The following is a 72,089-nucleotide window of genomic DNA, read 5'->3' as shown; positions in this document are numbered from 1 at the left end:
TCCTTTCCTCAGCCAGGGCATTGAAAATGGGTCGTGGATGGGTATTCCAGCATGACAATGACCCAAAACACACGGCCAAGGCAACTAAGGAGTGGCTCAAGAAGAAGCACATTAAGGTCATGGAGTGGCCTAGCCAGTCTCCAGACCTTAATCCCATAGAAAATCTGTGGAGGGAGCTGAAGGTTTGAGTTGCCAAACGTCAGCCTCGAAACCTTAATGACTTGGAGAAGATCTGCAAAGAGGTGTGGGACAAAATCCCTCCTGAGATGTGTGCAAACCTGGTGGCCAACTACAAGAAACGTCTGACCTCTGTGATTGCCAACAAGGGTTTTTCCACCAAGTACTAAGTCATGTTTTGCAGAGGGGTCAAATACCTTTTGTTGTTATTCTGTCTCTCACTGTTCAAATAAACCTACCATTAAAATTATAGACTGATCATGTCTTTGTCAGTGGGCAAACGTACAAAATCAGCAGGGGATCAAATACTTTTTCCCTCACTGTATGTGCAATATTCTGTACAATCTTCCTTCTTTTCACTCTGTCATTTAGGTTAGTATTGTGGAGTAACTACAGTGTTTTGATCCATCCTCAGTTTTCTCCTATCACAGCAATTAAACTCTGTAACGTCACCATTGGCCTCATGGTGAAATCCCTGAGTAGTTTTCTTCAAGGGTTGAATGGCGGAACCCGGTTACTGAGATTTACCTTACCACCCAAAACCACTCAATCTTCCCTGGATAAATAACTGCGAGAAACAGGTACATTATAATAAATTATTTATATGAACAGCATGGCGTGAAATGGAACTGTTAAATTATATGCAAAGTCTAAATTTGGCTTCTCTACGGCCTCTGCATGATGAATCAACGCTCAGGGTGGGGACAGACAGCCCATCTCAGTATGGAGCACAGTTCACAATGCATGTAGAACTATCATCTCATCATGGTAACTTTATTTTCTTGTGACAGGTAGGCCTACTGTGATGAGGTGATTTTGAAGGAGACAGGCGCAGGAGGGTAAATCACAGAATAACAGGATTTATTCTGAACCACAGAGTTACGCAGTAATGCGTAAAAACACTCCAGTGCGCAAAACAGGCGCACTTGAAAATACAAGGCACACAGGGAATATTCCCGGCAATACAAAATACACGGAGCTCCACCGAGCTTCTCTCTCATCCACAATAAACAATCACACACAAAGACAACGGGGCAGAGGGAACAATTATACAGGTACTGATGAGGGGATATGAACCAGGTGTGTGTAATAAACAAGACAAAACAAATGGAATGATGAGATGAGGAGTGGCAGTGGCTAGAAGGCCGGTGACGACGAACGCCGAAGCCTGCCCGAACAAGGAGAGGAGGCAGCCCCGGAGGAAGTCGTGACAGTACCCCCTCCTTGACGCGCAGCTCCAGCAGCGCGCCGACACAGGCCTCTGGGACGACTAGGAGGACGCAGAGCAGGGCGAGCTGGATGGTGATGGTGGAAATCCTGCAACAGGGAGGGATCGAGGTTATCCCTCACCTGGACCCAGCACCGTTCCTCCGGACCGTACCCCTCCCACTCCACAAGGTACTGAAGGCCCCCCACCCGACGCCTCGAATCCAGGATGGAACGGACAGAGTACGCCGGGGCCCCCTCGATGTCCAGAGGGGGCGGAGGGACCTCCCGCACCTCAGACTCCTGGAGCAGACCAACCACCACCGGCCTGAGGAAAGACACATGGAGCGAGGGGTTAATGCGGTAATCTGGAGGGAGTAGTAACCTATAAGTAACCTTGTTTATTCTCCTCAGGACTTTGAATGGCCCCACAAACCGCGGGCTCAGCTTCCGGCAGAGCAGGCGGAGGGGCAGAGCCAGACCCGATCACCCGGTACAAAGACCGGGGCCTCACTACGGTGGCGGTCAGCTTTGGCCTTCTGGCAACGCACAGCATATTGGAGGTGGACGTGAGCAGCGTTCCACGTCTCCTCCATGTGCCGAAACCAGTCATCCACCGCAGGAGCCTCGGTCTGGCTCTGATGCCACGGTGCCAGAACCGGCTGATAACCTAAAACACATTGAAATGGCGTTAGGTTAGTGGAGGAGTGGCGGAGAGAGTTCTGGGCATATTTGGCCCATGGCAAGAACACCGACCACTCCCCCGGCCGGTCCTGGCAGTAGGAATGCAGGAACCTACCCACATCCTGATTAACCCGTTCCACCTGCCCATTAGACTTGGGGTGAAAACCAGAGGTCAGGCTGACCGAGACCCCCAGACATTCCATGAACGCCTTCCAGACCCTGGATGTGAACTGGGGACCCTGGTCAGACACTATGTCCTCTGGCACCCCGTAGTGCTGGAAGACATGTGTAAACAGGGCCTCTGCAGTCTGTAGGGCTGTGGGGAGACCGGGCAGAGGAAAGAGGCGGCAGGCTTTGGAAAAGCGGTCCACAATGACCAGGATGGTGGTGTTACCTTGAGAGAGGGGAAGATCAGTAAGGAAGTCAATACACAAGTGGGACCATGGCCATTGTGGAACTGGTGAGGGCTGTAACTTACCCGCTGGGAGGTGCCTAGGTGCCTTACTCTGGGCGCACACCGTGCAGGAGGAGACATACACCCTCACGTCCTTAGCCAAGGTAGGCCACCAGTACTTTCCACTCTGGCAGCGCACTGTACGACCGATACCTGGGTGACCAGAGGAGGGGGACGTGTGTGCCCAACAGATCTGAAGGTCACGGACAAGAGAAGGCACGTACCCGGGATGTAAGATAGTGTAAAATCAAACCGGGTGAAGAATAGGGCCCACCTGGCCTGGCGAGGGTTCAGCCTCCTCACTGCCCGGATGTACTCCAGGTTACGGTGGTCTGTCCAGACGAGGAATGGGTGTTTCGCCCCCTCGAGCCAGTGCCTCCACACGGTCAGGGCTCGGACAACAACCAACAGCTCCCGCTCACCAATGTCGTAGTTGGAGAAGAAGGCACAGGGGGCGGAGCTTGGGTGGCGTGCCCGAGCGTTGAGATAGGACAGCGCCTATCCCTACCTCGGACGCATCCACCTCCACTACGAACGGTAGTGATGGATCGGGATGGGCCAGTACTGGGGCTGAGGTGAACAGAACCCTCAGGTTACTTAAGGCCCTGTCAGCCTCAGCAGACCAGCGGAGCCGGGACGGCCCACCCTTCAAAAGAGATGTGATGGGAGCTGCGACCTTGTCAATGCCCCGGATAAACCTCTGATAGTAGTTGGCAAAGCCAATAAAGCGCTGCACCTCCTTTACCGTGGTTGGAGTCGGCCAATTACGCACGGCTGAAACGCGATCTCCCTCCATCTCCACACCTGAGGTGGTAATGCGGTATCCGAGGAAGGAGACTGACTGTTGGAAAAAAAATTCTGCCATGGCACAAAGGTCATGTTCCAACAGTCTAGCCAGAACTTTGCAAACCAGGGACACATGCTTGGCGCGCGTAGCGGAATACACCAGAATGGCATTGATGTAGACCACTGCACCGCGACCAAGCATGTCCCAAAACACCTCGTTCACAAAGGACTTTAAGACGGTTGGAGCATTCATCAAACCGTAAGGCATCACCAGGTATTCGTAATGCCCCATGGTTGTGCTGAATACTGTCTTCCACTCGTCCCCCTCTTGGACACGTACCAGGTTGTACGTACTCCGGAGATCTAATTTTGTGAAGAAGTGGACCCCATGCATTGACTCGATCACAGATGGAATGAGGGGTATCGGATAACTATAACGTATTGTCCCCTTGTTCAGGCGCAGGAGGGTAAATCACAGAATAACAGGATTTATTCTGAACCACAGAGTTACGCAGTAATGCGTAAAAACACTCCAGTGCGCAAAACAGGCGCACTGGAAAATACAAGGCACACAGGGAATATTCCCGGCGATACAAAATACACGGAGCTTCACAGAGCTTCTCTCTCCTCCACAATAAACAATCACACACAAAGACAATGGGGCAGAGGGAACACTTATACAGGTGCTGATGAGGAGATATGAACCAGGTGTGTGTAATAAACAAGACAAAACAAATGGAATGAGGAGCTGAGGAGCGGCAGTGGCTAGAAGGCCGGTGATGACAAACGCCGAAGACTGCCCGAACAAGGAGAGGAGGCAGCCTTGGAGGAAGTCGTGACACCAACATATGCTGCAGCATAGACCATGCTACAGTAATATAAAGACTGAATGCGCATCTAATTTACACATCTCCATCTGGCTTTCAGGGGTAACTTTATTTTTTTATTGTAAAGATAAATATTTTTAATTGCAGCTGCAGAGTTTTAAAACAGCCTATCAGTCGAAAATCGTTGCTTTAAATCAGTGCACGCGTGAGTACTCTCTTGCAGTATTTGTCTCTCTCCATCAACTCCATTCAAATTGCATCCAAAATAGATAATCCTGTTCTAGATTGATATATAGCCCTATGTATACACATTTCCTAGCCTACCTCTTTCAGGTAATACAGCGCCTTCGGAAAGTATTCAGACCCCTTGACTTTTTCCACATTTTCTTAGGTTACAGCCTTATTCAAACATTTATTAAATTGTTTATTTTCCTCATCAATCTACACAAAATACCTCATAATGACAAACCAAAAACAGGTTTTTAGAATATTTTGCTAATTTATAAAAAATAAAAAATAAAAAACCCACTGTTACAGAGGTATTCAGACCTTTTACTCAGTACGTTGTTAAAGCACCTTTGGCAGCGATTACAGCATCGAGTCTTCTTGGGTATGACGCTACAAGCTAGGCACACCTGTATTTGGGGAGTTTCTCCCATTCTTCTCTGCAGATCCTCTCAAACTCTGTTAGGTTGGATGGGGAGCGTCGCTGCACAGCTATTTTCATTGTCCGGGCTCTGGCTGGGCCACTCAAGGACATTCAGACTTGACCCAAAGCCACTCCTGCATTGTCTTGGCTGTGTGCTTAGGGTCGTTGTCCTGTTGGAAGGTGGAAGGTGAACCCCCAGTCTGAGGTCCTGAGTGCTCTGGAGCAGGTTTTCATCAATGATCTCTCTGTACTTTGCTCCGTTCATCTTTCCCTCGATCCTGACTAGTCTCCCAGTCCCAGCCGCTGAAAAACATCCCCACAGCATGATGCTGCCACCATCATGCTTCATCGTAGGGATGGTGCCAGGTTTCCTCCAGACGTGATACTTGGTATTCAGGCCAAAGAGTTCAATCTTGCTTCCATCAGACCAGAGAATCTTGTACTTTTGGCAAACTCCAAGCTGGCTGTCATGTGCCTTTTACTGAAGAGTGGCTTCTGTCTGGCCATTCTACCATAAAGGCCTGATTGGTGGAGTGCTGCAGAGATGGTTGTCATTCTAGAAGGTTCTCCCATTCCTCAGAGGAACTCTAGAGCTCTGTCAGAGTGACCATCGGTTTCTTGGTCACCTCCCTGACCAAGGCCCTTCTCCTCCGATTGCTCAGTTTGGCCGGGCGGCCAGCTCTAGGAAGAGTCTTCGTGGTTCCAAACTTCTTCCATTTATGAATGATGGAGGCCACTGTGTTCTTGGGGACCTTCAATGCTGCAGATATTTTTTGGTACCCTTCCCCAGATCTGTGCCTCGACACAATCCTGTATTGGAGCGCTACGGACAATTCCTTCTACCTCATGGCTTGGTTTTTGCTCTGACATTTCTTTTACATTTCAGTCATTTAGCAGACGCTCTTATCCAGAGCGACTTACAGTTAGTGAGTGCATACATTTTCATACTTGCACTGTCAACTGTGGGACCTTATATCGACAGGTGTGTGCCTTTTCAAATCATGTCTAATCAATTGAATTTTACCACAGGTGGACTCCAATCAAGTTGTAGAAACATCTCAAGGATGATCAATGGAAACAGGATGCACCTGAGCTTAATTTCGCATCTCATAGCAAAGGGTCTGAATACTTATGGAATTAAGGTATTTCTGTTTTTTATTTTTCATACATTTGCAAACATTTCAAAAAAAATGTTTTTGCTTTGTCAATATGGGGTATTGTCTTTAGGTTGCTGAGTTTTTTATTATTTTTATCCATTTTAGCGTAAGGCTGTAACGTAACAAAATGTGGAAAAAGTCAAGGGGTCTGAATACTTTCCAAAGGCACTGTAAATTCAATGCAGTATTGGCCTTATATTTAGCTAATGAATGATGGGTAATGCATAATAAGCTTCTAACTTATAGCCTCTGTCTCTTGCGCAATACGCAGGCACCTGTGCCTCGCTGGCTTCTTGTTAAAAAACGTTCCTTAGCTCTGAACGTATTTCATTTAACTGTTGAAAGCGAGGAAGGAATGAAGCAACAATAGTGAGAAAGAGGAGGTAGGCCAATAACATTAGGGGAAATATTATGAAAGATTTATATGCATCAGCCTACTCATTATAGAAATAGGCCCTATTATATTTCAAAATTAAAATCAAATTCACTAGCCTATACTTGTACCTTTGTAGGCCGCATGTGCTGCACCAGAATCGCATGTTCTATTCTGGTTTATCATGGTTTGAACGATGTAGGCCTACATAATTCCAGTCTATATAATACAGTACAATACAGTACAGTAATACACTTCACACATTCAATCCTAGTAAAAATTCCCTGTCTTAGGTCAGTTAGGATCACCACTTTATTTGAAGAATGTGAAATGTCAGAATAATAGTAGAGAGAATGATTTATTTCAGCTTTAATTTCTTTCATCACATTCCCAGTGGGTCAGAAGTATACATACACTCAATTAGTATTTTGTAGAATTGCCTTTAAATTGTTTAACTTGAGTCAAACATTTCGGGTAGCCTTCCACAAGCTTCCCACAATAAGTTGGGTGAATTTTGGCCCAATCCTCCTGGCAGAGCTGGTGTAACTGAGTCAGGTTTGTAGGCCTCCTTGCTCACACACGCTTTTTCAGTTCTGCCCACAAACTGTCTATAGGATTGAGGTCAGGGCTTTGTGATGGCCACTCCAATAACTTGACTTTGTTGTCCTTAAGCCATTTTGCCACAACTTTGGAAGTATGCTTGGGGTCATTGTCCATTTAGAAGACCCATTTGCAACCAAGCTTTAACTTCCTGACTGATGTCTTGAGATGTTGCTTCAATATTTCCACATCATTTTCCTTCCTCATGATGCCATCTATTTTGTGAAGTGCACCAGTCTCTCCTGCAGCAAAGCACCACCACAGCATGATGCTGCCACCCCTGTGCTTTACGGTTGGGATGGTGTTCTTCGGCTTGCAAACAACCCCCTTTTTCCTCCAAACATAACGATGGTCATTATGGCCAAACAGTTTTGTTTCATCAGACCAGAGGACATTTCTCCAAAAAGTACGATCTTTGTCCCGATGTGCAGTTGCAAACCGTAGTCTGGCTTTTTTATGGCGGTTTTGGAGCACTGGCTTCTTCCTTGCTGAGTGGCCTTTCAGGTTATGTCAATACAGGACTTGTTTTACTGTGGATATAGATACTTTTGTACCTGTTTCCTCCAGCATCTTCACAAGGTTATTTGCTGTTGTTCTGGGATTGATTTGCACTTTTCGCACCAAAGTACGTTTATCTCTAGGAGACAGAACGCGTCTCCTTCCTGAGCCGTATGACGGCTGCGTGGTCCCATGGTGTTTATACTTGCGTACTATTGTTTGTACAGATGAACGTGGTACCTTCAGGCATTTGGAAATTGCTCCCAAGGATGAACCAGACTTGTGGAGGTCTACAATTTATTTTCTGAGGTCTTGGCTGATTTATTTTGATTTTCCCATGATGTCAAGCAAAGAGGCACTGAGTTTGAAGGTAGGCCTTGAAATACATCCACAGGTACACCTCCAATTGACTCAAATTATGTCAATTAGCCTATCAGAACACTCTAAAGCCATTACATCATTTTCTGGAATTTTCCAAGCTGTTTAAAGGCACAGTCAACTTAGTGTATGTAAACTTCTGACCCACTGGAATTGTGATACAGTGAATTTTAAGTGAAATAATCTGTCTGTAAACAATTGTTACTTGTGTCATGCACAAAGTAGATGTCCTAACCGACTTGCCAAAACGATAGTTTGTTAACAAGACATTTGTGGAGTTGATGAATAACAAGTTTTAATGACTCCAACCTAAGTGTATGTAAACTTCTGACTTCAACTGTAGCTAGCTACATCTATGGGCTTTTACAGTGGCTTGCGAAAGTATTCATCCCCCTTGGCATTTTTCCTATTTTGTTGCCTTACAACCTGGAATTAAAATTGATTTTTTTGGGGTTTGTATAATTTGATTTACATAACATGCCTATCACTTTGAAGATGCAAAATATATTTTTTTGTAAAACAAAGAAGAAATAAGACAAAAAAACTGAAAACTTGAGCGTGCATAACTATTCACCCCCCCCAAAGTCAATACTTTGTAGAGCCACCTTTTGCAGCAATTACAGCTGCAAGTCTCTTGGGGTATGTCTCTATAACCTTGGCACATCTAGCCACTGGGATTTTTGCCCATTCTTCAAGGCAAAACTGCTCCAGCTCCTTCAAGTTGGATGGGTTCCGCTGGTGTACAACAATCTTTAAGTCATACCACAGATTCTCAATTGGATTGAGGTCTGGGCTTTGACTAGACCATTCCAAGACATTTAAATGTTTCCCTTTAAACCATTCAAGTGTTACTTTAGCAGTATGCTTAGGGTCATTGTCCTGCTGGAAGGTGAACCTCCGTCCAAGTCTCAAATCTCTGGAAGACTGAAACATGTTTCCCTCAAGAATTTCCCTGTATTTAGCTCCATCCATCATTCCTTCAATTCTGACCAGTTTCCCAGTCCCTGCCGTTGAAAAACATCCCCACAGCATGATGCTGCCACTACCATGCTTCACTGTGGGGATGGTGTTCTCGGGGTGATGAGAGGTGTTGGGTTTGCGCCAGACATAGTGTTTTCCTTGATGGCCAAAAAGCTCAATTGTAGTCTCATCTGACCAGAGTACCTTCATCCATATGTTTGGGGAGTCTCCCACATGCCTTTTGGCAAACACCAAACGTGTTTGCTTATTTTTTTCTTTAAGCAATGGCTTTTTTTTGGCCACTCTTCCGTAAGCCCAGCTCTGTGGAGTGTACGGCTTAAAGTGGTCCTATGGACAGATACTCCAATCTCCGCTGTGGAGCTTTGCAGCTCCTTCTGGGTTATCTTTGGTCTCTTTGTTGCCTCTCTGATTAATGCCCTCCTTGCCTGGTCCGTGAGTTTTGGTGGGCGGCCCTCTCTTGGCAGGTTTGTTGTGGTGCCATATTCTTTCAATTTTTTTATAATGGATTTAATGGTGCTCCGTGGGATGTTCAAAGTTTCTGATATTTTTTATAACCCAACCCTTATCTGTACTTCTCCACAACTTTGTCCCTGACCTGTTTGGAGAGCTCCTTGGTCTTCATGGTGCCGCTTGCTTGGTGGTGCCCCTTGCTTAGTGGTGTTGCAGACTCTGGGGCCTTTCAGAACAGGTGTATATACACTGAGATCATGTGACACTTAGATTGCACACAGGTGGACTTTATTTAACTAATTATGTGTCTTCTGAAGGTAATTGGTTGCACCAGATCTTATTTAGGGGATTCATAGCAAAGGGGGTGAATACGTATGCATGCACCACTTTTCCGTTATTTATTTTTTGAAACAAGTTATTTCTTTCATTTCACTTCACCAATTTTGACTATTTTGTGTATGTCCATTACATGAAATCCAAATAAAAATCCATTTAAATTACAGGTTGTAATGCAACAAAATAGTAAAAACGCCAAGGGGGATGAATGCTTTTGCAAGGCACTGTGTGTTTTCCTGTCTTGTGTAATGTGCAGTAGCCTATATCATATATCTATTGGATAACGGGACAATAATTTGGGCTTTTTTGGGCTTGAGCTCTTTAAATGTCATTAATGTAGGGCTCACAAAATGTATTTAATATATGGTTCATCAGGATCAAGTATCATCAGGTTTGAATTTTCATGCTGATCAAAGCGCTAATCAAATCCAGACGTATTTATATGCTTTATAATGATTTTGAAAGACACTTCCGTTTTTTGGGGTAAATACCGGGTTACCCGGGAGAAAAGTGATTTATTCTCGGGATGGAACATCGTCAATCCTATTTCCTTCCTCTCTGGCAACTAAGTTAGGAAGGACGCCTGTATCTTTGTAGTGACTGGGTATATTGATAGACGATCCAAAGTGTAATTAATAACTTAATTAAAGGGTTATTCAATGTCTGCTTTTTTTTTACCCATCCACCAATAGGTGCCCTTCTTTGTGAGTTATTAGAAAACCACCCTGGTCTTTGTTGTTGAATCTGTGTTTGAAATTCATTGCTCGACTGAGGGACCGTACAGATAACTGTATGAGTGGGGTACAGAGATGAGGTAGTAATTCAAAAATCATGTTAAACACTACAGTGGGGAAAAAAAGTATTTAGTCAGCCACCAATTGTGCAAGTTCTCCCACTTAAAAAGATGAGAGAGGCCTGTAATTTTCATCATAGGTACACGTCAACTATGACAGACAAATTGAGAAAAGAAAATCCAGAAAATCACATTGTAGGATTTTTAATGAATTTATTTGCAAATTATGGTGGAAAATAAGTATTTGGTCACCTACAAACAAGCAAGATTTCTGGCTCTCACAGACCTGTAACTTCTTCTTTAAGAGGCTCCTCTGTCCTCCACTCGTTACCTGTATTAATGGCACTTGTTTGAACTTGTTATCAGTATAAAAGACACCTGTCCACAACCTCAAACAGTCACACTCCAAACTCCACTATGGCCAAGACCAAAGAGCTGTCAAAGGACACCAGAAACAAAATTGTAGACCTGCACCAGGCTGGGAAGACTGAATCTGCAATAGGTAAGCAGCTTGGTTTGAAGAAATCAACTGTGGGAGCAATTATTAGGAAATGGAAGACATACAAGACCACTGATAATCTCCCTCGATCTGGGGCTCCACGCAAGATCTCACCCCGTGGGGTCAAAATGATCACAAGAACGGTGAGCAAAAATCCCAGAACCACACGGGGGGACCTAGTGAATGACCTGCAGAGAGCTGGGACCAAAGTAACAAAGCCTACCATCAGTAACACACTTCGCCGCCAGGGACTCAAATCCTGCAGTGCCAGACGTGTCCCCCTGCTTAAGCCAGTACATGTCCAGGCCCGTCTGAAGTTTGCTAGAGTGCATTTGGATGATCCAGAAGAGGATTGGGAGAATGTCATATGGTCAGATGAAACCAAAATAGAACTTTTTGGTAAAAACTCAACTCGTCGTGTTTGGAGGACAAAGAATGCTTAGTTGCATCCAAAGAACACCATACCTACTGTGAAGAATGGGGGTGGAAACATCATGCTTTGGGGCTGTTTTTCTGCAAAGGGACCAGGACGACTGATCCGTGTAAAGGAAAGAATGAATGGGGCCATGTATCGTGAGATTTTGAGTGAAAAACTCCTTCCATCAGCAAGGGCATTGAAGATGAAATGTGGCTGGGTCTTTCAGCATGACAATGATCCCAAACACTGGCCTAGCCAGTCTCCAGATCTCAACCCCATAGAAAATATTTGGAGGGAGTTGAAAGTCTGTGTTGCCCAGCGACAGCCCCAAAACATCACTGCTCTAGAGGAGATCTGCATGGAGGAATGGGCCAAAATACCAGCAACAGTGTGTGAAAACCTTGTGAAGACTTACAGAAAACGTTTGACCTGTGTCATTGCCAACAAAGGGTATATAACAAAGTATTGAGAATCTTTTGTTATTGACCAAATACTTATTTTCCACCATAATTTGTAAATAAATTCATTAAAAATCCTACAAATGTGATTTTCTGGATTTTTCTTTCTCATTTTGTCTGTCATAGTTGACGTTTACCTATGATGAAAATTACAGGCCTCTCTCATCTTTTTAAGTGGGAGAACTGCACAATTGGTGGCTGACTAAATACTTTTTTCCCCCACTGTATATACAGTCCATGCAACTTATTATTTGACTTGTTAAGCACATTTTTACTCCTGCACTTATTTAGGCTTGCTATAACAAAGGAGTTGAATACTTATTGACTCAAGACATTTCAGCTTTTAATTAATTTGTAAAAATTTCTAAAAACATAATTCCACTTTGCCATTATGGGGTATTGTGTGTAGGCCAGTGACACAAAATCTCAATTTAATCCAGGCTGTAACACAACAAAATGTGGAAAAAGTCAAGGGGTGTTAATATTTTTTGAAGGCGCTGTACATGCAGGGTGAGCATATTTTTCAATGGCATATAGTAGCCTTTAATTATTCAATATTAACACACTATGCTCTAATGGAAAACTATGTGTGTTTAATGGACATGGCTTCTTTGTTATTTACATTAACTGTGATTTCAAGTATTTTTTTCTCCTCTGCAGTGTAAAACACACACACAATAAAGCAGACACACACACACACACACACGCACACGCACACACACACACACACAGTGGCAGTTGCTTGTTGGAATGGTGCCTTGCTCCACCTCTCCCTACAGCTTTCACGCTAGCTCCTGGTTGCCTTGGCAACTGGCTCTGTGCATGTGATGGCACTGAGTCAGGCAGGACATGGAAAGAGGTTGCAACCCTTTAAAATGCAGATACACACAAAAACATGTGTCCACATACAGTGGGGAGAACAAGTATTTGATACACTGCCGACTTTGCAGGTTTTCCTACTTACAAAGCATGTAGAGGTCTGTAATTTTTATCATAGGTACACTTCAACTGTGAGAGACAGAATCTAAAACAAAAATCCAGAAAATCACATTGTATGATTTTTAAGTAATTCATTTGCATTTTATTGCACGACATAAGTATTTGATACATCAAAAAAGCAGAACTTAATATTTGGTACAGAAACCTTTGTTTGCAATTACAGAGATCATACGTTTCCTGTAGGTCTTGACCAGGTTTGCACACACTGCAGCAGGGATTTTGGCCCACTCCTCCATACAGACCTTCTCCAGATCCTTCAGGTTTTGGGGCTGTCGCTGGGCATTACGGACTTTCAGCTCCCTCCAAAGATTTTCTATTGGGTTCAGGTCTGGAGACTGGCTAGGCCACTCCAGGACCTTGAGATGCTTCTTACGGAGCCACTCCTTAGTTGCCCTGGCTGTGTGTTTCGGGTCGTTGTCATGCTGGAAGACCCAGCCACAACCCATCTTCAATGCTCTTACTGAGGGAAGGAGGTTGTTGGCCAAGATCTCGCGATACATGGCCCCATCCATCCTCCCCTCAATACGGTGCAGTCGTCCTGTCCCCTTTGCAGAAAAGCATCCCCAAAGAATGATGTTTCCACCTCCATGCTTCACGTTTGGGATGGTGTTCTTGGGGTTGTACTCATCCTTCTTCTTCCTCCAAACACGGCGAATGGAGTTTAGTCCAAAAAGCTCTATTTTTGTCTCATCAGACCACATGACCTTCTCCCATTCCTCTTCTGGATCATCCAGATGGTCATTGGCAAACTTCAGACGGGCCTGGACATGCGCTGGCTTGAGCAGGGGGACCTTGCGTGCGCTGCAGGATTTTAATCCATGACGGCGTAGTGTGTTACTAATGGTTTTCTTTGAGACTGTGGTCCCAGCTCTCTTCAGGTCATTGACCAGGTCCTGCCGTGTAGTTCTGGGCTGATCCCTCACCTTCCTCATGATCATTGATGCCCCACGAAGTGAGATCTTGCATGGAGCCCCAGACCGAGGGTGATTGACCGTCATCTTGAACTTCTTCCATTTTCTAATAATTGCGCCAACAGTTGTTCCCTTCTCACCAAGCTGCTTGCCTATTGTCCTGTAGCCCATCCCAGCCTTGTGCAGGTCTACAATTTTATCCCTGATGTCCTTACACAGCTCTCTGGTCTTGGCCATTGTGGAGAGGTTGGAGTCTGTTTGATTGAGTGTGTGGACAGGTGTCTTTTATACAGGTAACGAGTTCAAACAGGTGCAGTTAATACAGGTAATGAGTGGAGAACAGGAGGGCTTCTTAAAGAAAAACGTACAGGTCTGTGAGAGCCGGAATTCTTACTGGTTGGTAGGTGATCAAATACTTATGTCATGCAATTAAATGCAAATTAATTACTTAAAAATCATACAATGTGATTTTCTGGATTTTGGTTTTAGATTCCGTCTCTCACAGTTGAAGTGTGCTTTGTAAGTAGGAAAACCTGCAAAATCGGCAGAGTATCAAATACTTGTTCTCCCCACTGTACATAGCCAAGGGAAGTAGGCGTGCTACATAGGGAAGTAGGCGTGCTGAGGGTGCTGCAGCACCCCCTGAATAATAAAATAAAATAAATACAATTCTAGAATAACAAAAATAACTATATAGCCGTTTGTGGAACGGGCAAATGTAGCGCAGCGGAAATATCGCAGCACCCCCACCCCCAAACATCTTCCCGCGGCTATGTGCACATGCATAAATATTATGAACTGTATTGATTTGTAGAGATGCAATACAATTAGAAGCATTAGTGTTACAAACACTGCTGGTGTGTTTGCTACAATTCACGGAGGCACTTTGGTTATTCTTTGGCCTTGTGTCTCTAGTAGGAGTATGCATTTGATCCCCCTCAGGTAACTTGTCATCCCCCTTTAATCCACACACACATACATACCCCCGCTCCCTCCCTCATTCAGGTCCCGGCCAGGCCTCCTGTTCCTGTTGCAGGATTACATCCCAGCACAGCCTAGACCCAACCACTGCAGAGAGACAGAAAGAGACAGACATAGAGAGAGAGAGAGAGAGAGAGAGAGAGAGAGAGAGAGAGAGAGAGAGAGAGAGAGAGAGAGAGAGAGAGAGAGAGAGAGAGAGAGAGAGAGAGAGATACAGACATTGACAAAGACAAAGTTGGGGAGAAGGCGATGAATAGCAAGAGGTAGGGTATGTGTTTGTAAAAAAGAGAGAGACAAAAAGAGAGACAGAAAGAGAAAAAAATAGAGAGAAAGTGTGGGAGAATTTGGCTATATGGCAGACGTTTGCCACTTCAGGTCTTGAATTGACAGCCCCAATGTGACACTCTTAAGGCATTTACATCACCTCTAGTGTGAATATTCACAGTCCAATTAACCAAAAGTGGTAGCCTGTCTATTTCCTCACTAGCTACTGTTTAAAAACAACATGAAGGTATTTAAAATAAGTACTCGGAAAATGGATAACTGTGGTAACACACTATAAAACGAAATCACTTCTGCACCATGGTTACAATGAGAGACCAGAACTATTTAGAAAAAATAGGATGGAATTTATTTCAAGACCTTCAGACACCTGAAATGTGTCTGTCTCTTAATAGAGTCATGGGAACTGTTCTGCTAAAAAAAAAAAAGAAACCAGTCCACCTGAGTTACGAGCAAAGACACAACTAGGAGAGGAACCAACCATTGCTTAAACACACCAAACTTTGCTGAAGTGACACGAGGTCAAGGCTAAAACAAGCACCACATGGCCACTCAGTCTGAGATAGGGTGGCTAATGGGGAGGGGGGGTTTCACCCTTCTGATAGACAGGGGGTGGAGGCTAGAGGTAACTTGACCTCTACGTGTGTGAGTGTTGGTCCCCTGGGAAGCTGAGGAAAGACCAGCAGCTCCTCTAACCTCAGTTTCAATGACCCCTCCATCAAGCTCTAGTCTTGCTAGGGCCAATGGGTAATCAGAGGAAATGTTGGTCATTAACAGGACACTCACGGCATCTCTGGGACACTCACAGCATCTCTGGGACTCAACTGAACATCCTCAAACACTTGTGCATGAAGGGAGGCAAATAGGCCTTTCAGGGAAGTCGAAGTACCATCGGCTAGTGTCTCTGTTTCATGTTAACGATAACATTTTCACAATAAAATACTTTGTAAACCAAATGTATTGAAACGGTTAAACCTCGTTTAATGTGTCATAAGTGGCACCAAGCGTCTTCAACACATTTACATTTTACATTTTAGTAATTTAGCAGATGCTCTTATCCAGAGCAACTTACTGTAGTGAGTGCATACATTGAGTGCATACATTTTTCACATGTCATGGTGTAAAGTAATTTTTTTGTAGGTCAAATGCATGTATTAATTAAAATGAAAGACCTGTTTGTTTGTTAATGGGAAGAGCTCAACAGCAGTCAAGGCTTAGGCAGAGAGGTAGATTTGTAAATGCGGGACAATTTAATATGCTATGACATGGGTAGACATGGGTATATTATTTTCCAAAAACTGAAATAAATAATATGTATTGTAAATGGGATTAAATTATTTAAGTATGACACTCAGTGTACTAAGCTGTGAACTCAAAGCCTCAACATCAACAAAGGTTTGAACCAGAGTCATCTCTGGTTTAAACCTGAAAAGCCACAGAAATCAACACTACTTTAGCTGGTAAAACAGCCTAACCTCAGTGCATGGTAATTAGGGTCTTGCATTAAAACGAGTCATTGAGAGGCCGTATCTATAGCATTACAAATCTGAAAACAGTATTGTTGGAATCAATAATGTCTTTAGGGCGTTAGTCTTGGGAACAGACACATTCATTAACATATGGCAACAACAGCCAACACAGTCATGTCCAGACTTTGATGGTAAAACACAGATGCCATTGATGCTGGGTGAATAAGATGCACACTAGCAACTGATAATATGATGCATATGTTTCCCGACCCATGGCAATTCCACAGGATTAACCCTAGAAACCCAGACATGGACACACAAACACACACATCAAGTCTGAGGTCCCCCACCCACAGTACTTTTAGGGGGTCCCCGACTCCACTAGATTAAAACACAGACAAGAAAAGGGGGTGTAGACAGAGGGAACAGGGAAAGAAAAGCTGATGAGCGAGTCCTCCAGCATGTCTGGTTAGGAGTGTGGGAGCATGTGTGTTAGAGTGTGTATGTGGACGTCTGTGTGTACAAGAGGGGTGAATTGGAGTTGACTTTGGTATTAAACGACCTGATTGAGAGTCCCTCCGTCCCAAGGCGAGAGGAGGGTGGGAGAGTCATGACAGGATGGAGAGGTAGTGGTAGGGGGAGCCTGTATGGGACCGGCAGCCATTACCACTGCAGCAATTTGCCGTCTGGGACGCACAAAGGGGAGGTCAGAGGTCAAATAACTGCACTAAAATGGGGCTGCTTTCTCATGCTAATGCTATCGCCAACAACTCCCTTCGGCCCTGGTGTGTTAGGACTCCATCAGGGACCTCATGCTAAAAGTAGCGGGTGCAGAGGGTGGACACACTGCCAGTTTCAATGCCAACACCTTTGGCAATGAGAAATAAGTCACTGATTTCATTTAAATGCAACCTCAAATAACAAAAGACACTCACTAGGTCTGTATTTAGTCTAAAGCTGGAAGTTGCTAAAAACTCACATATATAAATTGATCCATGACAAGCCCATATTTCGGTCTACCTTTAAACAGTCTTTCTATCCTTTGCATACACTCAGCTTCATGCAAACCTCAGTCTATGTTGAATGGAGCCACACTCTCTACGAATGGTCCTACTGACCCAGGCCTGGCTAGCTGCTGTAGATTATAGTCAGACCAAACAAGTAGCAGACACATGCAAATCTCTACTAGTCTAGTCAGCTGCTTTTGTGACTGTGTGTGTGAGATGCCTACCAAAACCAACCTGCCTTATCCTCAACCTAGACTGGATCTCAAAGAGACATCACTCAACCCCAGCCACCCCCCTTTTCACCCACTCACTCACACATGCCCCCCCCCCCCCCCCCCCCAACATACCACCCTCCTGTGTGCAGTGTGTGAGTGTGTCTGCCTCATCCCAGGAGGGGAGTGTGGGAGCAGGCCATGGGGCCCGTCTGGGAGTTAGCCTCCAGGACCTCCACATTCTCCCTCTCAATAAGGGGCCCATGTGAGAGGCCCTTTCCACACACAGACATGAGGAGCTGGGTGATGTGCATTAAGTCTAGCCAGGCTGAGGCCTGACTGAGGCCTTACTGAGGCCTGCATGTGTTCTGTGGGCCTGTGACAGCTAATGCCTCACCACTGGAATGCCCATTAAGGGAGGTCTGAGGTCTGAGGGTGTATGTTAAGAGTGTGTGTGTGTGTGTGTGTGTGTGTGTGTGTGTGTGTGTGTGTGTGTGTGTGTGTGTGTGTGTGTGTGTGTGTGTGTGTGTGTGTGTGTGTGTGTGTGTGTGTAGGTCACAATTCATGGCACCATGGTTGTTCTTTGAAGTGATTACCAATTTCCATTTCATTTCCTAAACGATTTCTTGGTAATTTCTCTACTTTAAAAATTGTGCAACTAAACTGCATTGGAGACTGAATTTGAATTTAAATGTATGCATTGAAAACTAAGACCATATACCATCCAAGAGTAGGCCACCAGCAAAAGGTAAACAATGGAGCAATTCTAATTATATTTTCACAAAAGCACTTGATTTAAATGATACTGTCAACTAGTACTCAATGAATGACATCCCATGAGAACAATCATTACAACAATTGATCACAAATCAGGCTTACTAATATTTTGCATGACCATTTAAAGCATTCGTTTTTTTCTGTATAGGATTTTGTTTGCGGGTGCATTATGTTGCTAGCACGTGTCAAAAGTAGCCACACCGAAAATAACTTACCTTCTCTACAGGTGTGTGATTATGACATATTTTTTGTTCAAGACAACTCGGAACTCGGACACTCAGAAATGTAGGACTTGGAAACTCCTTGTAGAAAGATAAACTCTGAGTTTCCCGCTGGGAAAGTATCAAAATCAACCAACGTACATTTTAATTCAGAGGTTCCACATTTCTGAGTTGTCTTGAAAGCACCAATAGGCCTTTCTCAGTCATCAGCCAGGCAGCTTTGTTCATCATGTGTTGCTTTCTGCAATGCTGTTTTTCGGGGGGAGGGGGACTCGTGTATCTCTAATTTCTAGTTATCCCTAATCCCTCATTTTGAATCTATCAATTTCTCTGACGGGCCTGGGTTTGATGATAAAGAGTCAGTTCCTTTCTATAGTTGAATCCTAATCGAAGTAGCAGCAGCACAACATTTAGTAGCACAACAGGTTACATCGCCATCACTCTCTTTCTCTGTCACTCACTCATCTATCACGTGAATCCCACCTCACCCAAAGCATGTGAATAAAAGTCTCTAACATAAAATCTCAATGGCGACGCCATAATACAAGTCTCAGATAGGCCTATACTGTACATTACATACATACATTTATGTTATAAATCTCATAAATGTCATAAATGTGTTATTACAAAACCATTGCTACAATCACATTAAGGTGCGTACATATTTGCTTCTTTCAGCCCCCATTATAAATTCACCCAAAACTCAAATGACAGTCATGCCTTAGGGATCATGCATTGCGAATTATTGGCACAGGCATTATATCAATTGGAACTGGACTGGAGAACTCTTGCAGAATAGGTTTTCGGTGTTCCCTTCAAGGAAAGGTCTGTTTAAATGTGTTTCCCTCTTAAAACACATTACATATAAATACTTAGATAAATATCTGTAACAAATCACTGTAACAATGAATAGATAGAATAGATAGGTTTGCAATAATATCCCAGATTCGCACACTTTATTATCTGACACTTGACTATGGTCCCATTATCAGCAGTCTTCTGATTCACAATCTTTCTTGCGCATTTACTGCACACTGAAATATACATGACGTCACCCCTCCTTCGAGCAATACGCAAGGTCCTGAGCTGATTGATGTAATTCAGCCACACATATTTCTGCTCAACAAAGTGAAGTGTCTCTTTATGCCTGAGCATTCTGGGTCCCCACCGGTCAATTCTTCTCATTTGGACTCAATTAAAAATTTGAAACGTAAAAGAACACTGTGTCATGTGCCGCCCGCCCGCTAATTCATGGTCATGCCAACCTATCACAGCCCTAGACTGGCATCCTTATTATAGTGGAATCAATTAATCTGCACCGATGCGTGTAAAAGAGAAAAATTCCATTCAGCAACGAACAAACCCAACCGCAGAAGCTATGACCACAGTCCCCACATAATCTTCTAAACCAAACCAAACACATTTCCAAACACAAGTTTCATATTTTGAATCCCAACTCCATGCAGATGAATTATTAATTTTTGATCTGGAATTGCTGTTACAATATTTTATTGTATTAGGCTACTCTTTGTCACTGAGATGTATACTTCCAATGCAATTGATGGCTACTCACTCTCAACAGCAACACTAACGCAGAATAGTAGTAGTAGTAGTAGTAGTAGTAGTAATAGTAGTAGTAGTAGTAGTAGTAGTAGTAATAATAATAACAAAATAATAATAATAATAATAATAACAATAATAACAATAATAATAACAATAACAATAATAACAATAATAATAATAATAATAATAATAATAATAATAGCATTTATATGCATTTGAATAATGTATTTATTTCAGGGAGTTCATAGGCCTAAAGTTAATTGGGCACAAAACGTATCATAATCATAATCACACTTTTTGAACTTTCCTTTTTCAACACGCCAATGAACAGTGTTGTGAATGCATGCTAGTGCTGCAGACAAACACCAATCAGTAGTACTCATTAATCTTGTGAATTTAACTACTCGGCCTAGAGGTGCTCTGCAGTTATTTATGAAACCTGTAATCCAACACCTTGGGTGACAAAAGGAGAAAATGTTTCAAACCCTATTTATCTCAAGATCTTTATAAGATAGGCCTACACCTGATATAGGCTAAGTGCTTCACCATGAAAGGGATCCAGAAATAGCGAGCATGCGTCATTACGCATGCACATTTGGATTTATCGGCGATGCAGTCTGGCCTTTTGTACAAAGTGCACCTAGAAATCGAGGCTGTGGATTCAGGAGAGTTAAACGGACGAGTAAAGGCGTCCGCATGCTTCCCATCTCTGCGTGGGCCCGCCTTTCCAGGGCCTCACTTGTCTGTTGAGGGGTGTCTAATGAGGGAAGACAAGCGGCTGACGGAATGACGATGGCTAATTGGCATGGAGTCGTGGGAAAGCGTAAACAAACAGCTGCCATTGGCATTTTGTTGTTTCACATCCCTTTCTCATGAATAGCTGCTTAAGTGGAAAAGCAAACTGGCAGGTGGGAGCGGGGAAGTGGATTGGAGGCCTGAATTGCAACACGCCGAAAGATTAGCCTATTTTATGCCTCCTACATTCCCGCAAATGACGAAAAACCATACATCTCTTTTCTCCTTAGCAAGTAGGCTTTACCGTCAAATTTCCAAGATGGTCTCTAATCTTTTCACTTAACGTGTAGGCTGCGTTATCTTATTCCTCGGTTAACTCAAAACCCCTATCAGTGTTTTCTTTCTGGTATCGGTAGGGTGATTGACTTTGTCAAAACTATTTTCGATTTTATTCGTTATTTTAAGAATGCTGAGAAATGTTTCTGTCTCAAATAAGAGAGAAATGTGCTTAGAAATGTTTATTTCTCAAATTGGAGACATCACCTTGGGGTTTTAAATCAATGTAATCAGGTTGAAGCACCCAAGAGATGTTGTGTATGAATAAGTAAGTGAAAGAATAAGTGAAGGAATGACTGAACGAATTAATGAGTGTTAGTCAATCACAACGTATTAGCAGTGTTGGCTTAGTCATTATTGGGGTCAAGGTGCATGTTAATGCTTAGGCTATTGTTCATCATCTAAAGATATTAGGGTTCTTTATCTATGCTTATAGGATCTGTGTGTACTTTTTAGGATTGGATATTTTGGGGACATTTTTTGGGGCATTTTGGTAAATTAATCTATATAATTAATACTTCAGTGATCATTTTATACACTGCAACATATTCTGAGGTTTTCAGAAAACCACAACCTGTCTAAAATATGAATACACATTTTTACTGACACATTGACTATTGTTTCAAGAAGGATTTGTGTCTGGTAGGTTTCTGATGTTTATTATTGGGAGTATCTCACTGAATTTAATGGTTTAAATATAATACCATAATAATTCAGCAGGATATTTGGTTCCTGATGGCATTTACTAACCTACATTTGATGTAAAACATTTTAATCATTGCATCCACTGTGCTGACATTAAGATTAAGTTGCGATTAAAAAGAGAGAATTAATTGATTATTTAGAAGTTGCTGATCCATTTATTGGTGAATATGAATACAACATAAAGTTAGATTCCAGAATTGCATAATCTGATATAGACTTGGATGTTAAGACCATTGTTCATGTAAGATTTATTCTGTCACTGCATAATCCACTATGTCTTGATAGTTTTGTGTTAGTGTTTGATAATTTTTGAAATATTGCATTATGTTTGTCTGTATAGTATACCTGTTAAAATGTATTCTTTCTCTTTAGCTTCTCAAATGCTTGATGTTATTTTAACTCAGTTTTCGTTTACATACATAAACCAATTTGAGATTTTCCTGAAACATGCACAACTGTCTTAAAAAGAAAATTATAATTAATTGTTGCATTCAGGAACATCACAACTGGATAGCATATGCCTGGTTTCCATAATGATGTGCTTTAGATTCTTTTAAATATGCAAATATGTTTGAAATAGAGTGTAAGCAAGCTGGCCTTGAAGACAAAGATAGGTAGGACTAACAGTTAGGGGGGGAGGGCGTCTAAGAACTATTATGCTCACTGGAACTATTTGAGGTAATTTCTGAAAAATGCTTTGATTTATTTATTTGAATGAAGACATTTTTTTTTACACAGAGACATAATTCAATATGCCGCGAGGACCCCCACTGCTCCACATAGGCACAAATTACATAATTTGCAGAGTTGTGGTGTAGGGGGACAGGAGAAGAAAGCGACGTGAGCACAATTGAGCCAATGAACCATATCACGCTCATTCACTTTGCATTTGCCATTTCCTTCAGGACTTTTCTTCTTTGATTTCTTTGAGTCATGGCAGTGCTCCTTGGGTGCTAATAATAGACTTGTCCATCAACTGTCCCCACCCTGGGAGTTAATTGGCCCTGTGCAAAGGGAGCCGCTCTGTTCGACACCGCTCAGAAGTTGGGCCATCATTAGATCACTGAATGTTGACCGTCCCCACGAACCCCCTCCACACACTCCCTTACATACACATACGCACACATACACTCTCACAAACTACCACCCCACCTGCTCTCACAACGCACCCCTGTGATGTAGACCCTCCCCTTTCTGTCCTGTGGAGCCTTCTCAGAAGGTCTTGAGAAGCCGACCTGACTCCTTTCACACCCAGGCAGGCCTCACCACCATACCAGTGTCAGTTGTAATCTGCCTCAGTGTAGTTTACCACTGCTACCCTATATCCAAGTCTTGGCCTCTGATGTTCATTCTACAATATCTTTGTTAAATAACATATACAGTGAGGGAAAAAAGTATTTGATCCCCTGCTGATTTTGTACGTTTGCCCACTGACAAAGACATGATCAGTCTATAATTTTAATGGTAGGGTTATTTGAACAGTGAGAGACAGAATAACAATAAAAAAATCAAGAAAAACGCATGTCAAAAATGTTATCAATTGATTTGCATTTTATTGAGGGAAACAAGTATTTGACCCCTCTGCAAAACATGACTTAGTACTTGGTGGCAAAACCCTTGTTGGCAATCACAGAGGTCAGACGTTTCTTGTAGTTGGCCACCAGGTTTGCACACATCTCAGGAGGGTTTTGTCCCACTCCTCTTTGCAGATCTTCTCCAAGTCATTAAGGTTTCGAGGCTGACGTTTGGCAACTCGAACCTTCAGCTCCCTCCACAGATTTTCTATGGGATTAAGGTCTGGAGACTGGCTAGGCCACTCCAGGACCTTAATGTGCTTCTTCTTGAGCCACTCCTTTGTTGCCTTGGCCGTGTGTTTTGGGTCATTGTCATGCTGGAATACCCATCACGACCCGTTTTCAATGCCCTGGCTGAGGGAAGGAGGTTCTCACCCAAGATTTGACGGTACATGGCCCCGTCCATCGTCCCTTTAATGCGGTGAAGTTGTCCTGTCCCCTTAGCAGAAAAACACCCCCAAAGCATAATGTTTCCAACTCCATGTTTGACGGTGGGGATGGTGTTCTTGGGGTCATAGGCAGCATTCCTCCTCCTCCAAACACAGCGAGTTGAATTGATGCCAAAGAGCTCGATTTTGGTCTCATCTGACCACAACACTTTCACCCAGTTCTCCTCTGAATCATTCAGATGTTCATTGGCAAACTTCAGACGGCCCTGTATATGTGCTTTTTTGAGCAGGGGGACCTTGCGGGCGCTGCGAAGTGAGATCTTGCATGGAGCCCCAGGCCGAGGGAGATTGACAGTTATTTTGTGTTTTTTCCATTTGCGAATAATCGCACCAACTGTTGTCACCTTCTCACCAAGCTGCTTGGCGATGGTCTTGTAGCCCATTCCAGCCTTGTGTAGGTCTACAATCTTGTCCCTGACATCCTTGGAGAGCTCTTTGGTCTTGGCCATGGTGGAGAGTTTGGGATCTGATTGATCTGAGATTAGGAGCACTCCCTTTAAGAGTGTGCTCCTATTCTCAGCTCGTTACCTGTATAAAAGACACCTGGGAGCCAGAAATCTTTCTGATTGAGAGGGGGTCAAATACTTATTTCCCTCATTAAAATGCAAATCAATTTATAACATTTTTGACATGAGTTTTTCTGGATTTTGTTGTTGTTATTCTGTCTCTCACTGTTCAAATAAACCTACCATTAAAATTATAGACTGATCATTTCTTTGTCAGTGGGCAAATGTACAAAATCAGCAGGGGATCAAATACTTTTTTCCCTCACTGTACACACCTCTTAAACTTTTTCTGATTATGGTGTCTTGAGTTTGACCTTTCATAAAGACAATCGAAATTGAGAGGTTGTCCATAGAGGATCGACACAGCAATATTCATTGGTGGCAAGCATGGGAAAAAGGAGAGCGGCACAAAAGCTTGGGCTTGCCAGTCCTCTTCGGATTTTTGCGAGCAAATGTGTGTGTGTGCATGGCTGTGCGCAAGCATTTGTGTGACTGGGTGAATGTGTCCTTTTCTGTGTGTGTTCTACACAAACGTTGCCTCTACCCGCTTGCCCCCTTGCCCTGGCACCTCTCCCATGTCCCTGCCCCCGGCTTCCTGCCTCTAATGGCCGTCTCTGTGTGCCATGTCGGGAAGCCTGACATCCCCTCCAGAGGCAAAGGGCCCGGCGTTAATGGAGCCCATTGAGGGGGAATAAAGGGCCCATTGTGGGGCCAGGGGCAGGAGTGGGCACCCATTTGTTCACACACAGTTTCCTCCTCACACGCAGGGCTGGCCGCTTAGAACTGGATGCCAGGAGCGGAGATCCAAAGACAGGGCTGCAAATGCCCCACCGAGGAAGTGGCAGAAAGGGACAGCCAGTGGGAAGACAGAGAGAGGGGGAAAGAGAGAAAGATGGGTAGAGGGAGGGAGGAAGAGAAGGTGAGAATGAGAGCAATAAATAGGCAGGACAAAGAAAATGAGAAAGATAGAGGGAGACTGATAGTGAGTGAGATGGATAGAATAAGAGACTGGGAGAGAAAGAGAGAGATTGACAGGATTGGACTAAATAAAATCAGATTGAACAAGAAAATAGAGAGGCACAGAGATAGCGAGGGGCAAAACAGAGTAATGGAGGGAGAAAGAGACAGAGAAAGAGAGTCCAAAGAGAAAGCTGTTGAGGGTCAGATCGCCCACGAAGAGCTGGTTGATGCTGGGTGGCCCTTAGGAATAAAAGTCCAGGATCTTGGAGGTATGCACCACTGGACGGCATGTCAACTGTTCACTGCCCTGTCCTTAGTGATTTATTAAACCTGAATTGTTTTCCTTTAAAAGTCCTGAATAGTGTGTGTGTGTGTGTGGGGGGGGGGGGGGGGGGAGCGCTAGTCCAGAACACTCTCTGTGTTGCAAATGGCCAGACAGATGTGGTAAAACTGGAATGAGCAGAATGAACGTCTGAAGTAATGGTTTTCGTCGTCAAGGAGATTCACATATTTAAACGGGGTCATTTGCTAATGCAGTGTTATAATCAATTCAATGTGTGATATTTGTTAGATGAATTTTGTCTACGAATTATCAGTGCTCTGCTAATGAGAAGCAAACACAGACTAAATGTTGAATGGCTGCCAACTTGGAATCGTTTAAAGTTTTTCATAATCACAATATCTTTTGAATTATTCTACATCAATGTATGTATTCAATTACAATCACACAGCAAGGATGATGCCAGTCAGACCACCAAAAGTGAAGCAGATTCCCACCTCCCATGCCTCAATGATTCCACCTAGTGCTGAAATATTGAATCGACTCACAGCGCTCTACTTCCAGCATAGTGGCTTGAGCACAGCTCCATGCATTCACTTTTCATGCTGCTAATTCATTCTCACAGTGCCTGCTGCTAATTTCCAACTGCTGGCTGCATGCCATGGCCGGAAGTCGCTCTGCGCATGCTGTATCCCTGCGCCACCGTGGGAGAACAGAGAGAAAGTAGTGCCATATTTGTCCCATTATGTCATCTGTTTAATACGCCTGATTCCCCCTTACACTACAGTCTCCTAATTAATATGCAGCGGCCCTGGCCCCGCCTCCCTCTGCTCTCCCCTAAGACAAAATACTATTGTGTAGGCACCTCCTGTTTTAATTACGCTCAAAAGGGAGCCGTGTGTGTGTGCCACGATCAAGTTTGTGTGTGTAAGCTGTGTCTGTGAACGTTTTTGAAGGGTCACGATCAATGACCAAACGTGTGTGTTCATGTGTGTGTGCATGTGTGTACGTGCGTATGTTCAGAGAATTGTAAAACAAGCAGAATCATGTGTGTATGTGTTCCAGTTCACGTGTGTGTATTTGGGATGTATGTGTGTGTGAATGCATTCGGTGGGTCTTAAAACAAGAGGACATGCGGGGTGTTCAGTGAGGGGAGGTGCAGCTGCTGTCCTATCACAGAAAACAGTGTGGCTGCTTGTTGCCTTCATGCAAATTGGCATCCGATAAAGGTTTGGGAGCCACAAAGACTGTTTGTGATCAGAGCACAGAGGAGAATAGGAGAGGTTGGGAGGGGTTATGGGGAAAGGACAGGGACAAAATTCCCATCCGAGGGACTTGGGTGCCGTTACGTTCTATTCCTCTTCCTCCTTTTTTATTCTCTCTCCGTTATTTTCATCCACCCTTTTCCTCACAGCCACGACCCGGTTATTAATTTGGTTGAGATTAGTCACTTGTTAATTAAGGCATGCCCCGCATCTTTCCTCTCGCTCTCTTCTCTCGTATGTATCGTCTTTTTCATTCTTTATCAGTTTTATTTTCTTTTTCCACTGATGAGACTAAACTAGTGTTGGTATGGGGGTAGGAGGATAGGGAGTGGTGTCACATTCTGTCTCAGTTAGGACCTGTTCAGAGGCAGATAGTGAACATTTCATGTTTAAATGTTAGCTATGGAATTAGTAGGAACCAACGTACCACTGCTTTCCCTTATATTCTACATAGTGCACTATACCAACCTGACTTGCTTTGCTGATGATAAACACGCTCCATAATTTCAGAGAATGTTCACATTTTCAGACATCCACAGAATTCTTCACTTTTCATAGTACCATTCATTAACTTACATCTCACAGAATTCAGATTTCCTCCAACTATAGGCTTCCATAGCCCTTCATTGATTATGCCTTACAAAGTTCTATGTAATTCCATCCACCTCAGTTAAGGGGAGGTGGATTACATTAATCAATAGCCAAGTTGAGTGTACATGTAAGAGTCATCTGATTTGAGTGCACTACAGTGCAGTGGGCTTATACAATGCTCTAGTGACCTTCATTCCATTTAGGGCTCTCCTGTTGTGACTTTTAATAGATTGTTAACCCGACTGGCTGCCACCTAAGCTTTGAATGAGGGGGAAAAAACTGTAATTAATTGTACTGTCATAATTCAATGTAATTCCACTGTTCTCATAATTCCAGCCAGCTCTCAATTTCAGCAGTGCCTCCAGAAAAGTGTAAAGCATAGCAAGAGGGGTTGATGGGTCCATGTGCATGTGTGTGTGCATGTGTGTGTGTGTGTGTGTGTGTGTGTGTGTGTGTGTGTGTGTGTGTGTGTGTGTGCATGGGTGTGAGTGTGAGAGTGTGCATGTTTATGCCTGTGTGTGTGTGGTGGAATTGAGATCGGACGGAGAAACTCATGGCATGACTTTCTTATAACCTTCTCTATTAGCAGAGCCAACTTAGCCCCATAGAGACTCGGCGAGGCCCCTGCAGAGCCCCATGCTCCCTGGATGGACCCACTCAATTAACTGGCCATGAATGCTCACCTCTCTTGACCTCCAGTGACCCCCAGGTCATGCACCTCCACAATGTCGCTGTGTCGCTATAGGCGTGCATGAGGATGTGGCGCAGCAAAGGGAGGGGTGGTCAGTGCTTTTGTTCCCCTTGTGTCCAGCTTGCCCCTGTCTTTCACGGGGAGTGTGTAATAAATTGCTTTGTTGGTTTTCAGTTGTGCTGGTTTCAGTGGGATTCCTGTTAGTGCATTGGGTGATAAACTATAACTAGGATGACCTATCAAGACCTTTGAGATTAGGACATTTCTCCAAAATGTGATCTCTAATATTCGTATTCATAAGCGAATATTGAATTATATTTGAAGACATTTTCATTTCCCTTTTATTTATTCATATAGTTAAACTCAAACTTTTTATCTTTCTTTACTACTAAGGTTATTATCTAGAGCCAAGTTATTGCATCAGTGTCCCATTGGACACACACTGGTTGAATCAACGTTGTTTTTGAACCAATGTGAAATAGACGTTGAATTGATATCTGTGCCAAGTGGGCGTGTTCCTGTTTTTCTTCCATATCTATCATTCCAGTATAATAATAACCATCTTCATACTAAACTAGTATCAATGAAAGGGGCAGGTGTTGACAAACCTCTTGGCATTCACACATCCACATTCTTTAGCAACAGCAGATGAACAGCAAGATATATGTTTCTCATAACTTTTGAGGATTTTACATTTTGTGGTCGTTGTCTTCAAAGTTGTTTCCGCAATAAGCAAAATTAGCATGACATGACCTGAATTAAATGTAAAAGGATTTGAAAATAAAAAGCTTGGTAGGCCTATACGCAGTGGTGGAAAAAGTACCCAATTGTCATACTGGAGTAAAAGTAAAACTGCCTTAATAGAAAATGACTCAAGTAAAAGTGAAATACTACATGAGTAAAAGTCAAAAAGTATTTGGTTTTAAATATGTTTAAGTATCAAAACATAAATGTAATTGCTAAAATATATTTATCGCCCTGACAGATCCACGGACTACACTGCACACTGCCCTTACCCACCTGGACAAAAGGAATGCATATGTGAGGATGCTGTTCATCAACAACAGCTCGGCCTTCAAAACCATAGTGCCCTATAAGCTCATTACTACCCCAGATGGTGAAGGTAGGCAACATTACCTCCTCGAAACTGATTCTCAACACAGGGGCCCAACAAGGGTGCGTCCTCAGTCCCCTCCTGTATTCCCTGTATAGCCACGAATGCGTGGCCTCACACAGTTCCAACTCCATCATCAAGTTCGCTGACAACACGACAGTAGTAGGCCTGATTACCAACAATGATGAGACCGCCTACAGGGAGGAGGTAGGCACTCTGACGGCATGGTGCCAGGTAAACAACCTCTCCCCCAACGTTAGCAAAACAAAGGAGCTGATTGTGGACTTCAGGAGGAACCAGGCTGGACACGCCCCCATCCCCATCAACGGGGCTGCCGTGGAGACGGTCATCTCAGAGAAGCTGAAATGGTCTAACCACGCGGACACCGTAGTGAAGAAGGCACGACAGCGACTCTTCAACCTCAGGATGCTGAAGAAATTCGGCCTGCTTTCATTGTTTTATTTCACTTAGTCCTTCATGTTGGAGCTCGAAGCCTAACATGCTGACTAGACCGGACACGAGCATGTGTCCATCCCACCAGACGTGATGAGGACACGCAGAAATATCAAAACAAACTCTGAACCAACTATATTAATTTGGGGACAGGTCGAAACACATGACACATTCATGGCCATTTAGCTAGCTACCTTGCTGTTGCTAGCTACTGTAATATGTCCTGGGATATAAACATTGGGTTGGTATATTACCTGAAATGCACAAGGTCCTTTTTTTCTGGATCTTTGTAGAATTTTTACCCATTTTGAGTGACACAAAATTGTGTGTTCTCTACTCCGTCAATTAATCTACAGATAAAAGGGGAAACCTAGTCAATTTCTAGTAATCTCTCCTCCTTCTTCTTCTTCTTCTTCTTCTTCTTCTTCTTCGTCTACTTCTGTGGACTTTATATGGCGGTTGGCAACCAACTTTAAGGTGCATTACCACCACCAACTGGACTGGAGTGTGGACCTCAGTTAATCTTTGAATCACCCACGTGGGTATATGCTCCTAAAAACCAATCAGGAGATTGGAGAGGCGGGACTTCCAGCGCGTCACGTGTCAAAAATAGAACCAAGTTCTATTTTAGCGCCTGGCTACGCAGACGCTCAATGACGCGCACATGCAGTTTGGATGAAATTATTGAATAACATGTATGTGTACATTTATTTTGCAACGCTGCGCATGTAACGCGAGCAGTGTGGTCAGCATGTAAGATTTCCACTGTACCCTGCAATCACACCTGCAACCCTGTACATGTGACTATTAAAGACTCTGAATTAAATACTCTGAATCTCTGAATTAAACACTCTGAATCTCTTAATTAAACACTCTAAATCTCAGAATTAACACTCTGAATCTCTGAATTAAACAATGAGTTATGTGGTGGGACAGAAATGAAAACTGAATCTACTTTTGTTGATTTCCCATTCACACTGCTAGCCCTTTTCCGGGAGGAAATTCAAGTGAATTACTGTAAGTACTCCTAGAGCACCAAGGGAATTTCCCTTCATTCAAGTGGCCAAACCTCTTCTCCCCCCCATCTAAACCTATACAGTCTATCAGCATCAAACACACAGCAGCTCACTCCTTCTATAGGCCACCAGGCTTATGAAGACTTACTCAGTGCTTGACTTAGACTGAAATAGGTGCCGGTACTAATTTTGTGTGCAGGTACTGTTTATATTTAGGTGCAAGAACTCCACAATACTTTGGATGATTCTATAAGAGGTGCAGGAACTCAAGCTGTAAAAGAAATGGAGGTGCCGGTACTCAGCTCCGGTGAGTTCCTGCCCAAGTCCAACACTAGACTTACTGCTGTCTTTGGCACTACCGTCCAGCTGGTTCTGATGAAGCTTGAATGGCTGAAATCTTGCTAATGATCAATCTTGAAAAACATTCCATGGAGATGCCCTCCAGCTCATCAGTTAGTAGCTCCTCTCCATCCAGGAAGAGCTGGATGTGTCTCTCATCGGCAAAGGGATTCACCTCTATTCTCATTGTAGGTGAAGGGAACCATACACACTGTAAGAAGTTGCTTTTTTTAAAGAGAGAAAAATATTAAGATAATCAAATACTATTTTAAACAGTAAGTTATGAACTGAGCACACCTTACACAGTATTACAGCTTCCTTTGCATTTTAAGCCACCAACTGTAAGGTGTCCACCTACTCTGCCCAGAGTGGGTGAAAAGGCGCTTTGGCAATGACATTTCACTTCCTTATGTTATAAAATACATTTTACCAAGACAAATATGATTATTCATATTCTGAATTGTTCAGTGGGGTCTTTACCATATCATTAGCATTACATCCAAAAAGTCGGATTTCGTAACCTAATACATCCAATAATAAGACCGAGCTATGTTGACATAGCGGTGCAGGTTTTCATAACTTTTGAGGATTTTACATTTTGAGTTGAAGTTAAATCCACTTTATGTTTTGTTTGAGTATCGTGATACTGGTATCTTCCCAGCCCTAGTAAAAACTCTAATAACTTCTGAACTGATTATGATGGAGACATGAGGTTTGGACTATTGGTTTTCTTTGAGGATTACATACACAATTAATATATTATTTTACTAATTGGTCAAAAGATGCGTTTTTGATTGGACACTACCAACTGCATGATTTATTTGTCTGCTGGGAAATACATACCCTGACTGTGACATACAGCCCACTTGGCGGTGGGGGCTTTGGTTCAGGAGCAGTGTCCCTAATTCTGCCCATGTAGCCCCATATTTGGTGAGGGTACCTCGACATAAACAGGCACCATGGTCTTTTCCCAGGAAGGAGGGGACAGGTGGACAGCTGTTTACTGAATAGGCGCTAATGCTGAAGTACTTAATTGAGCTTTATTGGGCAAATGTAGAAAGTAATTATGATGATTATGATTATGGTAGCCTAACTATTTCATTTTTGCCACGGTTTCTAGAAACATGGTTAGTAATACCTTTGGAAAAAATTACTGCATATGCACATGCTAATCAAGTTTGATGACATTGCGTCAAAGGCCACATTCAAAGGATCACAGTCAATTGCCAATGCAGATATGATTTGTAATGATTATGCCACTCAAAATCTGGATCAATATCATTTAAACTGATGGATTATGGAGAGCTTAAAATATGATAATTAATACAGATTTAGAGGGAAAATACAGCTAAGAGAAACAAACTTGGAAGTTTTAATATTAATACATATATTACAATAAAAGTACAATAATAGGCCTACATTTTAATTGCAGGCATTTGGACAGAGTGAGGGTATTGGGTAAGATTATCATGGCCTCTGACCATTGGCTACCAGGCTGTGGGTACTATATTGAGACCCTCAGGGCCCTTTGGAGGATAGGGGTCCTAGCCAGCTGTGGCATCCTATGGCTCTCTACTGATGTCAGATCCCCTCGACCCCAATCTAAAGTAGAACATGAGTTAATAGAGTCCTCAGGGTTGTACATTCTCCTTTGGGACTTTTCCCCTGGTTATTATTTTTGGGAGTGTTTAGTGTTGTTCATAATTCTAGCAAATTCTAAATGCATGTTGTCATTTCCCCCCTGTAGCATGCCTGTAAAGGAAAATGATCTCTGCATTTGAACAACAGCATAAATACACCTATTTCACTTTTGCATGTCAAAAACCGAGTGACCACTGCTGCACATGCTGCCACTATTTTGAACAGATTATACTATTTAGAACAAGCAGTCTAGGGTGAACGGTCGTCACTAGTTACCACAGCTAGAAAATCAGAAAGCCCACCTATTTCTACAATTTATCTACTTAAAATTTGATTTGGAACCTAACCTTAACCCTAACATTAACCACACAGCTAACCTTATGCCCAACCTTAAATACATTTTTTTTTCATGAACGATATAGCCCATTTTGACTTTGTGGCTGTGGTAAGTAGTGGAAACCAGGGTGAACGCAACACGCATGCAGATGCAGTAAGTGAAAACACATGATCTTACTGGGGATAGCTAGCTAACATAATGTCACAAAGCATGATGCGCCGGCCAGAAAACGTTCATTCTGAATTAACTTCATATTTCCGAGTTAGTCAGATATTAGTTTAGAAAGACTTGAAATTGGCATGGGAGATAATTAGCTAGCAAGCTACCAGCTAGCAATAGGTAGCTTGCTAGCTGCTTATCAAAGGTAGATAACTGGGTAATTTGACCCAAAAAATTTACCTAACTATTTCTCAATGTTTCTTAAAATTACTGTAACTGGCTAATTAATTTGATTATGCTTTGTGATGCACCCGGTTTTATGCTGTTTTAGTCCACACAACATGTCGCCCTGTCACCTACAGAACTTGATGTACAAGCCCAGTGGCCGGCAGTGAGAGAAGATGGAACAAGATGGATTTTGGCCGACATTCTGCAAATGTTCTCATCTATGAAAGATTTGATCTCAATACAGTTTTCTGTTCCCAAAACTAGAAGCTGTTACGAACAGAGTGGACTACGTTTTGTAGACTTTACATTGCCAAAGTTTCCAAAAATGGCATTGTTTTGAAGGACTACAAGGGCGAATTTAGTTACTGTACACACACACTTCACAGAGTATTCGTTCCCCTAATGGAAATGTGCAAATACATGCTAAAACATTCTAGCTAGCGTATCACTCTGCCTCTGTTCTTTGACTCGTTGGATGTAGTTTATCAGGTCCCAGGCGCCCATGACTGTTATGATTATTTATTTACAACTTGCTTTTTGCTTTAGCGTCATCTGTACCTGATAGAGCTGATCTAGTCTCACGTGCGGAAGTAAGCCGTCTGGCATCAGAGACTCATTGGGATGGAGACTAGAGCAGACTCACAAGTTCTGACTGAACGGACTCACATTTGAGCGCCCCAGGATGGTCCATTCACTTTGTGCTGTTATAATTTATGCTATGAAATGCTGTGATTTCATTGGGGCAGTTCTACCTCATAGAAAATAGCTAGCAAAACAATCAAAGCAGTGTTCGCATGGCCTATGCGCCCACAGAGGCAGAGCTGCTGGCAGTCACTGAGGGGCAGAGTAACTGAAAGGCTTATTTTTGAAACTGTACACATTTACCACACTTTTATGAGTATTTAAAGAATAACTAATGAATATATATATATATATATATATATATATATATATATATATATATATATATATATATATATATATACATACATACATACAGTGGGGAAAACAAGTATTTGATACACTGCCGATTTTGCAGGTTTTCCTACTTACAAAGCATGTAGAGGTCTGTAATTTTTATCATAGGTACACTTCGACTGTGAGAGACGGAATCTAAAACAAAAATCCAGAAAATCACATTGTATGATTTTTAAGTAATTAATTTGCATGACATAAGTATTTGATACATCAGAAAAGCAGAACTTAATATTTGGTACAGAAACCTTTGTTTGCAATTACAGAGATCATACATTTCCTGTAGGTCTTGACCAGGTTTGCACACACTGCAGCAGAGATTTTGGCCCACTCCTCCATACAGACCTTCTCCAGATCCTTCAGGTTTCGGGGCTGTCGCTGGGCAATACGGACTTTCAGCTCCCTCCAAAGATTTTCTATTGGGTTCAGGTCTGGAGACTGGCTAGGCCACTCCAGGACCTTGAGATGCTTCTTACGGAGCCACTCCTTAGTTGCCCTGGCTGTGTGTTTCGGGTCGTTGTCAAGCTGGAAGACCCAGCCACGACCCATCTTCAATGCTCTTACTGAGGGAAGGAGGTTGTTGGCCAAGATCTCGCAATACATGGCCCCATCCATCCTCCCCTCAATACGGTGCAGTCGTCCTGTCCCCTTTGCAGAAAAGCATCCCCAAAGAATGATGTTTCCACCTCCATGCTTCACGGTTGGGATGGTGTTCTTGGGGTTGTACTCATCCTTCTTCTTCCTCCAAACACGGCGAGTAGAGTTTAGACCAAAAAGCTCTATTTTTGTCTCATCAGACCACATGACCTTCTCCCATTCCTCCTCTGGATCATCCAGATGGTCATTGGCAAACTTCAGACAGGCCTGGACATGCGCTGGCTTGAGCAGGGGGACCTTGCGTGAGCTGCAGGATTTTAATCCACGACGGCGTAGTGTGTTACTAATGGTTTTCTTTGAGACTGTGGTCCCAGCTCTCTTCAGATCATTGACCAGGTCCTGCCGTGTCGTTCTGGGCTGATCCCTCACCTTCCTCATGATCATTGATGCCCCACGAGGTGAGATCTTGCATGGAGCCCCAGACCGAGGGTGATTGACCGTCATCTTGAACTTCTTCCATTTTCTAATAATTGTGCCAACAGTTGTTGCCTTCTCACCAAGCTGCTTGCCTATTGTCCTGTAGCCCATCCCAGCCTTGTGCAGGTCTACAATTTTATCCCTGATGTCCTTACACAGCTCTCTGGCCTTGGCCATTGTGGAGAGGTTGGAGTCTGTTTGATTGAGTGTGTGGACAGGTGTCTTTTATACAGGTAACGAGTTCAAACAGGTGCATTTAATACAGGTAATGAGTGGAGAACAGGAGGGCTTCTTAAAGAAAAACTAACAGGTCTGTGAGAGCCGGAATTCTTACTGGTTGGTAGGTGATCAAATACTTATGTCATGCAATAAAATGCAAATTATTTACTTAAAAATCATACAATGTGATTTTCTGGATTTTTGTTTTAGATTCCGTCTCTCACAGTTGAAGTGTACCTATGATAAAATTACAGACCTCTACATGCTTTGTAAGTAGGAAAACCTGCAAAATCGGCAGTGTATCAAATACTTGTTCTCCCCACTGTGTGTATATATATATATATATATATATATATATATATATATATATATACATATATATATATACATACATACATACATACATACACACACACACATACATACATACACACTTAAACATATATTTATATATATATATATATTTTTTTTTTTAATTGACCAATCACAGGTGGTGCTCCGCCCCTAACGCCCTAATGGGTGGGCCACCCCTGGAGTTATCTTATTTTAAAGCTACAATATGTAACCTTTTGGGTGACCCTAGCTAATTCAAATAGAAAAGTAAGTTCTAGATTTTTAATTCCGGTTGAAAGCAAGTCAGCTATTTCTATGCTTCCCGTTCTGAAGTTTCATTTTTGCATCTTTTACTTTCGGTTTTGTACACCAGCTTCAAATAGCTGAATATACAATATGTTTGGTTATGGAAAATATATTTCACAGCTGTTTAGATGGTACAATGATTCTCTACACAATGACTGCTTGTTTTGTCACAAACTGAAATTAGGCGAACTATTAGAATTTTAGCAACCAGGAAATGGCGGAGCGATTTCTGCATAGTGCATCTTTAATTTGGATGGACTTTTTGAGTTAGTCTACTTGCTGCTCAAGAGGGACAAACAGTAATATTGCCGCTTTTTTCTCGTTTTTCAAGCTTAGGTATTTTAAGGGAGTATGCGAGGCACAAAACAAATTCATTGGACTGTTGCCGATTCTTCAGGATTAGCACCTGGCTACATTATTTCGGGACACTATTTTCGAACGCTTCCGCATGCAATTATTACATTGTCCTAACCTGTATATTTTCGACATAGGAGGCACCTTTAGGAGTTCCGCCGATGATGCAATCGGAGGAACCCCTAAATGTTAATTCAGGAACCTTTTATTTTTCTCGCACGAACATGAACTGGCCCCGGGCGCTATCTAAGACACATGTTAAAGGCTGCGTTTACATAGGCAGGCCAATTCTGATCTTTTTTTCCACTAGTTGGGCTTTTGGCGAATCAGATCTTTTCATAACAGCTCTTTTTCAGCTAATCGGATTGGTCAAAAACATATCAGAATTGGGATGCCTGTCTAAACGCAGCTGAAGACACCAGCTTCCCTAGGCTGTTTGATCCCAGAAAGTGTTAATCATGTGGTATATGAAAAAAAACCATTTGCATTTTGGGTATTAACCTCTTCTTCGGTAATTAAGGGCCCCATTAAATATTCAGGAACGGATTAAAGGAAAATGTCGGACAAAACTACTCAAAATGTCCAATGAACAAGATAAAATAATATTGAAATGTAATTAATGAATAATGTCACAATTGAAAGATGTATTTCTGCAAAAATATGCTACAGGTATTATTCAATTATCATTTAAATTCACAGCAATTACATTGTCTCCAGTGTAACAAAGTCTGGGCACCGTTTCCCCCCCTATAGCAAATAATCAATTTGATTCAGTGGTTTGCTAGTCGACTCAATTATATCACAACTGTACATAACTGAACAATAGCAATTCTACTCTACCCAATACATTGCATAGTATACAAACATAAGAAAAGGAGAATCCTGACCCAGAGCGAATATTAAATCGTCAAAACTCTACTTTAACTCTATCTATGCAGTTTTATTCTGGAATATTTTTCATTTTTAGGGATGTACTTGCACCTATAAAAGTTATCGTCTATTCATGAAAACATCAGCGATCTACATTAAATCACATGCGAGGTACATTTTTATTTGGTTTTAATATAGAATTCACAACACATAGGCCTACTGCATATTTGTCTTTCCCTTAGTCAATCGAATGATTAAAAATGGTTAAAAGTGTAATTCCCTTAACATTGGTGCATGTAACATCTCTTAAAAGAGGGCAGAAGACAAAAAAACCAAAAAAAAAAAAAAAACACTCAATTAAAAAGTAGCTTAATCCATTGTTTTTGCATCATCAAACAGATTTCACTAGTCGAATCCAAATTCCCAGACCATGATTCAAGTCTACAGCTCTGTCATATACTGTAGCTTCATAACGTCATCTAGGACCATAACATAAGGCAGCTGGTAGGAGGTATATTGCAATGGGCTGTCCATGGCCCATGCTGCTCGGAGGATAGCATACTTCTGTCTGGTGTAAACACATTAAGGGCTACCTTGAGATTTTTTTCTTCTGAGAGTGAAAGGCACTTCTACTGGTGGTCTGGAGTGTTTGAACACACACTACAACCATACTAGTGACCCAGATATGGTCATTGGCACATAAAAAAAATGGCAGACATACACAAGCACCATGTGCTGCCACATCCTGGTTGTACAATCTACTATGTGTGGATCTCAAGTGTGTGTATGTGTGTGTGTGTGTTTATGCGTTGAGCTTTTCTGCCTCGTCCAGTGTCCTAACAGTGGTCAACTCCTCATGTGAGCCCTCCTCACCAGGCAGCTGAGAGAGAGAGAGAGAGAGTAAAATGGAAAGAGAAAAATAAAGATGTAGTGGTGATTTATTTAAACCTTTTTTTCACCTTATCATCTAGTCATAAAAATGCAAGTATGCCTATTGCCTAGATAATTTCAACACATTCCTAAATCTTTATATATATTTTTTTATCAAGAGAATCGTCAATTACTGATTATACATGCATTGACCATGTGAAATGGCACCACCTGATGTTCTGACATGACATGCAGCCATTGGAGTTCAGTAACCAAATGCAAGCATGACACCATGTGGCCACATATCATATTGCACTACATTGGGATCCAACTGTATGCCATCACTGACAATCTTTAACCCTTCATGGGCCTGAATGGCACTGCACTGTCACACAAACACTATGTACAAATCTGTGAGTCCTGTTTGTTCATTCATCCATACAAAGTGACTGGGAGTAGTAGCTAAACTTACCTCCCAGTAGATGCCATCCTCAAAGCAGATGGTGTCAGGAGGAGCACCATAGATTGGCAGCTTCAGAATAAAACCTACAAGACATGGACATATAAATTACATGACAAGGACATGATACAATTACACACATACCTATATACAGGAACAAAAGAGCATAGATATAATATCACCATGCATTTGCAAAACAAACTCAAGTCAAGATAATGACTGTGTGTGCTTATAACATTCTGTAAACTGGTAATATTTAAATCCCCCCTATCCTCTAGCTAGTCCCTCTACGTACCGGTGATAAGACCGCCCAGGAGGGCGATGCCCAGGGTCACAGCCAGGGAGATGGCCTGTCGTACGCCCTGGGACGAGGCTTCCACATCCCCAGAGTGGATGTCAGGGAACACATCAGCCATCCTGCAACACAGAGAGCAGGGAGTGTTGAATGAAACTGTTGTATGAATGCACGCTTTGATGGCGTATGTCTGTTGCGCAATAGGGGGAGCTTCACCATAACACCAGCAGAGGGCACACTTTTCCAACTTGTCAAAAAAAAAGGCAGACTAACCCATCTCCATAGACATCCTTGGTTGCCAGAGCAGCAGTAACTGCTCCAACGATGGCTCCCAGGACTCCAGGCATGCCGTGCAGGTTGTGGACGCCACACGTGTCCTGTATCTTCAGCTTTTCTTCCAGGATAGGCTGAGGGGACAGGGGTGGAAAGTTGGCAGTGCCATGAGTGCGGGTGTTTGTGTGCGTGATGTGTATGCACTCTAGCACCTGTATGTCCTTCAAAAGGTGCCATATACACATAAGTGGATGTGTTTCTCAACATGACTGTTTATGTTGTAAATATATTCTCTTGTTCTGTTGGCATCATAAATGGTCAAATCCTCCTGAGACCCCTTGAAAGGACATTCGGGGCTTTTCAATGATATCACATGTGGGAGTGTGACCTGGATAACTTTCTCTTCCAGGTTTGTCAAAATGGCTGCCAACACAATTAGCACATTTTATGGTAAAAAGGAAGGTAAGTGTGTGTAATTATAATTTTTTTGTGAGTTAGATTTTCAATTGCTTTTAGTAAGTAAATATCTCAGGAATAGTTTGGTGAGTTTTCAGAGCAGTGCAATCATTTTTCACATTGAATAAGATCTTATTTATGTCCTCTGTAGTTTTGTTACCTACTGTACCCATTTACTGTAATGTTAAATTTTTCATATTTACTATCAACTGATTTATTAAGTCCACTACAGTGCACATACAATAGAAAATAAATAAACCTATATTTTGTAATTGTTTAAGTTTTTTATCACCCCAAAAAATGTTGTATTTTTAATTACAGATATGTTTTATTCCTGGGTCTCAGGAGGATAATACATTTTCATTTCCATACACTTCTGTCCTATATCCTGTCTTACCAATGGGAGGTTGGCCTTACCGAGAGGAACTTGAAGCCCAGCACAGAGATGGTTCCAGCCAGGAAGCCCACAATCATGGAGCCGAAAGGAGTGAGCATCATTTCACCAGCAGTTCCCACGGCAACCCCACCGGCAAGGGCAGCGTTCTGGATGTGCACCTAAAGAGAGGAGAGAGACAACGTTTTTAAAATGGTGTTCAAAATGGTTGATTGTCAGAGTCAATTCATACCTTTATTTTAATTATCTATTTGCTATCGCCATCATGCAAAGTGGGGGTGTGCGAGTGTGTAGAGTTAGATTATAGACAGATGTTATGATATGCTGCTGACACACTACCCTTTCACCAACTGTGAGATAATCTCAGCTGATTAGAACGGTACTACTATCATCAGGTCATGTGGTATGTTCACTGACTCCAACACTCCCTCCATTGTATAGAAAAGACAACTTCAGATTGATTTCCATCTAGACAGGAATGCACCTTCTTGATTTCAGCATGAGATGCAGATGACAGCTATGTCCTCAAGGGACATAGCAACTAGATATATTGTCTGGCTCACATGACTGTATACTCTAAAAGTTAGATCGTAACTATGGTGTGATGCTTCAGCATGCATTTTTTGGGATGGTTTCCAATCTAGGCATTCTTAAATCGTATCGTGAGAAAGTTTGATGATTCATAGTTTGATAGTTTAGAATAGATAAATCAAATCTAAACTAGAAAAGTCCATTTTTGGAAGAAAATGTGGGCTTGCTAGCTTGTTTTAAAGTATTTATGGTTTTGAAATAAGTTATAGAAGTGGTAGTGACTGCAGTAGTAATGGTAGTGACTGGTTATAGTTGAAAAAGTGGGTAGATGAAAAGATTGATTGATTGGTTAGCTGATTGATTGCTTGATTGGATAGGATAGCCTGAACATGTGAAAGTTGGTTTGGTGTCTCTAGCTTGAACGGTTCAAGAGTTACTGTTGGTGAGTTCATTGCTATTAAAAAGTTTTTCAAGCAATCTAATTTGGTGCAGTCTGCACATTTGGAAGTTGGTTTCATGTTAATAGCTTAAATCATTTAAGCGCTAGAGCGAGTGGAATAAATATAATAATAATAACAATATAAGTATGTAAGAAATCTAGAGTTGTGCTTTGCTTTCAGCAAGCACACCTAACTACATCTGTAGTCAATAGTTGAAATACCTGTCTGAGTCATCATACAGGATGTTTGCATATCCAGAGGTTGCCAATCAGGATTTAATCCCAAAGGAGTCATGTTTCATTCCAAATATTTACTTACATGTATAACATCTAATAGGGCTAGTAGGCCTATGACGCAAAATACAGTTGAACCAGATTGTTTTGACAACAAACACTGGGAGAAATCTTCCTTCCCCTACCATGTCTAGTCCCTAACTCCCACTTGAAATTATCTGGGAAGACCACTTTAAGCCCCTCATTTACACTGCATAGTCCCTGTAGAATCCTACTTCTCCCTCTATGTCCCCCCAAGTCCACATCGCCTGTCTAGCCCTAGAGTACTTTTAGGGACCTGCTTTTCCTCTTAAGTCCCCCCTACCGTACTAGCCCCCTCACCATATCGAGCTTGCCATCATGGGCCACAACGGCAGACAGGCCGTAGGTGGCTAGGGTGCAGGCAGCCAGGGAATAGTAGGTGTTCATAGCCGTGCGGTGCTGGTCGTCTCCGTGGGCCGTCACAGCAGAGTTGAAGCTTGGCCAGAACATCCACAGGTAGATGGTGCCTGAGCAGGCAGGGAAAAATAAGTATTAGCAAACTGGTATGTAATATAGTCCTTTAGTTTAGCAAGCTTACAGGTAAGGTTTTTTCCTGGGGAGGTGGATGTACTGTACTCTTAATTATGACACAGATTCCCATACATTGGCATTGGCATGCATAGTCAAAACATAACTGGCGTCTTCAGAAAATGAAGGTTAAGTTGTCCGACTTGTTTATGGTGGCTATTTGTATCTAATGTACGGGCTTCCTGCTTACGATGAGCAGGAGGTATTCTTACCAATCATGGCGAAGAGGTCAGAGTGGTAGACAGAGCAGTTCTTGTGTTTGCTCTTGTCCAGGTTGGGGCGGTAGAGAACACGAGCCACCATCAGGCCAAAGTAAGCTCCAAAGGTGTGGATGGTCATGGAGCCACCAGCATCCTTGGCCTAAAGGTGAACATGATCTAATTTAAGGGGTGTAAAAAGCTTAGTCTAAAAGTATATTATGCAAGAGTGATGAGAAAGCCAAATAGGAGAGTAGGCATAATAGTACGTAAAAAAACAGTTTTAGTGTAGTTTTGTATACACACATATAAGCCTTAAGGCTGCAAGACATGAACTGTACATTGAATGGTACACCTAAACACACACACACTCACCCCCAGAACAGAAAGCACAATGAACTCATTGACTGCGAACAGGGTGACTTCAATCACAGACATGACCAGCAGCTGGACTGGACTGGTCTTCCCCAGGACCGCCCCGAACGAGATAAGCACTGAGCCCGTGCAGAAGTCAGCGTTGATCATACTGCAGGAGGGACAAACACTCTTAATGATAGGGTTTATTATGGGATACACTACAGTATACACTTACACCCGTATGATATGACATGTATACACATCACATGTATTTGCTGGTGTGTTGTGTTTATTTTAGTATGAAATATAGGTTATTGTGTGCATGAGCCGTACCTCTCTATTCCGACGTGGATCTTGCCCCCGTGCATGCCGTGGACGAAGCCCTGCATGAGAGTGGCCCACTGCAGAGCAAAGGCCGCGATGAGGAAGTTGAAGCCCACACTGCTAAAGCCGTAACGTTGCAGGAACGTCATGAGGAAACCAAAGCCAATGAAGATCATCACGTGCACATCCTGAAAGCCTGAACAAAGGAGGAGAACACAGTACAGATTATTTTATTGCGTTGGATGCACATTGTCACTATTCAAGTGCCTGTGTGGTCAGTCTTGCAAACATTTTAACAATCCCCTTCTTATGGTTTGGTGAGAAAGACTGTCTTATGACAGTAGTATAGCAGTATCTTTCATCTAATTGTAAGTTCTGGTGACTTCCCCACGAATCACCTACAATCCCTTTTAGTCAACATTTTGTGATTTAAATTGAGCGGGACAGGGGGCTTTGGGAGCCTCAGTTGGCCTACATAGAAGGACACAGAAGTTACCCTGTGCCTCATAGCTCCATTCAGCCTGCTATCCGGCCTTGTTAACCAGCCTACTACACCTCCCTCTGCCCACTGGACGTATTCATCCACATGGCACTGGGGAGTGGGGACAATATCTCTTGGTGTCGTTGCCTGGCAACTGATCATTGGCATAGAGGATATTCGCACTGCTCAACTCCCCATTGGCAGGCTGGCCCAAATACCCCGTGCCATCCCCTAGAAGGACACCTACTGACACCTTCAGAGCGGTGAGAAAATGTAACATGCTCACACATGGGCAACACCTGTGAGGATGTAAATAAACAAAATAGATTGTAAAAATTGTTGTTGTAATATATTACCTGCACTCATGAAGCAACATACAGACCAGTTTTAACCTAATGCCTTATTTACAGTTCTCTTAATTCTGACTGTGTCTTTCAATCATATATCATTTGCTTTCTAGACATTTGTCATGTGGAGCAGCTATAGTTCTAAAGGCTTCTACTATATGTTGACATAACAGCAAATCTCTTATCTCATAGCAATGAGGTCAACCTACATACACACCCAGACAATAAAGAGCAGCAGAGTGAGAATTATACAGTGACATTTGGGGGTCTCAATTTTATTCACGGGACTTCCTATTTGTGCACGAAAATATTTATGGGGCTAATAGTAAAGACATGTATTTGAACAGTAAACATGTATTACCTTTTAATGTGGCATGAACACACCCAGTGATGATGTTTTCACTTATTGTCAAACAAATCACTTCAAAAAGTAGGCTATTTGCACACGTTCATCCACTTCAAAATAATTCCGTCATCCAAACAGTGCCCTGTGCACCCGCCATTTGATGAAGGGAAAGAGACATCTCATACAAAACACCAAAAAGTGTTATGACAGGATATGATCAATGAGAGTAGTCAGATGTGCACTTACTGTATGTGTGTATGTGTGTGTGTGTGTGTTTCATTCTTGAAGGTGATCTTCCATTCAGCAGTGAAGGTGACAGGTTAAAGATGATCTGAAATAATTACTACTAATGGACATTTAGTACTTCCTCTTTCAAATGTACCCAACCTTGAACAGGTTTCTACTTTGTGTCAAAGTCAGTGTACTCAATCACTCAATAGCTTAAAGGCAAGAGCATAAATAGTGAGCCTGGCATAATGTGCATCAGCAGCTTCACCTGCTTCAGTGAAGGATGAAGGCCCAACGCTCAAAGGCTCAATTGATTCAAATCTCAAATGAGTCACAGACTTCAGCTTCAAAGATTAATTGAATTCAAAGTCAAACGGACATGATCCAACTCTCAGAGATTCATATAATTCAACTCCCAAAGTTTCCCATGACTCCAATGGCCTAGTCAACCACACTGACCACAGCGGTCAGTGTGATTGACCAGGCTATGACTCCCCGGCCTTAACAAGGGAAAACTGGAAACCATTGCTACCAGCCAAAGTAGCTCACAGCTCAACTTTGGTTCCTTAATGACCTTTTTGTGCCATACAATCTTTTTCTCTTGCTTTCTCGCTCTCCCTAGCTCGTTTTCTGTGTATCTCAGTCATCCATATGACAAGCCTTGCTGGTGTGACAATAAACACATAAATCACAATGCCACAGCAAACTTTACCTTCTCTCTGAAAACAATCACTCTCTCCCTCCTAACCCTTTCTCTCCTTTTCACCCTCCCTCCTTCTGTTCCCCATCTTTCACTCAACTTTTCCCCCTCACTCTCCTCCCCCCGGTGCGCCTTTCTTTCTCACGCAGAAGCCCCTATCCCTCTGGCCTTTCACTAATTGGACAGTGATTGGGTGAATGTGAAAATTAAACATTCCTCCTACACATTCCCATGTCTGTATAACAGACATTCTCATACTCTTTCTGGGACTTACCTGCACCCAGCCACCTGCATGACATATAGTACAGAGACAATACTGGGAAAGCCTCAAGGTGTGGTGACAGGTAGGACTAGTTGCACACAGGTGAACTTTCAACACGGCTAAGAATTGCACACACCAATTACCTGCACCACCTCCCCCCCCAGCAGTGTTCCTTTGCATTTCATTACTGATCTGTTAAGGTGGAACAGCAACATTCAGAGGAGGAACAGTATACCCGCTGATTGTACACCCACTTCAACAGACATGCTATAACCTATTCAGAAACCAAACTTCCTTCCCTCTTGCTGTTCAAAGTAGCCTATGAGTTAGATGGTTTTGACGCTAATCAAAAAAACATTGACAGACAGATCTGAGAAACTAAAGGGTTATATCAAAGGACAGTAATCTCTCCCCATGCCGGATTTGTTTCCATATTGACATTGGGGAACTTAACTCTCCCTCTCCTCCCACTTGACAAAGAGCTTCTAGTTTCCAATTATTTTCAGTGGACCGCAGACAGTAGAAAGTATGCAATTACGTAAGCACATTGTCTGTTTTCAGGTATCCGTCTGTCTCCAAAATGTACTGTTGTGATTGTTGGTGTTTATATTGTACACCACAACACAAAGCAAACGGAGCATTTCAAGTATAAAACCGATAATGAGAATTATCTATTTGATACATCAGTGAACTGGAGTACACTGTCACAGAAAGTAAAACAAGTTCACCCAAAAACATTTGGCAACCAAACCCTCCTCTAATTAGGAAACAAATTAACCATTTGTTGCTTTGCTGCTTGCAGCCAAATGTCAAAGCAAAGGAGGGAAAACTCACATTGAACACTGAGAAGCTCACGGGTTGTAGGGGAGAGTGGGGTAAGTTTATCCATTTTTTACATTCAGCATTCCACCGTCAAGGGAAATATAGTATTCTTTATAACAAATCTATTAACATATATTTCAGGATGTTGTGTATCCCTGGAAATAATCAGAATTCATGTTAACATTACAGTTTTGAAAACATAGCTTGTCCAAAAAAAGTGGTCTCTTCGCACAACTTATCCCGGGTATGGAGTAAGTTGAGCCACGGGACAGGTTAAGTTAAGCCGCCTACACATTTCTGTATTGAATGAAATATTACCACTACCTTTTTAAAACCATGTCTATCTTTATTTCCCAAACACAATCGCTGTTTTGTCTTTTAATCATTTTAAGCATCTTTTAACACAGGCTTAACACCTAACAAACACTTTGTACTTTTTAAACACTTTTAACATAGGCCAGGCTCTGTTGTTACCTCATATCCCAGCGATAATGCCTTGCATTATGGCTGGGAAGAAAACACTTCAATTTTCTCAACTTGCCATTGGCTCAACCATAGGCCCAACTTACCCCATGGCCATTGGCTCAACTTACCGAAGGACACACATTTTGACTATATTAGCCCACACAGGTACGAGGATGCACTTTCATGCTAGGTTTAGGACCTCATATTGAAGCTTATAGACACCCCAACTGATGTATAATCTTAAAATGATCTACTTTGGTTTAGATACAAGCATCATGAAACCTCTAACACAATACATTAATTTGACTTGGTGAGAATCTGTTTTTTGGACATAACTTGCTTACAACTTTTCCATGTGGTTTATTCCTTCACAGAATCAATGAAATTATGACCTCTTCCTAAATATTCGGTCATATTTTTTATTGTATGGTTTCCTAGAAACAAGGGTGGCTAAACTTACCCCTTTGGCTCATCTTACCCCACTCTGCCCTATGTATTAAAGGGTATCAGAGTAGGAATGCTGATCTACAGCACTGAGCACAGATCAAACATAAAATAGTTATTTTGCCCCTCTACAAACCCTCACAAACAGCTCACCTCAATGACCATCACCACCCACCTCCTCATCTCCTCCACACAACCGTACTGTAAGTTCATAACGTCCCCCCAAAAAATGATGGGGAAGACTAGACTCCCCAGGGGGGAAGGCAATATACAAACACAGCACTGGAGCAAGACATGCGACATAACACAGAAGGAAAATAAATTATTTCCCATCTAGTCGTCAGATTCGTTTGAGCTTCAGACAACTTTTCTGTCATGTTCATTGTCATGACAAACATGTATGGCATGACAATGAACGACACAAGACTTGCCTAAACAACAAACAGATCTGCTTCTGCTACCATGCAAGTCTCAGACACATAGACAAACCATAACAAATAAGGAAAATAACAATTATTTCATTTCTATAGATAGACTCCACATCCCCCATTCTCTCCACCCTCACAAGGTAATAGTTACCCTTATCCACATATTTAGGGTCAGATCACCATACTACCTAATCATAACCATAACCATTAAAGGGATGAAAATGTATCTGACCCTGTATCAGTGGTTAGGGATGTCTACTACCCCACCTGTCTCGTTACCCCAACCCTACCCCTCTCTCTGCGGTCACTCACTGGGGTAGCGGTAGTAAAAGTCGTTTTCGTAGTTGGAGGAGCCATTGGCAATTTTCATGTGCCATTGCTTGGCGTCTGTCTCTTCGTCGTACTTCACCAGCGTGCCGAAGAGGATGATGATGATCACCTCCAGGATGATGCAGGCCATGGGCAGCTTCAGCCGCAAGTTAGTCGCTGAGTTCGTCATGGCTGTGGGGTTACCTGGGTATTCTCCTAGCTCTGCACTATGGCCTTAGGGGTGAATGGTTAGAAGTCCAACTCAGCTCCAGAGCGGGGAACACAGCAACATACACTAACTCAGAGTGGGAGTGAGGAGGACTCAAGCTGACACATGATTTGGTCAGACGTAATTAGTGTGCTTCGGTTGCAAATGATCATGCCAATCAGAGGCTGCAAGCAAACCTCAGCCCCTCCCCTTCACTATTGCTGCTGTTATGGTGGTCTGGAATTAGTTAGGACTCCTTAAAATGATCAGTTACTCCTCTAGATTGATAGAGAAGGAAAATGACCCATCAAAAACTATTTTTATGGGTTTACCCTTCATATTGAAATCGTTTTTTAAATGCTTTCTTATACCTTATCTACGGTAAAAACAGGTCGATGGTTCAAGACCCACTGTGAATTAAAAAACACAAACAGATGCATGCAGACAGACAGTCAAGCGTGTACACGCATAGGATCTAACATATTGCTTGTGTGAATGTAAGCAGTGTCTCTCCATTATGCCATTGACTCCTCAAAGTGAGACAAAAAGTAAAATAAAAACAAAACTTCTTGGGATCAAAATAGTTTGTGCAACCATGTGTGATAATGTGCCAAGACACATATACACACACACACATTCCATTCATCCTTACTTACTGTCACAATATTAAAAAGCTAAAAAGGCCTGTAGTTGAGATGTTTGGACAGGCGCAACTGGAAAGGTTGTGGGATATCGGGTTTGGGATGGGTGGGGGGGGGGGGGGGGGGGGGGGGGGGGGGGGGTTTGAGACTCAGGTTTTGGGGGAGTAGGATGTGAGAGGGGATGGAGGCAGGTCTGTGCACATCTTTGTCCTGTAAGGAGGAGCCATCACTCACTATGTACGCTATCTTTCTCCTTTAGAGAAGCGCACCTAGCAGGAATGCTGTTATGGTTTAGAGAATCTCAACTAAAAGCCTACCACAGGCGTCAAAGCCAATCTATGAAGTTGAATCCTGAATGTCTGTCAAGCTTTCTGCCTACCTTCCTGCCTGAATGACTGTCTGAAGAGTTGGGGTCATTTCACATTTAATTCAGTCAATGAAGGTCAAATAAAATTCAAGAATTCAAGAATTCCACTAATGATGATGACTGATGGCATACTGTAGGCCTACTGTAGTTAAGGCACAGCGAAATCCAAGTAGAACTTACAGTAGCTATGAATGTTATTGGCCCATCCACCACTTCGGAGGACAAAAGTAACTTTGTTACAATTGTATTGCATTTTTTACATTTTGTTACATATACAGTCGTGGTCAAAAGTTTTGAGAATATTGGTCTTCACAAAGTTCGCTGCTTCAGTGTTACGAGATATTTTTGTCAGATGTTACTATGGTATACTGAAGTATATTTACAAGCATTTTTATTGACAATTACATTACGTTTATGCAAAGAGTCAATATTTGCAGTGTTGACCCTTCTTTTTCAAGACCTCTGCAATCTGCCCTGGCATGCTGTCAATTAACTTCTGGGCCACATCCTGACTGATGGCAGCCCATTCTTGCATAATCAATGCTTGGAGTTAGTCCGAATTTGTGGGTTTTTGTTTGTCCACCCGCCTCATGAGGATTGACCACAAGTTCTCAATGGGATTAAGGTCTGGGGAGTTTCCTGACCATGGACCCAAAATGTCGATGTTTTGTTCCCCGAGCCACTTAGTTATCACTTTTGCCTTATGGCAAGGTGCTCCATCATGCTGGAAAAGGTATTGTTCGTCACCAAACTGTTCTTGGATGGTTGGAAGTTGCTCTCGGAGGATGTGTTGGTACCGTTCTTTATTCATGGCTGTGTTCTTAGGCAAAATTGTGAGTGATCCCACTCCCTTGGCTGAGAAGCAACCCCACACATGAATGGTCTCAGGATGCTTTACTGTTGGCATGACACAGGACTGATTGTAGCACTCACCTTGTCTTCTCCGGACAAGGTGTTTTCCGGATGCTCCAAACAATCGGAAAGGGGATTCATCAGAGTAAATGACTTTACCCCAGTCCTCAGCAGTCCAATCCCTGTACCTTTTGCAGAATATCAGTCTGTCCCTGATGTTTTTCCTGGAGAGAAGTGGCTTCTTTGCTGCCCTTCTTGAGACCAGGCCATCCTCCAAAAGTCTTCGCCTCACTGTGCGTGCAGATGAACTCACACCTGCCTGCTGCCATTCCTGAGCAAGCTCTGCATTGGTGGTGCCCCGATCCCGCAGCTGAATCAACTTTAGGAGACGGTCCTGGCACTTGCTGGACTTTCTTGGGCGCCCTGACGCCTTCTTCACAACAATTGAACCTCTCTCCTTGAAGTTCTTGATGATCCGATAAATGGTTGATTTAGGTGCACTCTTCCTAGCATCGATATCCTATAAGCCCTTTTTGTGCGAAGCAATGATGACGGCATGTGTTTCCTTGCAGGTAACCATGGTTAACAGAGGAAGAACAATGATTTCAAGCACCACCCTCCTTTTAAAGCTTCCAGTCTGTTATTCTAACTCAATCAGCATGACAGAGTGATCTCCAGCCTTGTCCTCGTCAACACTCTCACCTGTGTTAACGAGAGAATGACTGACATGATGGCAGCTGGTCCTTTTGTGGCAGGGCTGAAATGCAGTGGAAATGTTTTTTGGGGATTAAGTTCATTTTCATGGCAAAGAGGGACTTTGCATTTAATTGCAATTCATCTGATCACTCTTCATGACATTCTGGAGTATATGCAAATTGACATCATCAAAACTGAGGCAGCAGACTTTGTGAAAATTAGTATTTGTGTCATTCTCAAAACGTATGACCACGACTGTACATTATTCATAAATTTCACATACATGGTACTTCTAATAACAGTATTATCAGGGCCGTAACCAGGGTTTGAATTTTTGTGAGGTCATTTTGGGGGGTTTAAATGTATTTCCTGAATTGACTGACTTAATTTCTAATTGAACCCTTCTGGGCACGTGCCCTGCGTGCACGGTCGGTAATTTGGATGTGGTTACTACAAGTTTAGATATCTGGCTAGACTAATTTGACTAATTTACCAATCTAAATCATTTTTACTGATATGGGCTAATTGAGGGACAGTCAGTCAGTGACCTATAACAAGATGAAAACTGCTGATGTACATGTTCATTTCAATTAACCGAAACAGAGAGGTTGTTATCTGGTTAAAGGAAAAAAGGCAATAAAAAAAGGGTGAGCCATTCTTACTACTCTACTGGAAAACCAGTTTGGGTTTAAGTATAGCTGTTGTATGACTGACGCTTTAATAACCTTTTACTGCAGTAGTCATTAAGAAATCTACTTTGAAACAAAAGTATACACCTCACACACATCTTTATGGGCTTAAAAAATAAGATATAGAGTTGAAATGTATTCAATTTTGAGTTTGCATACCAATATTACACTTTATATACATCACAGAAGACTGAAATATAATAAAACCGTTTGACATAGAAACACAAGATGTTTTGCAGATTTTTGAAATAATGTTTATTAACTATGAAAAGTATGAATAACATTCCACCCATCAGACCACTAGGTCATTTGACTGCAAGAAAGGGAGAGGTTTAATGCTTTAATATTTAATCATTTTAGCCCCCCAAATTCCTATTCATTATATAAACAAGCATGTTTAATTATGTCTGGCTCACCGTTTCAAATAAAGTGAAATATGTTTTACTCATAATTTGAAAAACAAGCTGTGGAGTAGGCAGAGCTATAAGTAAATACGTGAACTGTGATTTTTCTAGTGTAACATGTTTCATCCTGTCTTTCCGTGAGACCCATTAACATTCCTCCCCACGGTACGTTGACAGGGTGGGCTACAGGGCACATCTAAATCCTCAGCCCCTTCAAAACAATTGAGTTTCACTTACTTAGCCCCATAGTTTAACTCAGGAGCATTCTTCTCTAAACTGATAGCATATACTCAGATTAGTAAATTAAATGTTTGCCCAGGTTAGGACACTGATGGGCAGAGAATATAACATATTGACCATGTTCTGTACATAGTGTCTCACCATCTTGATAATTGTGACTTTTGAAGTCAACAAACAAAAGCCCTGGCTCATGGGAAAAATATCAATTTGACAGAGGTTAGCCTGGTGTAAGGGATCCCTTTGGTCATTTATAAAGGAGGTGTTTTATTGAGTACATTTAGGGCTGACCCCAATTAGTTGACTGGACGATTGTTTGGTCGTTAGGCTGTTGGTTGACCGAGATTGTTTTAGTTGAGCAGTAACAAATATATACAGTGCCTTCGGAAAGTATTCAGACACCTTGAGTTTTTCCACATTTTGTTAAATTACAGCCTTATTCTAAAATTCATTAAACTGTTTTTTCCCCTCATCAATCTACACACAATGCCCCATAATGACAAAGCAAAAACTGGTTTTTAGAAATTTTTGCAAATGTATTACAAATAAAAAACAGAAATATAACATTTACATAAGTATTCAGACCCTTTACTCAGTACTTTGTTGAAGCATCTTTGATTACAGCCTCGAGTCTTCTTGGGTATGACGCTACAAGCTTGGCACACCTGTATTTGGAGAGTTTCTCCCATTCTTCTCTGCAGATCCTCTCAAGCTCTGTCATGTTGGATGGGGAGCGTTGCTCCACAGCTATTTTCAGGTCTCTCCAGAGATGTTAGATCCGGTTCAAGTCCGGGCTCTGGCTGGGCCACTCAAGGACATTCAAAGAGTTGTCCCGAAGCCACTCCTGCATTGTCTTGGCTGTGTGCTTATGGTCATTGTCCTGTTGGAAGGTGAACCTTTGCCCCAGTCTGAGGTCCTGAGCGCTCTGGAGCAGGTTTTCATCAAGGATCTCTGTACTTTGATCCGTTTATCTTTTCCTCGATCCTGACTAGTCTCCCAGTCCCAGCCGCTGAAAAACATCCCCACAGCATGATGCCTCCACCACCATGCTTCACCGTAGGGATGGTGCCAGCTTTCCTCCAGACATGACGCTTGGCATTCAGGCCAAAGAGTTCAATATTGATGTCATCAGACCAGAGAATCTTGTTTCTCATGGTCTGAGAGTCTTTAGGTGCCTTTTGGCAAACTCCAAGAGGGCTGTCATGTGCCTTTTACTGAGGAGTGGCTTCTGTCTGGCCACTCTACCATGAAGGGCTGATTGGTGGAGTGCTGCAGAGATGGTTGTCCTTCTGGAATGTTCTCCCATCTCCAAAGAGGAACTCTAGAGCTCTGTCAGAGTGACCATCGGGTTCTTGGTCATCTCCCTGACTAAGGCCCTTCTCCCCCGATTGCTCAGTTTGGCAGAGGGGACAGCTCTAGGAAGAGTCTTGGTGGTTCCAAACTTCTTCCATTTAAGAATGATGGAGGCCACTGTGTTCTTGGAGACCTTCAATGCTGCAGACATTTTTTGATACCCTTCCCCAGATCTGTGTCTGGACACAATCCTGTCTCGGAGCTCTACGGACAATGCCTTTGAGCTCATGGCTTGGTTTTTGCTCTGACATGCACTGTCAACTGTGGGACCTTATATCGACAGGTGTGTGCCTTTCCAAATCATGTCCAATCAATTGAATTTAACACAGGTGGACTCCAATCAAGTTGTAGAAACATTTCAAGGATGATCAATGGAAACAGGATGCTCAATTTCGAGTTTCATAGCAAAGGGTCTGAATACTTATGTAAATAAGGTATTTCAGTTTTTTTTTTTTTTATACATTTGCAAACATTTATAAAAACCTGTTTTCGTCATTATGGGGTATTGTGTGTAGATTGATGTGGATTTTTATTTATTTATTACATTTTAGAATAGGCTGTAACATAACAAAATGTGGAAAAAGTCAAGGGTTCTGAATGATTTCCGAAGGCACTATATATTTTTTTACATATATACATATACAATTACATAGATACAGACACATTACAGAGATAGAGATGAAAAAATGCTCAATCTCCAAATGAGTATTAGGGGGGAGTTTAAGTACAATTCTTACAAGGTTGTTTGGCTGGTAGCTTATTCTTTAGATGTTTGGGGTTGCTGGTGAACCATGATGTGCAGGCATAATCAAAGTGACACTGGACTAGCGCACTTGCCAGAGTCTTTAGGGAGTTTATAAGTAGGTTTCCATCCAATTGGCGACAGATTTTCATGAGAATATTCTAAAATCTTCATAAAAACAATATGCCATTTCAGAGTTTCCTTTGGCGCCGGGCAACATGACAGGGAATATTTTAATTTACCGGACATTTGAGACATTTAATGAACATTCATATGCATTCAGATACAACCTGGCGCAGCCAGCGCCATCAATAAATAAGGGATGTTGGCCAAATGAATCACATTTATGTGTCCTTAAAAACAGCCTATAAGAAATTACAAAAACACTATTCCATGTGTTTCAATGTATAGCATATGCAAAACTTTATAGCCTATATAAAAATAAAAAATAAAATGCCCTACTTTCGTAAAATAATAATTGTCCACCTCATGGTTCAGCTGTCAGAGATTTGAGCACTAAACTTACAGTGGGGAAAAAAAGTATTTAGTCAGCCACCAATTGTGCAAGTTCTCCCACATAAAAAGATGAGAGAGGCCTGTAATTTTCATCATAGGTACACGTCAACTATGACAGACAAAATGAGAAAAAAAAATCCAGAAAATCACATTGTAGGATTTTTAATGAATTTATTTGCAAATTATGGTGGAAAATAAGTATTTGGTCAATAACAAAAGTTTCTCAATACTTTGTTATATACCCTTTGTTGGCAATGACACAGGTCAAACGTTTTCTGTAAGTCTTCACAAGGTTTTCACACACTGTTGCTGGTATTTTGGCCCATTCCTCCATGCAGATCTCCTCTAGAGCAGTGATGTTTTGGGGCTGTCGCTGGGCAACACAGACTTTCAACTCCCTCCAAAGATTTTCTATGGGGTTGAGATCTGGAGACTGGCTAGGCCACTCCAGGACCTTGAAATGCTTCTTACGAAGCCACTCCTTCGTTGCCCGGGCGGTGTGTTTGGGATCATTGTCATGCTGAAAGACCCAGCCACGTTTCATCTTCAATGCCCTTGCTGATGGAAGGAGGTTTTCACTCAAAATCTCACGATACATGGCCCCATTCATTCTTTCCTTTACACGGATCAGTGGTCCTGGTCCCTTTGCAGAAAAACAGCCCCAAAGCATGATGTTTCCATCCCCATGCTCCACAGTAGGTATGGTGTTCTTTGGATGCAACTCAGCATTCTTTGTCCTCCAAACACGACAAGTTGAGTTTTTACCAAAAAGTTCTATTTTGGTTTCATCTGACCATATGACATTCTCCCAATCCTCTTCTGGATCATCCAAATGCACTCTAGCACTGTACTGGCTTAAGCAGGGGGACACGTCTGGCACTGCAGGATTTGAGTCCCTGGCGGCATAGTGTGTTACTGATGGTAGGCTTTGTTACTTTGGTCCCAGCTCTCTGCAGGACATTCACTAGGTCCCCCCGTGTTGTTCTGGGATTTTTGCTCACCGTTCTTGTGATCATTTTGACCCCACAGGGTGAGATCTTGCGTGGAGCCCCAGATCGAGGGAGATTATCAGTGGTCTTGTATGTCTTCCATTTCCTAATAATTGCTCCCACAGTTGATTTCTTAAAACCAACCTGCTTACCTATTGCAGATTCAGTCTTCCCAGCCTGGTGCAGGTCTACAATTTTGTTTCTGGTGTCCTTTGACAGCTCTTTGGTCTTGGCCATAGTGGAGTTTGGAGTGTGACTGTTTGAGGTTGTGGACAGGTGTCTTTTATACTGATAACAAGTTCAAACAGGTGCCATTAATACAGGTAACGAGTGGGGGACAGAGGAGCCTCTTAAACAAGAAGTTACAGGTCTGTGAGAGCCAGAAATCTTGCTTGTTTGTAGGTGACCAAATACTTATTTTCCACCATAATTTGCAAATAAATTCATTAAAAATCCTACAATGTGATTTTCTGGAATTTTTTTTCTCAATTTGTCTGTCATAGTTGACGTGTACCTATGATGAAAATTACAGGCCTCTCTCATCTTTTTAAGTGGGAGAACTTGCACAATTGGTGGCTGACTAAATACTTTTTTTCCCCACTGTATCTGGGCATTGCATGCAAAGGCTTAGGTGTCCACTGTATATTTGAATAAAAATATATATTAAATCAAATTTTATTTGTCACATGCGCCAAATACAACAGATGAAATGCTTACTTACAAGCCCTTAACCAACAATGCATTTCAACAAATAGAGTTAAGAAAAGATTTACTAAATAAAGTAAAGTCAAAAATAAAATAAAAAGTAACACAATAAAATTACATAACATTAACGAGGCTATATACAGGGGGTACCGGTACCGAGTCAATGTGCGGGGGTACAGGTTAGTCGAGGTAATTTGTACATGTAGGTAGGGGTAAAGTGACTATGGTCCTCTGTAGCTCAGCTGGTAGAGCATGGCGCTTGTAACGCCAAGGTAGTGGGTTTGATCCCCTGGACCACCCATACACAAACAAATGTATGCATGCATGACTGTAACTCGCTTTGGATAAAAGTGTCTGCTAAATGGCATATTATTATTATTATTATTATTATTATTATTATAAACTGCACGTAGCAGCAGTGTAAAAACAAAGGGGTGGGGGGGCAATGTAAATAGTCTTTGTGGCCATTTGATTAATTGTTCAGCAGTCTTATGGCTTGGGGGTAGAAGCTGTTAAGGAGCCTTTTGGACCTAGACTTGGTGCTCCAGTACCACTTGCTGTGCGGTAGCAGAGAGAACAGTCTATGACCTGGGAGTCTTTGAAAAATGTTTGGGCCTTCATCTGACACCTCATAGTATATAGGTCCTGGATGGCAGGAAGCTTGCCCCCAGTGATGTACTAGGCCGTACGCACTACCCTCTGTAGCGCCTTGCGGTCGGATGCCTAGCAGTTGCCATACCAGGTGGTGACGCAATTGGTCAGGATGCTCTCGATGGTGCAGCTGTAGAACTTTTTGAGGATCTGGGGACCCATGCCAAATCTTTTCAGTCTCCTCTTCACGACTGTCTTGGTGTGTTTGGACCATGATAGTTTGTCGGTGATGTGGACACCAAGGAACTTGAAACTCTCGACCCGCTCCCCTACAGCCCCGTTGATATTAATGGGGGCCTGTTCGGCCCTCCTTTTCCTGTAGTCCATGATCAGCTCCTTTGTCTTGCTCACATTGAGGGAGAGGTTGTTGTCCTGGCACCACACTGCCGGGTCTCTGACCTCCTTCCTATAGGCTGTCTCATCGTTGTCGGTGATCCGGCCTACCACTGTTGTGTCATCAGCAAACTTAATGATGGTGTTGGAGTCGTGCTTGGCCACGCAGTCTTGGGTGAACAGGGAGTACAGGAGGGGACTAAGCACGCACCCCTGAGGGGCCCCAGTGTTGAGGATCAGTGTGGCAGATGAGTTGCATCCCATTCCCAAGTCCTAATTTTCGAGCATCCCTGTTTATGAGTGTAGCCTAGTGTGTTCACTGCAAAGTGTCAAGAGTTCTGAACCTTTAATGGCACAACTAGTGCTCTCACCATGGTAATGCATAGTTGCTAGTTCAACCCTTAGGCCTGAAGATTATGATCGATAATGTCAAAATCTGCACTGAAGTCTAACAAAACAGCTCCCACAATCTTCTTATTATCAATTTCTTTCAGCCAATCATCAGTCATTTGTGTGAGTGCCGTACATGTTGAGTGCCCTTCGCTACAAGCGTGCTGAAAGTCAGTTGTTCATTTGTTTACTGTGATATAGCATTGGATCTGATCAAACACCATTTTTTTCAAAAGTTTAGTAAGGGTCCGTAGCAGGCTGATTGGTTGTTTGAACCCGTAAAGGGTGGTTTGCTATTCCTGGGTAGCAGAATTACTTTTGCTTCCCTCCAGGCCTGAGGACACACGGTTTCCTGTAGGCTTAGATTTAAGAGATGGCAAATAGGAGTGGCAATATACGTAGTCCGCTATTATCCTCAGTCATTTTCCATCCAAGTTGTCATTCCCAGGTGGTTTGTCATTGTTGATAGGCAACAATCATTTTTTCACCTCTTCCAGACTCACTTTACGAAATTGAAAATTACAATACTCGTCTTTCATAATTTGGTCAGTAATGCATGGATGTGTAGGTTCAAAGTTTGTTGTTGGCATGTCATGCCTAATTTTTCTAATCTTGTCAATGAAAAAAGTTATTAAAGTAGTTGGCAATATCAGTGGGTTTTGTTATAAATGAGACATCTGATTCAATGAAGGATGGAGCTGAGTTTGGTGTTTTGCCCAAAATGTCATTTAAGGCGGTCCAAAACGTTTTACCATCATCCTTTATATAATTTATCTTTGTTTCATAGAACAGTTTCTTCTTCTTTTTGCTTAGTTTAGTCACATGATTTCTCCATTTACAGTACGTTTGCCGATCGGCTGTGCAGCCAGACTTATTTTCCATTCCTTTGCCTCATCCTCTCAACCATACAATTTTTCAATTCATCTTCAATCCACAGTATTTAAAGGTTTTTACAGTCATTTTCTTAAGGGGTGAATGCTTATTAGTAACTGGAATAAGCAATTTCATAAATTCTGATCTTGTCCACATTCTGATTGTGCCCACATTTGTCGACAGGTGTAGACAATCAAAAGACGCGTTGTTATCTGATTGTGATTAGATTTTCCTGACCACCTCCGGAGGTAGTCGAAGACGCATCTTGTACGGATATCCTTAAAGTGTAAACGAATCCTGACAATGAAAGCATATACTTTTGGCTAACATCATGGTTGTCCCGCCCTCTAAAGAAAAATCACTCCGGCCAGTTGAGGTATAATTATGGACAAAGATACCTTTACAATTCTTCCTCTTCATTAGAAATCAACCTGGGCACACACTGGTTGAATAAACATTATTTCCACGTCATTTCAATTAAATTACGTTGAACCAACGTGGAATAGACATTGAATTTGAATCTGTGCCCAGTGGGAAATGTCTACTTGCACTGTGGTCGGATGCCACAGTCCGATCGAAATTAAATCAAGCATATAGAAATAAAGTTATGTAGATTTAGTCGTGAATGAGGGAAAAACGGTTATCCCGTTCCCATGTCCAATGCAGCGCAAAGGACTGTAATAGCAGGAGTGGGAATATGAGAAAAAAATGCCCATTTTATTCAGAGCTGGATGGGGTATTGGCTGACCATCCCACCACCCACCCACCGTCCCATGCATCCCCAATACATTTGTAGTTCAATTTAAATTCTGTAATGCTATAGCAGTCTATCAACGCTCGATGAGTGAAAGAGACTCTGTTAGTAAATTATCACTGATCAATGATTTGGAGGAAACCAAACTATGGTCGTTCTTCTCCCAGCATGTCACATTTATTCCCCTTTGGTAGGCTACTGTTTAGGCCTATACTGAATAAGAATCTGACCCCTGTTATATAATGCAATCCTGTATATATCCTGCTATTCTGTGAATCTTTTAGCATTTTCCTGAAAAATCTCCAAAGATGTCCAAACTGATGCGTAAAGGCGCAGAGCTTTCTGTAAGTATGGCACTGTCCAATATAATGTACAATCAGGCACATGCACTGACAGAGCACTAGGGGTGCTGGAGCACCTGCCCTTTTGCCCTCCTATGAAAAAAGTGCCCTTTGATTGGTGGTGAGCGGTGAGTTTGAAATGAATACGGCCAGTAGTAGGTTACTTTGTAGTTGCTAGCATGTGTTGTCTCAGGGACAGGGACAGGGATGGAGGCAACTGCTGTTCGACTGTTTGTCAGTAATATAACAAATTCAAATCAAGTAAAGACTAGCATAGCCGAGCTAAATAGCTGATTCATCTCGCCTACATTAGCGACATTCGTGTTTCCGCTGCATTCATTTAGCTGTGGCGCGTTTTTACATCATAGTATTTCTACCAAACATACTTTCAATAATCTGTCCGGATACAACATCGTTCTAAAGGTTATTTAGCTCTGTCTGGGTACAACAACGTTCTAAAGGTTATTTAGCGCTTTGTGCCACTGTGGCAGCCAAACCTGCTTGCACATGAAACACAGTACACAGTCCTCCAGACAGCATGCTAGTCACTGTTATGGAATACATATTAGGAACATTGTCATTCGTCCTCCTCAATCCTCACCCCTCCCTAGTCAAGTATCAACCAGTGGCGCAGCACAGTTTTGCGAGGCCCCTCCCCCCACCCCCATCAGGTCCAAGAAAGAACTCTACATATTTTGCCATGGGACAGAGAGAAGAATTTGCAGTTTTATAGCTAATATCATGCTATTCTACACATTTTGCCATGAGGCTGAGAGACAATGTTGCAGTTATAAAGCTAATTGACTGTAATTCTAAACATTTTGCCATGACTTATGACGTGTTCATATGCTATCTGCCCCCCCACCCCCCAATTTTTTTTTTGAAGAATGTCCTTTTAAAAAGTCACCAGAGCTGACCTTTTCACAGTCGTTCTACAAACGACTGCTACAAAAATGTCCAGAAGAAACACTGATTAGCGATGACCACCCATAGTGGTTCTAGCAAAGATACTTAACTAACCTTTCATCTTTGGTTCTAGCTTGCTTAGCATACAATGTGTGATGAGTGAGTGTGTTTTTGATGAAAATGAAGGCCTATGTTAAAACAAATAATGGAGAATTTGGCTACAGAAGCAATAGAAAAGTAGGCTATGAATGGAATTAAAGTGTGTGCCCCACCAAAGATCTGTGCACGGCCCTGTGTACAATCCAAAGGACTAGGCTTCTTTTAGATTTACACTTTATTCCTCCATAGTATTTTCTTTACGTATGTGCTCCTTTGTAGGCCTATACATGCCAGTTTCTTTAGAGAGCAAACAATATTTGCCTTTTCAATCATGAACATTATTATAAAGACAACGTATGTAAATATGTAAATGTAAAATGTAAATGTAAAATGTAAATGTAAATGTAAACATCCATGCTTAAAGATCAACCCTGTTCAGACCTGTTTGAAAAGATGCATTACGTCATTTGGAGATGCGCTTTGTAGCCTACTCTGTAACTTAACCTGTTTCTGTTTCTACTATGTGCATAAGGCCCCTAAGTCTAATTTGTATTTATACTGTGCATTAATTATATTTTGTGCACACATCCAGATACTCAGTTCGTTTGTGTGGTGACTTTCTTAGGGATGGGAGAGATTTCCGGAATATTTATTTGTATGGCTGTGGACAGGTCGAGGCTATCGGGACAGTAGCCTATTACGCCCAGTCTTAAATCGTTGGATAACAAAAGTAGGCTGAAATGATGAGAGTATAAACTATTGACTATAAAAGTCTGCTGTTTTCTGTCGATTTCTACAGCTTGTGTCATAAGAGGAAGTTCAAGGCAGGTTGGATTCATTTGCAAATAGGGAGGGACCAGAGAATCTGGTCACAATATGGATGCAGTGGGCAGCTAGAGACATTTTATTACCATTTGTAGACAAACCAAATCTCGATCGGATCATCTTGATCAGATGACGACAACCACGTGTTGATGCAAGGTGTAACCACGGCTAGAGATGTACGATATAGACCTAGGTGCGATACCGGATTAGGGTGGCTATGCCGGATGCCTGTGAGATGCCAGGATTCACTGTCATTCCAGCACACACACTCAGTCGTAGCGGGGACACACACATGGTGTCCAACAGTTTTTGTAAGCCAGATGCAAGCCTGTCCTGTGCTGGTACAAACACTATCTCTGTCATAATTTCCTTTGCTCTGATAAGATTCTCAAACTCTGTAACATATTTCATCTATTAAACATAAACACTAGACATGTGAAATGCCATAATGCAGTTCCAATTGGCCTATGTATTGGAAAATCTCAAGACTGTTCAAGTTTTACCACAGATTCCACCTCAAATAAAAGTCCATCTACATTTGAATAATTACAATTCATTAGCATAGACACACAATCCAAAGGAATTACTTACATATTATATACACACACACACACACACACACCTCAATGTGTCCACTGTCCCCACAAGCATCAACTGTTGAATTCCATCAGTTGCACTACCACAAATATGCGTGCAAGAGTTGTGCTATGAAGTGTTCTATTGTCACTCCATCTGCAGGCTGGCTCCTGGGCCTCTCAGATAAGACAATCTGGCCATCAGGCAGGGCTGATGGGACATGTGGGGATGGGGGAGGTGTGTGTGGGCGGGGGTTCAAAGAAGGGACATGCATTATAACAGAATCGGCTACTGGAGCCTTGGCACCTGATCCGAAGCACAAGAAAGGACCTGTCCATTATGCAACCTGCGATAACATACAGTAGTACACCATACAGGTACTTGACACATAGCCTGCAAACCTGTGTGTGTGGAGGTGTGTGTGTTACGGAACATTATAGTACTACCGTGCATGCATGCTTAGAACTGAGGCTAGGAGAGAAATTCTGAAGTGGCGGACTCCATCGAAGACTATAGATGTGAGACCTCACCTACTAACTCCTCTTCCACAGGTGATTTGAGAATAAGTGACTCCGTTTGTGTGCAAGTCAAGTATGTGTTTAGGAAGGCATTTTTGTGATTTCATTCCTAACCACAATACAGTTCTTCTCTCTTTCACACACACACACCTATTTCCTCATGTGCTGTCCGTCAGCACCCATGGCATGCAGTGTGTTGCTAGAGCAGAGAGTGGTGCAGAGTAGCTGCAGGGGAAACAGAGCGAGAAATAGATAAGTAAACAGTCCTATACCTGAGCCCTATCTCTGATCTCTGCCTATGTGACTGCCCATCACATGGGGAGCACACGTGCCCCAAAACCAACTAGACTGAGAGTCTATGGGGTTATCCAGTATATTGTTGTCACCAAGGTGGGACAATGAGTGACATGTGGGGACAGTGACCGGTGTGCGACAGGTCAGAAATAACAGAGATGAGGAGATAGCATCTCAACTAACCTACCATAGCTTAGGTTCACTATAGTGAGTGAATCAGTGTTATCACTATAAGCTACCCTGATAAGAATGTCTAAGTAAGAGTGTTGTGGAAAATAACCACCATATTTTATTACAAATAAGGTCTTACAGAGTTTTCGTTGCATCAAGAAATGACTTTATTAAAGTTTTCAACAAAGCCGATACCCGTCTGCAGAGGGGCACCCATTCTTAAGGTCCCCCTCCATCTTATATAGTCCTCTTCAGTTTTCCCGCTCTTTTATTACTCCGCCCACTTCCTTTGTCCCTGAGGACGGCTGAACTATTACTCCAACCAATCACCCGCTCCCCTGTCTTGCACACACACTCATGTTTAGCTTAAACATGACAGGCCCTAAATCACACAAACCTCACCCCCTCAAGCTGTAATCAATCAAGAAGATATTATTATACCAAGGAGCCAAAGGTCTAGCCCAAACTCTATTCAACCCTGGTGCCGCTCCCTTCACTGTGTTTGAAGAGAGAGACAAATACAAACGGCCCAATTCAGTTAGCCACAAAGAATGTTAACTATATGTTCATGATTAACTCAATTTCATCTGATAATCCATTAAAATACACATCAAGAGATGCCTTGTTGTGCGCTACACATGGAACAGTAGGCCTTGGCATATCTACAAAGCACATATAGAAGCTTGGCTTTTCTTTTTCATGGAGGTTGCAGGTGTGATTAGCACAATTAGCATGCAATACCTTTGGAGAAACAATGTAATGGCACGGGTAACTCATTGTGGGAGAAGGCTCATGACAATGATGAACATATCAGCTTTTACAAGCGAGCACAGAGATAAGTCTCACTAGAACTGGTTCAGCAGAGTTTTGAATGAGCCAATCCATAACAACATGTGTGAATGGGAGGAGCATCTGGTTGTCCTCTAGGTAATCTGTATACCAGAACATCACATGACACATCTTAGACAACCATCAGTAGACCATGAAAATATGGTCCAGAAACTGAAATGAAAAACAAAACCATTCACTCAGGTATGTGTGTAGACCCTTTATCAGTTATCCCTGTACAATGGCAGTTTGTGAAGGCATAATGCAGTCAAACGCCCAACTGAAAGTGCAGAGAGGCAGACAGTAAAACCAAGAGTACCATTTTTCATATGTAGAGCATTTTTGTCAGGTCAGCATGCCTTTTAGGTTCACCTGACTAACATTCATATGAAAGACTCACAAAGGAAAGCAAAGCAAAATGTATCTTGTGATCTACTGTAAAGGTTCCTATAAGAAAAAATACATTACAAGTGAAATTTGAAAAGGGGAATTCGATACAGACATTTTTGTGGTATTTCTTCGATTACGCAACACAATGTAAAGACTTACTCCAACAACAACAATGTCACGCCCTGACATAGAGATCTCTAGTTGGTTTGGTCAGGGTGTGAATATATATGGGTATTTCTAGAATGTGTATATCTATGTTGGCCGGGTGTGGTTCCCAATCAGAGGCAGCTGTCGATCGTTGTCTCTGATTGGGGATCATACTTAGGCAGCCATTTTGCCTACCTATGTTGTGGGATCTTGTTTCTGTTTGACTTGTTGGATGTTTTAGCCTTTTGAACTTCACGTTCTGTTGGATTTTGTTATTTTGACGGTGTTTATATAATAAACGACTATGTATGCATATCACGCTGCACCTTGGTCCAATCCTTTACACGACGGACGTGACAAACAACCAACCCACTGGGCACAGACGTCAATTCAACATCTATTCTATGTTGGTTCAATGTAATTTCATTTCAAGGACGTGGAAACAATGTTAATTCAACCAGTGTGGGCCCAGTTGGAAGTGAACCAACAGTTCAATTATGCTTCAATATGCTTTGATTACTTAACCATTCATCTATTACACTATTAGTGTCAGTGCCAAGTCATATTTATATCATAGCCTAAGGAACATATTGCACTTTAGATAACACAATGTGCAAACCTCAACCTCAAAGAAAACTGTTTGCACTGTTTAGGGTTAAATCTGCTGGGGACTAGTGAGCTATTAAATATATAATATGCGACATGTTCGTTGTTGTCACGGGGAAAGGTCCGATGGATAGCTTCAATTGTGAAAAATGTATTGAACTTGATGCAGCTAAAGAAAGGATTATTACTCTTCATGAAGAAATAAAACATTTGACCAAGTGCCTTGAACTGAATAAGGATTCTATGAGACTATCGGCATCTTTAAATGCTTCCTATCAAAACATCCAAGAGGATCATAATGGGACCTTCCTGGACTATGATCAATTTCCGCCACTGCACCCCTCTACTAGCTTGAACCACAAAATGGCTGCTCACTGTTCGGCTCCAGGTGAGCGTAAATGGATGAGTGTCGGAACCAGAAAGAAGGAGAAGAATCATTCTCGGCGCGCCTGCCTTCTTCCCCCGCATCCGGACTTAAGACATTGAAATTGCTTTGAGCCCCTGTACCAGCTGTCTTCTGCCGGGGGATTGGGTGTTTCCTCCATGGCTGTGGATGCCCCTCCAGCTACCTCTCCCTGTCCTAGTCAATCAACTGCCTGGGTACAGCCTGGACCACCGCGGCCCCCCTCTGCTGGGCCGTGCTCTCTGGATCAGAGCTCTGTCGCTTTGGTGGTTGTGGCCTGCACGCCACCAGCGTCTCAGCAGCCCTCTTCTCAGGTGAGTTCTGTGGCTCTGGCCTCGCAATCTGCTTTGAGACACGGCAGAGGCCGGATCATTCCGGCGATTGTGATAGGGAGTTCGATGGTGAGGCATATATCTGTACCTGGGGCAAAGACTTTGTGTTTTCCTGGGGCAAAAGTTCAGGATATCACCAGGTTGCTTCCCGAGGCTATGAGTCAGTCACAGGGAGCTGATACTGTCATGGTTCATGTGGGGTCAAATGACATTATGAAGGGCAGCTCAGAACAGCTGAAGATGGATTTTAAAGAACTGATTGGGTCTCTACTTGACACCAACAAACGCCCCATAATATCTGGCCCTCTGCCCTCCATAAATCGTGGCATTGAACGGTTCAGCAGACTTTTAGCCCTCCATAACTGGCTACGAGACTATTGCAGCTCTGTGGGTGTAACATTTATTGACAATTTTGATACCTTCTGGAAACAAAGCTTGTATTATAAGGGGGATGGGATCCACCCAAATCATTGTGGTTCCTGGATCCTTTCACAACATTATAAGGCTGCTTTGAGACAATGACTTATCAATGACCCAAGTCCAGCTCATTTAATCCCTATCATTGTGTCGATGAGTTGTCATAATGCTTCAGCAAATGTACACTATCCTAGGGGCATTGGAAGACACAATGTAAAAACCTAATTGATGTCCCTCTTACTGCCTGGAATGCCTCTGCTGATCCTACAGCTATTGTATGCAGTAATCATATGCCTATGAACAAGAGTAATACTGTTAGCAATGAGGTGGTGTGCCCTAGTAGGAAGTCCACTGTGTGCAGCTCACCCTGCACTAATAAAAATAACCAGAGTATGTCTACCTCTACTAAGCTTCCCAGTAAAGCAAGAAAAATAATCAAGCATCCCAGAAAAGTGTTAAAAATAGCCCATGTTAACATATGTAGCTTAAGAAACAAGGTTCATGAAATCAATAATTTGCTAGTAACAGATGACATTCATATTCTGACAATCTCTGAAACTATAGGTATTTTTCCATTACATACAGTATATTATAAAATCATTTAACAACAAGCAGAATCATTATGGGTTTAAAAGAGGATTAGTGACTACACCTGTCTATGATGTATGAAACATATTTTGAAACATATGAAACATATTTTGTAATCCAGGTGCATGACTGGACAACCACATTGTGACTGCAGTAATCAATGTACTATATAATTATCATCAGGTGTGTATGTATATTATTTTTAAAGGTACTGTCTTTATCACGCCACCAATAGAGTCAGGCAAGAGGACGGGAAACCAAGCAGACAGGGGCATAGACAGGAAAGAGGCTAGACAAAGAAACCATAGTGGCTCAAGGTCAAGGGAGGGTGGCTGTTTGGATAAAGAGTGGGTTCCGATATGATATGAAAAGATGAAGCTGTATAAAAAGAGAGCTCCAAGTCTGGGACTGGCAGTTGCTCTGCAGACCAGCTTTGCTTTATTGCTTGTGTAATAAAGTCTATCTTGATTCTACAAAACTCTGAAAGTGCTTTATTTTTTAAATTAGGATAAGGACGATTTTCCACAACAAAACTCACTTTGATGATACAGTGGTAGCAATACAAGTTTGTAACATTTACAGAAAAGACAGAAATGCCAACGGGGGCGGTGTTGCGGTCTATATGCAAAACCACATTCCTGTAAAGCTTAGAGAGGATCTCATGTTAAATACTGTTGAAGTAATATGGCTACAGGTTCACCTGCCTCACCTAAAGCCCATTCTGGTGGGAAGCTGCTTTAGACCACCAAGTGCTAACAGTCAGCATCTGGATAACATGTGTGAAATGCTTGATAATATATGTGATATCAATAGAGAGGTATACTTTCTGGGTGATTTAAATATTGACTGGCTTTTATCAGGCTGCCCACTCAAGAGAAAACTTCAAACTGTAACTAGTGCCTGCAACCTGGTTCAGGTTATCAATCAACCTACCAGGGTAGTTACAAACAGTACAGGAATGAAATCATCAACATGTGTTGATCATATCTTTACTAATGCTGCAGAAATTTGTTTGAAAGCAGTATCCAAATCCATCGGATGTGGTGGTCACAATATATATATATACATATATATTTTGTCATTTAGCAGACACTCTTATCCAGAGCGACTTACAGTTAGTGAGTGCATACATTTTTCATACTGCCCCCCCGTGGGAATCGAACCCACAACCCTGGTGTTGCAAGCGCCATGCTCTACCAAATGAGCTACAGGCCAACTGAGCTACAGCTACAGATAGTAGCCATATCTAGGAAAACCAAAGTGCCAAAGGCTGGGCCTAATATTGTGTATAAGAGGTCATACAATAAGTTTTGTAGTGATTCCTGTGTTGTTGATGTGATTAATATTTGTTGGTCCGTGGTGTGTAATGACGAGCAACCAGACGCTGCACTTGACACATTTATGAAATTGCTTATCCCAGTTACTAACAAGCATTAAGAAAATGACTGTAAAAATGGTTAAATCCCTGTGGATTGATGAGGAATTAAAAAATGGTATGGTTTAGAGGGATGAGGCAAAAGAGATGGCAAATAGGTCTGGCTTTACATTTTACATTTTTACATAGTCATTTAGCAGACGCTCTTATCCAGAGCGACTTACAAATTGGTGCATTCAACTTATGATAGCCAGTGGGACAACCACTTTTAAAATCATTTTTTGGGGGGGGTGGGGGAAAAAATGATTACTTTATACTATTCTAGGTATTCCTTAAAGAGGTAGGGTTTCAAGTGTCTCCGGAAGGTGGTCAGTGACTCCGCTGTCCTGGCGTCGTGGGGGAGCTTGTTCCACCATTGGGGTGCCAGAGCAGCGAATAGTTTTGACTGGGCTGAGCGGGAACTGTGCTTCCGTAGAGGTAAGGGAGCTAGCAGGCCAGAGGTGGATGAACGTAGTGCCCTTGTTTGGGTGTAGGGTCTGATCATAGCCTGAAGGTAAGGAGGTGCCGTTCCCCTCACAGCTCCATAGGCAAGCACCATGTTCTTGTAGTAGATGCGAGCCTCAACTGGAAGCCAGTGGAGTGTGCGGAGGAGCGGAGAGACATGAGAGAACTTGGGAAGGTTGAACACCAGACAGGCTGCAGCGTTCTGGATAAGTTGTAGGGGTTTAATGGCACAGGCAGGGAGCCCAGCCAACAGCGAGTTGCAGTAATCCAGACGGGAGATGACGAGTGCCTGGATTAAGACCTGTACCGCTTTCTGTGTAAGGTAGGGTCGTACTCTGCGAATGTTGTAGAGCATGAACCTGCAGGATCGGGTCACCGCTTTGACGTTAGCGGATAACGACAGGGTGTTGTCCAGGGTCACGCCAAGGTTCTTTGCACTCTGGGAGGAGGACACAATGGAGATCATGGAGCGGGCAGTCCTTCCCTCGTCTTGCCGAGGTTCAGCTTGAGGTGGTGATCTGACATCCACACTGATATGTCTGTCAGACATGCAGAGATGCGATTCGCCACCTGGTTATCAGAAGGAGGAAAGGAGAAAATTAATTGTGTGTCGTCTGCGTAGCAATGACAGGAGAGACCATGTAAGGATATGACAGAGCCAAGTGACTTGGTGTATAGAGAGAATAGGAGAGGGCCTAGAACTGAGCCCAGGGGGAAACCAGTGGTGAGAGCACGTGGTGCGGAGACAGATTCTCGCCACGCCACCTGGTAGGAGCGACCTGTCAGGTAGGACGTAATCCAAGAGTGAGCAGCGCCGGAAATGCCCTACTCGGAGAGGGTGGTTCACAGCATCAAAGGCAGCGGATAGGTCTAGAAGGATAAGAGCAGAAGAGAGAGAGTTAGCTTTAGCAGTGCAAAGAGCCTCCGTGACACAGATAAGAGCAGTCTCAGTTGAATGACCAGTCTTAAAACCTGACTGGTTTGGATCAAGAAGGTCATTCTGAGAAAGATAGCAGGAGAGTTGGCTAGAGACGGCACGCTCAAGATTTGGAGAGAAAGGAAAGAAGGGATACTGGTCTGTAGTTGTTGACATCGGAGGGATCAAGTGTAGTTTTTTTTGAGGAGGGGTGCAACTCTCGCTCTCTTGAAGACGGAAGGGACATGGCCAGCGGTCAAGAATGAGTTGATGAGCGAGGTGAGGTAAGGGAGAAGGTCTCCGGAAATGGAGACCAATTGGCAAACGTACTGCAAATTGAGAAATCATGTGACTAAACTGAATAAAAAGAAGAAGAAACTACACTATGAAACAAAGATAAATGACATAAAGAATGATAGTATAAAGCTTTGGAGCACCTTAAATGACATTTTAGGCAAAAAGGCAAACTCCGCTCCATCATTCATTGAATCAGATGGCTCATTCATCACAAAACCCATTGATATTGCCAACTACTTTAATCATTTTTTTATTGGGAAGATTAGCAAACTTAGGCATGACATGCCAGCAACAAACGCTGGCACTACACATCCAAAGATATCTAACCAAATTCTGAAAGACAAGCATTGTAATTTTGAATTCCTTAATGTAAGTGTGGAAGAAGTGAAACAATTATTATTGTCAATCAACAATGACAAGCCACCGGGGTCTGACAACTTAGATGGAAATTACTGAGGATAATAGCGGACAATATTGCCACTCCTATCTGCAATATCTTAAATTTAAGCCTACTAGAAAGTGTGTGCCCTCAGGCCTGGAGGGAAGCAAAAGTTATTCCCATACCTAAGAATAGTAAAGCCCCCTTAACTGGCTCAAATAGCCGACCAATCATCCTGTTACCAACCCTTAGTAAACTTTTGGAAAAAATGGTGTTTGACCAGATAAAACGCTATTTTACAGTAAACAAATTGACAACAGACTTTCAGCATGCTTATAGGGAAGGACATTGCACAGCACTTACACAAATGACTGATGATTGGCTGAGAGAAATTGATGATAAAAAGATTGTGGGGGCTGTTTTGTTAGACTTCAGTGCAGCGTTTGACATTATCGATCATAGTCTGTTGTTGGAAAAACATGTGTTATGGCTTTACTCCCGCTGCTATATTGTGGATAAAGAGTTACCTGTCTAACAGAACACAGATGGTGTTCATTAATGGAAGCCTCTCCAACAAAATCCAGGTAGAATGAGGAATTCCCCAGGGCAGCTGTCCAGGCCCCTTACTTTTTTCAATCTTTACTAACGACATGCCACTGGCTTTGAGTAAAGCCAGTGTGTCTATGTATGCGGATGACTCAACACTATACACGTCAGCTACCACAGCGACTGAAATGATAGCAACACTTAACAAAGAGCTGCAGTTAGTTTCAGAATGGGTGGCAAGGAATAAGTTAGTCCTAAAATTTTCAAAAATTAAAAGCATTGTATTTGGGACAAATCATTCACTAAACCCTAAACCTCAACTAAATCTTGTAATAAATAATGTGGAAATTGAGCAAGCTGAGGAGACTAAATTGCTTGGAGTAACCCTGGATTGTAAACTGTCATGGTCAAACATATTAATACAACAGTAGCTAGGATGGGGAGAAGTCTGTCTATAATAAAGCGCTGCTCTACCTTCTTAACAGCACTATCAACAAGGTAGGTCCTACAGGCCCTAGTTTTGTCGCACCTGGACTACTGTTCAGTCGTGTGGTCAGGTACCACAAAGAGGGATTGGCTCAGAACAGGGCAGCACGGCTGACCCTTGGATGTACACAGAGAGCTAAGATTAATAACATGCATGTCAATCTCTCCTGGCTCAAAGTGGAGGAGCGATTGATTCATCACTACTTGTATTTGTGAGAGGTATTGACATGTTGAATGCACCGAGCTGTCGGTTTGAACTACTGGCACACAGCTCGGACACCCATGCATACCCCACAAGACATGCCACCAGAGGTCTCTTCACAGTCACCAAGTCAAGAACAGACTACGGGAGGTGCACAGTACTACATAGAGCCATGACTACATGGAACTCTATTCCACATCAAGCAACTCATGCCAGCAGTAAAATTAGATTTAAAAATCAGATAAAATACACCTTATGGAACAGTGGGGACTTCGAATCAACACAAACATAGACACATGCATACAAACACATGATAACATATGCACTATACACACATGTACACAGATTTTGTGTTATAGATATGTGGTAGTAGAGTAGAGGCCGGAGGGCACACACTTAATATGTTGTGAAATCTGTTATGAATGTATTGTAATGTTTTGGCAGCAGCTAATGGGGATCCATAATAAATACAAATACAAATACAAAGGTCAAATTCAAGTCCATTTCAATAGCTTCAGGTTGTATGTTTAAGTTATGCAAAAACATCTACCCGCATTTCACGATGTTCAAAATGTGTCAGTAATATGTTTAAAGCGACAAAAGGGCATCTTTAAGA

General features: G+C 42.4%; 1 protein-coding gene across 1 annotated transcript; it reads right to left on the bottom strand.

Annotated features, from left to right (window-relative positions):
- Positions 1–37,816: 37,816 nt before the first annotated feature.
- LOC311139151 (ammonium transporter Rh type B-like) lies at positions 37,817–48,240 on the bottom strand. Its single transcript, XM_084174042.1, has 10 exons — positions 47,931–48,240; positions 43,105–43,291; positions 42,790–42,940; positions 42,430–42,577; positions 41,990–42,156; positions 40,428–40,565; positions 39,555–39,688; positions 39,282–39,403; positions 38,999–39,072; positions 37,817–38,536 (listed from the first exon to the last, which is right to left on the bottom strand). The coding sequence occupies exons 1-10, from the start codon at positions 48,115–48,117 to the stop codon at positions 38,459–38,461; spliced, it is 1,386 nt and encodes a 461-aa protein (XP_084030168.1). The 5' UTR covers positions 48,118–48,240; the 3' UTR covers positions 37,817–38,458.
- Between the last annotated feature and the right edge of the window lie 23,849 nt (positions 48,241–72,089).

The sequence above is a fragment of the Coregonus lavaretus genome, assembly GCF_964263955.1.
Source record: "Coregonus lavaretus genome assembly, chromosome: 13".
Lineage (NCBI taxonomy): Eukaryota > Metazoa > Chordata > Actinopteri > Salmoniformes > Salmonidae > Coregonus > Coregonus lavaretus.
The sequence above is the reverse complement of the archived record's forward strand: the minus strand, read 5'-3'. Positions and strand labels throughout refer to the sequence as shown.

Coding starts and splice junctions, on each gene's coding strand:
- LOC311139151 (XM_084174042.1), bottom strand. CDS start 48,117: ATGACGAACTCAGCGACTAACTTGCGGCTGAAGCTGCCCATGGCCTGC. Junction 42,578..42,789: donor TTGTGCTTTCTGTTCTGGGG/GTGAGTGTGTGT, acceptor GTTCACCTTTAG/GCCAAGGATGCTGGTGGCTC. Junction 39,073..39,281: donor CCTGGGCGGTCTTATCACCG/GTACGTAGAGGG, acceptor CATGTCTTGTAG/GTTTTATTCTGAAGCTGCCA.